The 60,948-nt window shown below is 36.7% G+C and overlaps 2 protein-coding genes across 3 annotated transcripts; both read left to right on the top strand.

Moving 5' to 3' along the window:
• The first annotated feature begins 679 nt into the window (after positions 1 to 679).
• Positions 680 to 11,513, top strand: LOC307169453 (guanine nucleotide-binding protein subunit alpha-14-like). The gene is made up of 8 exons (XM_079890076.1): positions 680 to 828; positions 2,090 to 2,256; positions 6,980 to 7,164; positions 7,815 to 7,969; positions 8,143 to 8,271; positions 10,027 to 10,156; positions 10,243 to 10,396; positions 10,504 to 11,513. The coding sequence occupies exons 2-8, from the start codon at positions 2,112 to 2,114 to the stop codon at positions 10,704 to 10,706; spliced, it is 1,101 nt and encodes a 366-aa protein (XP_079746202.1). The 5' UTR covers positions 680 to 828; positions 2,090 to 2,111; the 3' UTR covers positions 10,707 to 11,513.
• A 1,666-nt stretch (positions 11,514 to 13,179) lies between these two features.
• On the top strand, positions 13,180 to 34,415 carry LOC307169452 (guanine nucleotide-binding protein G(q) subunit alpha-like). Of its 2 annotated transcripts, none has more exons than XM_079890075.1 (8): positions 13,180 to 13,890; positions 14,592 to 14,747; positions 17,773 to 17,957; positions 18,584 to 18,738; positions 20,232 to 20,360; positions 26,667 to 26,796; positions 28,331 to 28,484; positions 30,191 to 32,910. In XM_079890075.1, the coding sequence occupies exons 2-8, from the start codon at positions 14,597 to 14,599 to the stop codon at positions 30,391 to 30,393; spliced, it is 1,107 nt and encodes a 368-aa protein (XP_079746201.1). In that variant the 5' UTR covers positions 13,180 to 13,890; positions 14,592 to 14,596; the 3' UTR covers positions 30,394 to 32,910. The 2 variants fall into 2 exon arrangements, with proteins under 2 accessions (XP_079746201.1, XP_079746200.1); XM_079890074.1 differs by lacking the exon at positions 30,191 to 32,910 and adding an exon at positions 33,610 to 34,415 and having other exon boundaries at positions 13,402 to 13,890.
• The last annotated feature ends 26,533 nt before the right edge of the window (positions 34,416 to 60,948 follow it).

Genomic DNA, 60,948 nt, shown 5'->3' with positions numbered 1-60,948 from the left:
CTTTTCATTTCCACCACTATTGCCAAGGGGAGGAGAGATCCCCGTTGAGGAGAGATCCCCTGATATGATTGTAAATCGGTGTACAGTAGCTAGTACATATGAAAGCACTATAAAAGCCTCATTCATTCATTCAAGGGGAAAAAATATACAGTTCAGTAAACAAAGTGTTTAAGACTTTTGTGACATGCCCAAATAGCGGTGCTATAAGAAATAGCGACCACTTGTGATCAGATCACTAAAAACGCAGGAAACGGGGCCAATGGGAACCTGCCATAACACAGCTTATAATAGACTTTTCTGCTACATTTATACAGTTCAATGATTTTAAATCAACAAAATATGATAAATCATTTAAACCACAGTAAACCATTGTTTTGTTAAACAAAAAAAAAAAAATCTGTAATTTATAAATTGTGGCAAAAAAAAAAAGAAAAAAAGTGACAACCAGCCCAATGTAGCTTTTAAGACTCACTGTGTGACAACTAGCCCCGTTCTCCCCTAGCAAGTAACTAATAAATCAACATAAACAGATAAACACTGTGGAAAGAGCTACTTTTAGTTAAAAAGATGTGTCAGTCACTTTAAATAAAAGCTGGGAGGAATAATGCCAGGGCGCATTCCACTGACTTCTCATTGGTTCTCTTCTGCTCTGCAACATACCTGGCATATCATGCATTAAAGTCAGACTTTCGGGAAGTGCAACTGGTTAATCTGATGTGAACGAACGTGACGTGATTGACAGAAAACTGCGTTCAGGAAAACTCCTTCAAGGTGCCACGGACACCGTTTGTTTCAAGGAAAATGGAAAGCCTACTGTTGTGAATGAAGGTGAGCGATTCTCTTTGTTACCCCTATTTCCCTAATTTTTGCTGTTGTTAAATACGATATTTGACTGTTTATTTGTTGTCCACAGAAGAACTTTCACGTTTTCATTTAAGTCAGAGACTACATTTACATTTTATTACAGACTTGTAGAGCTGTTTTTACACTAGTGGTGATGTCAGGATCTACTCAGGCCAACGTTAAAAAGTTTGGCTTATTTTAAGCAAGAGTACATATATTTTGAATGTAATATGGCTTTCATTTACTAGGCTATAACAATTAAACAGTTAAAATGTATTCCATTATTTTAGCATACACAAAGCATACAAGAGTGCCGTTTACCTCAATGTCGTTTTTGAAGTGTAGCCTAATATCCATTCCATACCTCAGTTAATAATTTAAGGCCATATATGTTGTAAGTAGGGGACAAAATAATCTAAAAAAAAATAATAATCCAATTTTTTTTTTCTTGTTCTAGTTTGGGTTTAAGGATTAAAGTTCTAGTTAATTTAATTTCCGTTTATGTATTTTGTCACGTAACATTTCAAATTGCAAAATGCTCGGCTCACGTAAATTATATTTTCAATTCAAAACGGCTACATTTAAAAACAAAACGTGTAGTTTGCTTAACTAAATATTACCGTCGTCCATTTAAAATGTATATCGTTAAACAATAGGCAAATATTAAATGTTTAGCTACCTCGGATCGCACTGGCCGTTAAAACTAAACGGTAGAGCGCTTCGCGCGGTGCTTCTATTTACAGTAAAGCCCGCCTTCTTGGATTTTACTGGTCATCTAGTCGTTTTAATATTGACGAGCGCTGTTAAACTAGACCACCCTAAAATGTAATTTTTTCAACCTTTTCTAAATAATAATCCGAACAACACACTGGTTACAGCCCTGATATCAAGTTATACAGGCTTAAACGTGTCACCTGGCAGCGTAGCCTACAAACTAAAAACCGGTTTGTTTAAGAGTGGTTTATAGCCTATCTCCACCGCCTCAAAACATTTTGTAATTACTCCGCTCAAACTCGACTCAGAGTTTTCCATTTCCAAGCTCCCCGCACGCTAGTCCAAGAAACCCAAACTGCCAAATTTGCATTTAATTAAGAACTTACGAATAGGGTGAATTCAGGTGGACTGCGTCACTTTTTGCCATTGCGAAATGTCCCTCCCAAATTAACAACCTGAATTCACCCCAACTACATGGCCGAAATATAGGCTAATGCTGAATGGCTATAATTATTTATTTATGTTTTTTTAGTTACTCAGTTTCTGTTGGAGTAATGGGGGAGTACTACTGCTGTAGACGTTGCACCTATTTCTTGTCTGAAGAGGAAAGGAACGCCATCGCCATAAATAAGGAAATCAAACACATCCTTGCAGAGCAGAGGAAAAGAGAACGGAGAGAAATCAAGTTGCTTTTATTAGGTGAGATGATTCTGTCAGTCTTTTTTTAATCTGAATTTTATTAAAACGTATAAACACGTTGATTCTTTTTAAGTCATCATGTGCAAAAAGTATAAAATAAGCACACAAAAAAGACTTTATTTGACACATAAAAAAATTATTTGCTGATATTTTTTCTCTGAAAGTTAAAGTAAATTTAGTCAGAGCATGAAAAGTTGTTTTTAGTAAATGCCATTTTGGGCCATTTCTCTTGAGGGACTTTCCTGAAATGTGATTATACAAGAGCTGATTAGACCTGTGTGACTCAAAAGTAACTTTCCTGGTCCTGAGGTGATTTTAGTGGATGTTTGTCGTCAGTTCCCCTTCACTCAGGTGTCATGACTTTTTTTGTGAAATGTTTTGCTTGAAAAGTGTGCTTGTGATGTCTTTCTTTAAAATCAATGTCAGTTGGTTTGATATTTTGTTATATTTTCTAATGCAATGACGATCATACACTTTTTGTTGACCCTATATTATAATAATTGCTATTTTGTTGACCAATATTATACATACATACTGTTTTTACACTGTGGTGAACATCAAGTTTTTAATGTTGTTTATATGTCTATGTGGTGTTTTTATAATATGCTTTAAGACAAACCATGTGCAAATTCATAAGTCAACACCAGTGCTGAATATTTTCTCCTTAAAGGTACAGTGTGTGAATTTTAGCGGCACCTAGTGGTTTGGTTGCGAATTGCAACCAACTCAGCCCCGCTCACCCCTCCCTTTCGAAGAAGCTACGGTGGCCAAAACAAACATGTTGTCGTCTAAGACAGCAGTGAGTAGCCAGACAAGCAACAAGGTTTCTTTACAAAATTAAGAAATTTTGGCCACCGGCAGATAGCATGGGAAATGTAAGCCAAGAGTGTGTACCATTGTCACTGTTTCTGTACCACAGAAAGTGCTAAAGTTGGACTAACTTACCTGTCCAGCAGAAAACAGGCAACTTCGCTGTCGTTTTTAAAACATTTTTCCTGCTTCAGCATCTTCCATCTGGAAAAAGCCCCACCGATGTTAAACCGCGATTGATGCCGTCATATGTCCCGACTTCGCCTGGCTGCATTGTGTTGTCTCTTCTTTTCAACGAAGATTGTCGGCTCTTGTGCAAAATGATACGTGTGATCCTCCATTTGTTAAAATTTCACTACTTACAATCGTACTTCGTTACTACTTCTACTAACGCAAATACGCTTCTTCGTGTGTATTCAATGTAGTGACGGTGCAAGTTGCCTCTAAAAACACCAACGAAGAAGAAGCTAAAACAACAGAGTGACGAAACGCGCTCTGTAGAGAGGTTTGTCCGTTTAGGGCTACTGTAGAAACATGGCAGCGCAAAATGGCGACTTAACATGTAAGGTGATCTGCGGTGTATGTAGATAGAAATGGATCATTCTAAGGTAATAAAAACATAACGGTTCATTTTGTAAGGTCTTTATACACCACTCTTATTATAATGGATTTCTGAAAATGAATACTCTCATTGTATAAATTTGAATACTATGTATAAATTTTACACATTGCACCTTTAAAACTGCAGTGAAACAAAGAGTCTCAAAAATGCGGTTTGAAATCGCTGATGTTTCTGACATCTTAAACTACCATGTAACCAATCATGTCAACGTGTGATCATAAATGACTGGATCTCTGAGCTGGTGAGTGAGTGGAGGCGGGGATAATTTGCATATTCATAGAACCGAGTATACTAAATGAGGCAAGGGTGTAGATTTACAGTCAAGTTTTTAAGGCATGGTGATTTTTTTTTTTTAAGGAAAAAAAATTTAAATATGTAATTTGTTGATCAAAGATGAGTTTTAAGGGATAAAATTATTGGCTACAGGGGGACTTTAAAATCTTTGCTAATCTTAGCTAAGCAGGAACAGCATTTTTGTAACACAAATACACAAAGGCATATACACAGATGAGCCATTACATTATGACCACTCCAAGCCTAGAGCAATCAGCACGCCTGGCAAACTGCAGGTGCAGTTCACAGATCAGTATACAGTGCATCCGGAAAATATTCACAGCGCTTCACTTTTTCCGCATTTTGTTATGTTACAGCCTTATTCCAAAATGGATTAATTCATTATTTTCCTCAAAATTCTACAAACAATACCCCATAATGACAACGTGAAAGAAGTTTATTTGAAAACTTAGCAAATTTATTAAAAAAAATAAAAAAAAATAAATCACATGTAGCCTACATAAGTATTCATATCCCTTGCCATGTCACTCAAAATTGAGCTCAGGTGCATCCTGTTTCCACTGACCATCCTTGAGATGTTTCTACAACTTGATTGGAGTCGACCTGTGGTAAATTCAGTTGATTTGGAAAGGCACACACCTGTCTATATAAGGTCCCACAGTTAACAGTGCATGTCAGAGCACAAACCAAGCCATGAAAAGCACAGTGGCCTCAATCATCTGTGAATGGAAGACGTTTGGAACCACCAGGACTCTTCCTAGAGCTGGCCGCCCTGCCAAACTGAGCGATCGGGGGAGAAGGGCCTTAGTCAGGGAGGTGACCAAGAACCAGATGGTCACTCTGACAGAGCTCCAGCGTTTCTCTGTGAAGAGAGGAGAACCTTCCAGAAGAACAACCATCTCTGCAGCACTCCACCAATCAGGCCTGTATGGTAGAGTGCCAGACGGAAGCCACTCCTCAGGAAAAGGCACATGACAGCCCACCTGGAGTTTGCCAAAAGGCACCTGAAGGACTCGCAGACCATGAGAAACAAAGATTAAACTCTTTGGCCTGAATGGCAAGCGTCATATCTGGAGGAAACCAGGCACCGTTCATCACCTGGCCAATACCATCCCTACAGTGAAGCATGGTGGTGGCAGCATCATGCTGTTGGGATGTTTTTCAGCAGCAGGAACTCAGTGGGAGACTAGTCAGGATCGAGGGAAAGATGAATGCAGCAATGTACAGGGACATCCTTGATGAAAATCTGCTCCGGACCTCAGACTGGGGCGACAGTTCATCTTGCAACAGGACAACGACCCTAAGCACACAGCCAAGATAACAAAGGAGTGGCTACGGGACAACTCTGTGAATGTCCTAGAGTAGCCCAGACTTGAACCCGATTGATCCTCTCTGGAGAGTTCTGAAAATGGTTATGCACCGACGCTAACCATCCAACCTGATGGAGCTTGAGAGGTTCTGCAAAGAAGAATGGGAGAAACTGCCCAAAAATAGATGAGCCAAGCTTGGAGAATCATACTCAAAAAGACTTGAGGCTGTAATTGGTGCCAAAGGTGCTTCAACAAAGTATTGAGCAAAGGCTGTACAAATACTTATGTACATGTGATTTTTATTTATTTTTTCCGTTTTCTATTTTTAATAAATTTGCAAAGATTTCAAACAAACTTCTTTCACATTGTCATTATGGGTTGTTGTTTGTAGAATTGAGGAAAATAATTAATCCATTTTGGAATAAGGCTGTAACATAACAAAATGTGGAAAAAGTGAAGCGCAGTGAAAACATTCCGGATGCACTGTATATACCACCAGCGGATTAGTCAGTAGTGTGTTCGGTGTCAGGGAGTTTGATAAAGGACAAATTATAATGGCATGGTGCCTCGGAACTTCGATCGCCTTGTGGGTTGTTCATGTGCCACTGTAGTGAGTACATATGAAAAGTGGTGCAACAATGCCCAAACGATGAACCGTCGTCCAGCCGTGTGTCGTCCACAGCTCATTGATGCCAGAGGGGGGCAGAGACTGTCGTGCATTGTTCACAGCGACCACAGGGCCACAGTGCAACATATCACCAGCAGCTACAACAGTGGTGACCACGGCAATGTGTCACAGCACACAGTTCATCGCAGCCTTCTGCGTATGGGCCTGTGTAGTTGACGACCCAGCCGGGTCCCCATGCTAACTGCACGCCATCGCCAACAACGCATGAAATGGGCCCAAGATCATCGAGATTGGATGATTGGAATAAATTGGCTTGTGAATCAAGATTCCTGGTGCATCACGTCGATAGCCGAGTGTGGATACGCCGATTTCCAACAGAGGCTATGACACCTGGATGCACTGTTGGGCGGACACAGGCCGGAGGCAGCGGTGTTATGCTGTGGGCGATGTTTCCCTCCCAATAGCACAATCCCTGACAGCTGTCAGGTATCTGAACATTGTTGCAGACCAAGTGCACCCATTTATGGCAACTGTGTTCCCTGCTGGTGATGGCCATTACCAACAGGATAATGCGCCATGCCACACTGCTTGTATTGTCAAGGTGTGGTTCGAGGAACCACTGTTAATGCCTTGGCCTCCAAGTTCACCTGACATTTACCCAATCGAACATTTGTAGTTCGACTTGGAAAAGCAGGTTTGCGCTACATAACCACCGCCCTGCAATGAATGGGAACTGGAGGACCTGCTGTTGACATTATGGTACCAGATACCCCAGGAGACATTTCGCCACCTCGTCGAATCAATGCCTCGCTCCTTTAGGTCCTAAAGGAGGTCCTACAGGTTATTAGGTAGGTTGTCATAATGTAATGGCTCATCTGTGTACTATTTTCTGAGTTCATAAAACTTAAGGAAGAAATATCAAAACACACTCAGCGCTGAGCTTTCTGAAAAGACAATTAAATTAATGAAAAATTAAAAAGAAATAACCAAAAAAGATATATATATATATAAGATATATATATAGAAATGTAAAAATAAATACATTTTGCTTTCATTTAGGCACGGGAGAAAGCGGAAAGACAACGTTTACGAAGCAGATGAGGATTATTCATGGAAAGGGCTTCTCAACTGACGAGAGGCGTAGCTACTCTAAACTGGTTTATCAGAATATCTTCCAAGCTATGAGAGCAATAACAGAAGCCATGAACACGCTAAAGATTCCCTACTCCAACCCACAGAATGAGGTAATCAAGAGGCCGAGTGTGTTTCTGTTGAGCCCGGAGATTCATGAGGGCCATTTTATATCAACTATCCTGTGGGTAGTAGTGGGTTTGGCAAATGTTAATAAATTACAAATGTAAATTAAAAAAAATAAATGTTTTTTTTATTATAGATAAATAATAAAAGATTATAAAAAATATTAATTATTAAATAATTTATACATATATAATAACACTAAGAAAAACTCTTAAATTTTTAGGTGCCATTTAGGACAGGGCCATTGTCTCCCAAAAGAAAGAACTGATTCTGAACTTTTTTGTTTCAAAATATAAGTTTATTACCCAACAGAATCATGCTCCCCAGAGTAGACCAATCACAACAGACCAATCAAAACAGACTGGGTCATCTGACCAATCAGAGCAGAGTAGACCAAACTAAAACTGAGCCATCTGACCAATCAGAGGAAAGGATGGGTTTAGAAAAACCAAATCCTTTATTGAACCGTTTCAGACACAGTGAGAAAGAGGAGATGTTTTTGACCTTGGATGCATGTAAACCTTTTTTAAATTTAGAAATTTGGGAACCTTTAAAATAGCATAATAGGGACACATTTTAATAAAGATCTTGCACTGTAATTGTATTTGCAGTCTCATGAGTTCTGTGATATCTGTAGATTTATGCCCAGCGGTTCCAGGATCAGGACATACATCAGATAACGCAGCTGCAGAGAAGTTACGTAGAGGCTATTCGTCACCTATGGGAAGACCAAGGCTTTAAGGTCTGCTATGGACGGCGCAGAGAGTATCAGCTACTAGACTCCACTAAGTAGTAAGTGTGTTCAAGACAATTCCTGTCTTTTATTGCTTCTTTATTGCTATTACTTCCTTCATGTTTGTCTATGAATCATATGCAAATAATTATGCAAACAATGCCTTCATAACCAATTCCCGGCACATGGTATGGTTTTCAATAAAAGTGTCTGAATTACGTGTTTCTTAAAGCTTTATTAGTGACTTGGATCGCATCACAGCCGAAGGCTACATCCCAACAAATCAAGATGTTCTTCAAGTCCGATTCCCCACTTCCGGCATCGTAGACTATTGCTTTGAATTGGAGAAGATGACTCTCAGGTACGGCAATGAAAAACCTGTCTCAACATTATAAGTCATGTGGGCACTGAAAGAGACAGTTCACCCGAAACTGTCATGACTTACTTTCTTCTGTGGATGTAGAGGTGAGCAATATGACCAAAATCACGTTATGAGTCATTTTATAACACAATAATGACAATGTATCACGGTTTCCACTTAATAAAATTAATGTATACTAATTTTTTGAAAGAATACTTAAGTAAAGTTCAAATATATTTTAAGTATACTTAATGTAGTAAGTATACTGATATCAATGTACTAGTGTGTATACTTGTATGTGTACTATTTCAGTACTAAGGATTAAATTGGCCCACTTGTTAGTGTATAATAGTTTACTTTTAAGTATACTATAAGTGTAAAAGTAGTAAACGTTGAGTACACAACTAGTTTACAATTACATTTATCATTTGCACTGCAACTACAAGTGAACTTATAGGTATACTGATAGTTTACTATTTAAATACTTGTTGCACATTTTTTTAGTTTATGAAAGTACACTTTGAAGTATACTCTCAGTAAACTACTAGTTTAGTAGTTTTACACTGCACGTATACTTGTAAGTTTTCTTGAAGTGAACTTAACATCATACTTATAGTTTACTATATATATATTACTTTTGCACTTTAAGTAGACTACTATGTTCCTAAGTAGGTATACTATTTTTTTTTTACTTGAAATATACCTTTAAATGTATATTTAACTCTTTCCCCAGCGTTTTTTTTTTTTTTAAGTTGCCAGGCAGCGCCAGGATTTTTCATCTTTTTTACAAAACTTCGTGGAACATCAGAACGATGATCAAAACATAGATGGAGTAGATTTAGTCTATCAACATCCCCACATATTCCTGAGGTGTATTCCAGAAAGCAAGGTTATCTTACAGTCAAACATACCCTGAACTCTCGGTTGATTATCCCAAACCTTGTTTACTCGAGGTATGCGGGTTCCAAAAACATGTCCGGGAGTAAGTTCAGTCAACCCAGAGTATGTTCCTTGTTAACACACAAAACGTTCTCAACAGAGCAGCGAATCGACGAGTCACCATGGAAACGGACACTAAGAAAAAGTCTGCCATACTGGGTGCTTCTCATTTCTTATTTGTGCATCCTCATTTCCTTTCCTTGCCTCTTAGCTCCACCCCCTTAGGATGCCAGGGAAGGATGCACCTGTGTATCCTCGCTCATGACTCCTCAGGAAGCTTCCTCGCTCCTCGTTTCTTGCCTCCTCGTGGTGCAATTAAAAAATTGAGATGCCCTTAAAGATGGCTGTGTCCGATGAGTTTCCGAGTCACGGGCTGGTGGACAGAGCAGTGAGGAAGCATCAATTTGAGTATTGAGAAGCACCCTACTTCTTTCTTCTTCCCTGGAACAGAACCTGCTCTGGTTATGTTCAGAGAGGAAGTTGCTATGGTTACTTACATACCCTGAAAATTACCTCCGTTTTTGGAACCGAAAGTTGAGTTTGTTCGCTTACTTATCCTTAAACATATCCGGGTATGTCACATAACCTGCTTTCTGGAAATACCCCCCTGTGTCTTGTTAATTAACTTGTTTAGTCCCTAGTGTTTCTGTAAATAAAAAATCAAGGTGAGAAGACATCTAATTCAGAAGAAATTTGATAAAGGAATAAGGAACAGATTTTGGGGACAAATCTAGGCCTGGTGCAAATTCACCACACCAGATGAAATATAAATGTTGGTGGGACTAAACTTTATTTCTGGTATGTCTGTCTTTTCAGGATTGTAGATGTCGGTGGTCAGAGAGGACAGAGAAAGAAGTGGATCCATTGCTTTGAAAATGTGACATCGCTCATATTTCTAGCCTCCATCAGCGAGTATGACCAACTTCTGGAGGAGAATAACAAGGATGTATGCTTCCTAATATCTCTCCTGTCCTTCCAGTGTAAAATTGATAAATTTCTTAATCTTTGTACTCTTCCTCTCTTTGGCTACAGAACCGTATGCAAGAGAGCTTGTCACTGTTCTACACTACCATCCACTCAATGTGGTTTGCTCATTCCTCTGTCATCCTGTTCCTGAACAAAATCGACATCCTGGCTGAAAAGATTCAGTTCTCAGATCTAAAAACATACTTTCCTGGATTTGAAGGTAGTTTGGTGCACATTCAATCAAAGTGAAAGGCAGCATAATCTCTTGTTTGTCATACCTGATTGACTCTTCCTTTCCTTTCCTCTGTGGTTTGATGCCATCTTCAGGTAAACGTCGGGAACCTCAAGATGCCATGGATTTCATCCAAAGTTTATATATAAACAATGCAGTTTCCTACGAGACAAAGATCTCCAAACAAATCTTCCCTCACTTCACCTGCGCCACGGACACCAAAAACATCAACAAAGTCTTCACCGATGTGAAAGACACTGTCCTTGTCAAGGCCTTAGAGGACTTTGGAATTATCTAATGAGCCCTAAACGCACCTTCAGTTTGCATACTCATCAACATAATTTATGTTTTATCATTATTTATAACAGAGCATTCCTGGACAAAAATGTAATTATGAGTTAGTTTTCTATTGGCCTGTTTGTATGCTTGGGCTGTTGGAGAAAATATAAAAAATTACACAAACAAAAATGATAACAATACAATAATTATAACTGTAAACAGTCAGCTTAAGGTAGCTACAAGTATGTTGCTTAAGTATGTGGTTAAATGTCAAAATAACTCCAATATCATACACTAGAGTTCTGTGGGGTGGGGGTAAATTAAGCACGATCTGCTGTGACTTCACAACCGTGTTGCATTGTGGTCTATGAAGCGTTGCTGCGCTCACGCCATGTCGTAATTACCATAATTTCGAGATGACAACGCGTTACGTTCTCGGACTGGGAATTATTTGTTTCTATGGCAACAATATCAACGCCTAAATAAATCTTCAGAGGTCAGGTGGTACAAGCTGAAATCTATGGTAATTACTTATGTACCTTATACATATTGAGTAGACTCGCTCCCTCAGTCAAAATCGAGGGGTCGATGGGTCCAAATAAACTTCCCTTGCCTACTTAACAAAGTTGAAAACACTTCAAAATGGCAGCAGGGATTTCCCCGAGGGGAAGGTCTTAGGAAAGTTGTGTTTGTTAAATGCAATCACGGTCGCATTTTGCAACCTTTTTTCGTGCCAGTGTGACTAAAACGTGTTTGAGGACTATGCACTAAGTCGGCCACAAAAATAGTTCCAATCAAATCTGACAAAACACATTGCAGGTCTCTTACAACAAGCAGATACACATAAAAGATAATATATGGTCATTACTGAAAATAAAATACAGTGTTACCATTACACAAGGCTTGAATAGGCAAACATGACCGAGATAAATCACACTCAGGTGGCAGGAATCAGAAGTCCAAGCAATGAATCATGGGAAATGCAGTTCATGGTATGATCAAGGAGACAGGAGGTGTGCCCTCTGGTGGCTATCATCGCCACTCCATCTCACAGACGTGACAGTTGCTCACTATTGCTGTGTCTCAATCGAAGGCGTCATTGAGGATGCTTCATTTCAGTAAACTGACCAGTGCATTCCAAAGTCATTAAGAAATTGCAACAATTTATGCTTCACTAGGAATAACGGTTATTTTTATCAGATGCAGCTTCTGTTCCATCTCGGCAGTGCAAGCATGGATTGTGTTGATACTGATTTCATTTGATTGGTAACAGCCCTATAGTGTCTTATTATTCTAAATGAATTTGATTCAATTTAAGAATCTGACATAAAAGATGACAGATATACATTTAATAAGATGAGTGATACAAACAGTGAAACGTCCCAGTGCTGTTAGAACACTGCTCAGCCAATCAAATTCGAGAAACCAAAACTAACTGTTTTATAACAGACTGTAGCACCAGTGTGACACTGGACCAGTCAAAAATGTTAAATTAAATACAATGTCAGGGATTTCCAGGAACCCTATACATACACATTATCACACTATCCTCTATTCATAGGGCAATAAGGACACAGTGTCCTTTTGTAACCAAAAAGCCACAACATCTCATGACCATTTAAATCTATAACGCAAAAATAGAGGATACATATATTTCCCTCTGAAAATAGGCCACTGAACAAAAGCAATAAAAAGTCATACATAGGCCTATTCTTGTAAATCGAAGCACATGTTTCGATTCGATGTCATTTAAAGCAGTTCAACAAATCCAACACATTTGAATGGTTTTAGTATCAAAGCTAAATTATTCTTGCCTGAATCTACATTGCATTGCATTTGGAGTGAATAGCAATTCCACAACTAGCTTTCACAACATGCTTCACAAATAGCAAGCTATACTCCAAAAAATATCCTCCTCATCCTGGAATTGAAATGTATTTTTAATACTATTATATTATATTAAGATTAAACTGAAAGTAACAGCATGCTGACCTTTACACAAAGCAGCCAAATTTCCTCTAAAGTGTGTTTTGATTCTACTTGCATGAATGCAAGCTGTCATCTTCCTACAAGTCCTTTCCAGGTCACTTGTTCAGCTGAGATGAATATAATTTATTTTTTTTTTTTTTTTTAAGTGTAGCCTACTTGAAAATGAAATACATTGGCATGGGACTATTCTTAGGTCTTTGATGGCACCATGTGGCAACTGCCTGGAATAACAAAACTAGAAATAGGTGCCATTTGCCAATAGGTAATTTGCCAACAAATGGTTGCTATAGATTATCTGTTTAAAAATATAGGCCTACCGAAATCATTCTGACTTTCTCCAGGACTTTGACATACTTACCTGGTTCCCATGGCGATATGTGGACTATAGGCAATCTCGATATCTCACAACACTGCGAAAGGCCTGATAAACCGGTTCTACCTGCGAAGACAAAAGACTGACATCCACAGAGCTCGAGAGAGGAGTGTCAAATACCTGCACAGCTATTCAAGAAATTAACACCACTTGTTACTTAGAACAGGTTTTGTCTAATCTAGAGCCCTATGTAGCCTATATACTCACCTTCTTGGGTCAGTATCTATTCTATTCAATGTCAATGGTTTAGTATACAGCTTTTAGGTTTATAGTCACTTTAGCGTTATTAACGGATGTGTTTCAAAACTTAAGATGCTGTCCACTAAGACGGCATTTCTAGGAGATATGATGCCTAAAAATGCTGACTGGTGCACGCCTAGGGGGCCGTTCACATCGGGCGCGTACTTTTTCGTCTATACGCATGCGTCAGACGAACCTTGCGTCGCGTCTCGAGCGTTTTTCGTCGAGCTAAAAACTTTTGAAAACGCACCTCGAGACCCCTCCGTTCTGTTCCGTTTTGCAGCATTTTAAACACAAGAACGCTTGCTGCTAAATGCCTCAAACCGCTGTCTAAGTAGGCAGCTGATTTAGGTTTTGAGACAGCGCATATTCTCAGAGTTCAAGAAGGACTTTCCTGAATTGCAGGTAGATCTTTCTGAAGCCAGGGGGAAAATGATGTAACGTTTACAGATAAATCTGGATTTTTTCGGGGAGGAAAACTTCTGAGAAACTTTCTACTGGAGAAAATAGTTGGTTCAGATCCAGTTCGGCTCAGGGAGGAAAATGGATCGTGTTTCGTAAAGGCATTACTGACTCCGTACAGGTGTGTCGACGAATGCAGGTAAGTGATTCAACGCATTTATGTTGTCTCTATTTAATTATATTCCCTTTTTTTCTTTATAATTAGGCTATAATAAAAGGCACTGCCCACCTGTAATTATAACTATTAGGTTTCATCTTTTTCTTCTTAGGGGAAGTCCGAGATTGTAAAATGTATTTCTTTCAAATGGAGCTTTAAAACAATATCATAATTAAACAAGAGAATAGTCCATTTTCCCAGAATAGTCCATTAATGCATAGCCTAAGAATTAATTCGAATAGAATTTTATACATTTAAGGGAAACCTACACTAATGATGGAAGTTCGGCTCATTTCCGCGAATCGGTTCTTTCGAGCAGTGTATAAAACTATTAAGTGATTCTTTTATGCCAACATGGCTCTTAAAAACAAAGTATTTGTACATAAATACAATTTTATATATTTAATTTACTTTTTTTTTTTTTTTAGCTACTAACATTTCTGCACTTAATGCTACTTACTTAGGCTACTAATCAATCATTAACTGAAGAAGCGATGCAGTCATGAACGAATTGTTCAGACGTTTTTGTGAACCGGTTCAATTGATTCTTTTTGAAAGATTCGACTCGCAATTGTAACCTATACGTTGCAAATTTCTTAATCCCCCTTTTCTTAAGAGCCATTATATTAAAAGGGAAACTGAAATCAAATGTGCTCTTCATATAGTTTAATTCTGTCCTATAGGAGAGATGGGGAGCTGTTGGAGATGGTGCTATACAACGTGCACCTGTTGCATGTCTGAAGATGAGAAGAGCGCCATGGCCATTCACAATGAAATCAAAAAAATCCTTGCTGACCAGAAGAAAAGAGAACGGAGAGAAATCAAAATACTTTTATTAGGTAAGATCTTTTTACCTATTCAAATATATTTAAAAGACCAGGATTACAAAACTATGGACACTGAAGAAAGAAGATGAGATCAGGTAAGTGGATCTGGAGTCATCTTAACAGTAAAGGGAGTAAACCATAATTTGGAAAATACATGTTTATGCATGTTCTTATTGACTCAGTGAAATGGGCATTTTGAAAAAAGCCTAGGGCCTATATATATATATACTGTCAAAATAATTATTTTTGGTTTAACTTAAAGTAAGTTAACTGGTTGCCTCAATTTTGAGTTCATTGAAATTAAAAATGTTAGTTAATACAATGAAGGAGATTAAAACATGCAGTAATATGTTTTTTTATATAATATTGATCATTTCTAACTGCATTACTGTTGGATACAATCAGCAAGCAAGAATGGCATATTATTGTTGTGACAAATGAATTAAATGGAGGTAATTAGGGTGTTGTAAAGAATATCACAGCATGACAAGTCATTGTTGTTGAGCCACCTGGAGATAGTTGTCAATAGCAAGTTAGTATGAATGATATCAAATTTGTCTCGTGATGTCTTGAGTGACACATTCTTGAAGTGCTCAAGAACATCAGAAGGACATGCCTGAAATGTTTTTTCTTGCTCTTTCGATTCCCTTTCTGTCACTGCTCACACTGATTTGATGATGTGATGTGTGATTGTTTGCCTGTCAAATATTTGCAGTTTGAGTTACCGATAACTAGTTAACGCTTATCTGCTCAAATCCATCAAATGAAAACAATAAGAGAAATAGTTGTGGACTTTACAGCAGAGAAAGTCCCCCGATGGTGAAGGCATCCAAACACGTCCGGCCACATGCTTTCTGACAGGGCACGTCTCCGAATGTCAGTCTGAGATTCAAACATCTCGCTTTGTTAACAGGACAGATAACATTCCTTTGTGCATGAGAAAAGCCTCAAATGCTATCATATGCACCTTGCATTCCTTTCGGTTCTCTTTTTGTCATGCCGTGACCTGGTTTCAGTACTAGTGTTTGACATCCCTTTTCTTTTTCATGTAATATTTACTTTATTTTTTTTATTCGGCCTGATTTCATATTAGGTGTCTTTAGATACTATTGTGCTTATGTCAATGCACTTTTTCATCTTGTATTGCGAAACACTTATGCCACCATCGAGTGCAACGGTCGGGTTCCGGAAGTAAAATCTCCATTCATTTTCTCCATAAGAAAATTGATTTTGAACGATAACTTATAAACCTTTAAAGACAGACCTACAGTGAGCCACGAGGTTGTTTAATCCATGGTATTTGCTTCTGCTGAAGCCGCCAGCCCGCATTAGTTCAGCCTTTTTTTAAAATAAGAGTTTAACAGTGGAATTCCTGATGAAAAACTACATTACCCATGATGCTGTACAGAAAACTCTGCGCCAAAAGAGCTCTTTAGCTCTGCCCACTCCCATGAAGCATTGCGAATGACGTAATCGAGTCTGTCTCCTTACACTCGCAAAATACTTGATCCCCCTTCACACGGATCCACGAAAACGAGTAAAAAAGCTGTATTCTGCTGCCAGGCCAGTAGTTGGCGATGTCACTTTGTAAATAAACACTCCACGCATATAGACTGAACATTTAATACACATGTGCATGACGTCACCGTTTTCACAAATGTATGTTTTAGTAGTTTACACTGAGACTACAACGGTATCGTTTTCAAAAACGTGCACTTTGAAAACCGTCAAAAGTTTGCATTTTCAGGCCCCCAAAACACAGTTGAACGGCCAAATGAACGGAAATGGAAATGAACAGCCAAAACGCACAAAAAGTTTTTCATTTTAGTTGAAAACGGTGTCATGTAAACACCCCCTTAATCAACATTTGTAGCTTTATCTCTATCGTATTTAATTTAATTACGCTGTTCGCAATGCTTCATGGGATTGTAGTCCTTTCCCTCACTGAAATCCGTCAAATACACTGTCTTGTACCTTTGTATTTTTGTCAGATTTTCAAATACTTTTTTGCTTTAAATCAAAGTTTGATTCACTTCGTTACTGGTTGGCTCGGTTCATGGCTTATAACACTTAGTAAGGATAAGGTCAACAGTATAATTATGGGTGTAATTACAGAATTAAAGGGTTAGTTCACCCAAAAATGAAAATTCTGTCAGTAATTACTCACCCTCATGTTGTTCCAACCCCGTAAGACCTTCGTTCATCTTCGGAGCACAAATTAAGATATTTTTGATTAAATCTGAAAGTTGTCGAACTCCTCCATAGGCTTCTAAGGGACTGAAACTTGCTGGCCCAGAAAATGTATTAAAGACATCGTTAATATAGTCCAAGTGACTCCAGTGGCTCAATCTTAAGTTTATAAAGCGACGAGAATACTTTTTGTGCACAAAAACAAACAAAAATAACGACTTTATTCCACTTTTCATTTCCTTCTCTCTGGGCCTCGAGTCTTTTCACGTAGTGTTTAAGCGTAGCGCGTCTGTGTTGCACGTCACCACGTAGGCTCACTATTGGCCGACGCTGGTCATGTGTGATACGTGGTGACGTGCAACACAGACGCGCTACGCTTAAACACTACGTGAAAAGACTCGAGGCCCAGAGAGAAGGAAATGAAAAGTGGAATAAAGTCGTTATTTTTGTTTGTTTTTGCGCACAAAAAGTATTCTCGTCGCTTTATAAACTTAAGATTGAGACACTTGGACTATATTAACGATGTCTTTAATACATTTTCTGGGCCAGCAAGTTTCAGTTCCTTAGAAGCCTATGGAGGAGTGATCCAGCACTCAGATTTAATCAAAAATATCTTAATTTGTGTTCCGAAGATGAACGAAGGTCTTACGGGGTTGGAACAACATGAGGGTGAGTAATTACTGACAGAATTTTCATTTTTGGGTGAACTAACCCTTTAATTACAGATGTAATTACATAAAACATGTACACAAATAAGTGCATTGTATTAAATTATTAAATAATGTTTGTACATAGTAGTTAAAGGCATTTAATATGAAGTAGGTCCTTTTATTCTTGTGGATTTCAGGCACTGGAGAAAGCGGGAAGACGACTTTTATTAAGCAGATGAGGATTATTCACGGCAAGGGCTTTTCGGAAGAAGACAGGCGTGGCTACACTAAAATGGTTTTCCAGAATATCTTCACAGCTATGAAGGCTCTGACAGTGGCGATGAACACCTTAAGGATTCCCTACGCTAACCCACAGAACGAGGTGAGCTGCCAAAGAAAAGCTCTAATTGTTTTTGAACCCCAAGTTGAAATAAAGTGCACAATGTTCCTTGTAGCAAAAAAAAAAAAAAGTAATATACTGTAAATTACATTTTTACTTTATAAAAATGTATAATAGTTACTGTAAAATTATTATAAATTATTGGTAGATAAAGTATTAGTATTACTAATATAAAATATTCATATTTAAATTAATTAAAATATTTTAATTATTTACATTTAAACCAATCAATCTATATAAAATATATATAAATATAAAAAGGTATAAACATAATATAATACTATAAATATATATGATACTTACACTTGTATTCATGTACAGTATATTGAACAAAAAAATGTACATTAAAATAAAAATGATGAAATCCTATAAGAATTATGCAATATATTTATAAATATAAAATGTATAAGCATTAAAAAAAAAAAAAAAAATATATATATATATATATATATATATATATATATATATATATATATATATATATTTTTTTTTTTTTTTTTTTGTTAAAACAGAATAACTGTAAGAGTTCTCCTTTCAGACTGACCAGGATTACAAATTACAACCACACTATATTCTTATAAACAAGCCTCAATTGTTTATATCCTTAGGTATATGGGCAACAGTTTCAGGAAGTGGAAATACGTCAGATAACACATTTGGACAGAATGTATGTGGAAGGTATCCGACGACTTTGGGCTGACGCGGGTATCAAGGCCTGTTACAGTCGCCGTAGAGAGTACCAGCTTCTGGACTCGACAGAATAGTAAGTATCTCTATCAAAAATTCTACTCGGACAGGGTGATCAGGACCCTGACATGAAGTCTTATATCACTGTACATTAGCATGTTTATTACATGAAAATAAATAAATAATATGGCCATGAAATATTCATATAAAAGCCAGCTGTCACATGTATGCAGTTTCTGTGTTCCCGTTTCCCTTGTTAGTCTCCCTGGTACTTAAATAGTTAACACCAGTTTTGTTTTAGTCAGTCATCCTCCAAGTATTTAAACCCTGAGTTTCCTGGTATCGTCTAAGTTTAACATGGATGTGTTTGTTTATTCTCCTGCGATCTCCTGTGTGTTCCCGGTTGGATGTATTAAATATTTTTGACTATTTTTGTAGTCACCAGCAGAGTAATGCATATTTGTAAAACATATTGACCACAGAATGTGAACAATACTGACCTATCAGAATCAATTATTTCAGCGAGAAAAATCTAGACATAATTATTAATATAAATAATTAGGATATGAATTATTGACATATTTCTTAAATCTAATATAATAATCAATATTATACTAACCTTTATTAATATATTATTATAATAATAATAATAGTTATTTTCTAATATTAAATTAATTAATAAAAATACATTTATTAAATTGAATATGCATTAATATTTATTCAATTTTTACTAAATACATTTTTATCTAGATTTTTAAAATTAGAATTATATTTACAATATTATCTAATATATAAACATTAGCTCATTTATTTTTTTAATTATATGATGATATTAATTTGCATTTATTAAATATTAAATGATCAACATTATTAGAATTACGTTTATATAATTACATTATAACATATATATAGATATATAAAAATATTGTTATTGTGTCAATAGTAACATATAATGTTAATAATAAAATGTTGATATTAACAATAATTTTAAAATTGTCTAATTAAAAAAATCACTTTAATTTCCCAATTAAACCGAGCAAGGAATTTTTGTGTCAAAAGCATAAAATGTTGAAAAAACCCTGAAATAGTTTGTGCAGATCCAAATGGCACCATTGGAGGGCAATACAGTTATATCTTTAGACAAGCATGCAAGTCAGTATTTCCCTCCATTCTCTTATATTGACGATTGATGCTTTGATGCTTTTCAGTTCTCAGATTGTCATAGTATGTTTTTTTTTGTTGTCCTGAAGCCCTTTAAATTAAGTCAGTGCTGCATATTGTTAAGCAAATTTCCTGTAAAGTACATCAGGGTGTTCTTGTTAATCGTTACCTAATCACTCCTTTACACAGTTCTGCATGTCCTTCTCATTCTCTCCTCCTGCTTCCCCGATCCTGTTTTCAGTTCTACAAACCTGGCCGTGATAAGAAACACAAACAAACCTGGACGTTTAATTAAACTGCCGTTTAAAGCACAAACACCAATAAAGCAAAAGGCAAACATCATGGCACTTTATCACACTCGCACAGTTCTGAAATGTAACACTCAAGTATGTTGCCTTTTTTTTTTAGCTATATGGCAAATTTGGACCGTATCGCGGCCCCCGACTACATCCCAACAGCCCAGGACGTGCTACGAGTCCGATTCCCCACCACAGGCATCAACGATTACACCTTCAGCGTGGAGAAGATCACTCTCAGGTACCGTAAGCATATTTCCCCCCGGTTTCACAGACGAGGCTTAAGCTAGTCCCAGACTAATGTATGTTTGAGCTGAACTTGCTCTGACATATCTTAAAATATCTCAGTGCCACTGTTTTGTCTCAAGATGCACACCAGTAATGTTTCTCAGGCACGTTTATAAAAGCTACTTAAATGTCCTAACTGAACTGAGGCATAATCCTGGCTTAATCTAAACCCTGTCTGTGAAACCGGGCCTTCATATATTTAAAATATTTAAGTTTTTATTTTTCAAATTATTTATTCATTTTAATTTTAATTTTTTATTTAAAATGGACAATTCTTTTTTTTTTTATGGAATATTGCGGTATTTATTATAATTGATTTATCCACATCATTTTTTTTATATATATATATACATGCGCCCTCGTAACTGTTTACTGAAGTGTTTGCTGTCGAGAGGGCGGGACAACATGTCACTCACATGACATCGACCAATAGCAAACCACAACCATCCAATGGACAAAATCAAGTCCCACCCAACATTTTGTATTGCTCAAGAAGCCATTTCATTTAAAAAAAAAAAAAGTCACAATAGGGAAGAAAAGACTGTTGCAACTTCTCTTTAATGCCGAATTTATAGCTTTTCATTAAAGGGATAGTTCACCCATAAATTACAATTATAAGCAAGTCGACTTACAAGTAACCCCTGATGCAATGTATGACGTAGCGAAAGCTTTGACGCCTCTCGCGGTTCAGACAAATAGGGCTCGGGAACAAACTCAAGCTCCTCCTCTTTCTTTTTAAAAATCCTCGTTTTAGACTTTTATTTTGTGACCGGTGTTTTGTTTTCCTCTATCCTCTGCCTTTATTAACCCCCCCGGAGCCGTGTGGAGTACGTTTATGATGGATGGATGCACTTTTTTGGGCTTGTCCTCCATTCTCTGCCATTATAAAGCTTGGAAGAGCCAGAATTTTTTTTTTATTATATCTCCGATTGTGTTCGTATGAAAGAAGAAAGTCATATACACCTAGGATGGCTTTAGGGTGAGCAAATCATGGGCTAATTTTCATTTGTGGGTGAACTATCCCTTTAAATCGTGAACCCCCTGCAGTTCCGTCACAAACCTCTAGGGGTCGCAAATCGCAGTTCGGGAAACCCTGCTGTAATAAAAGTAATAGGCCGGGAGCCAGGTCCACTCCTCAGGATGTTTTTGCTACCTTTTTTTCACTATTATTTCCTATTATCTTATACCTTGGGCCATCACAAGTTGATAATGACCACCCCCAACTCGGCCCCGTTTGGTCTCAGGGGCCAAAAAACACCCTTTTTGGAAAAAGCTTTTGGCGGAATGATGTAATTGTGAATATAAAGGTACTGCAGCTACATAAAAGGCCATATAACCCTAAAATTTTGCATGGTGTATCCTGACACATAGGGGAAACTAGCAGAAAAAGATTCTGGGCATTGCTGGCTTTTTTCTGTCAAATATCACCCTCAACATACCCCAAAAGATTAAAAAATGGCTGTCCGCCTGACAAATTGTCATCAAAAGTGATCATTTCCAAGCATTTTATTATATATATCACTGCCTCAAATGTACATGAAAAACTTCCCAAGTTTATTAGCTTCAATTTAAGTCCAAGATGACCTTTCTATCTAGAGGATTATAGCTGGTGTAACCAAAGTTCTCCACTGTACCTCAAATCGGAGAAAACAGTATTTTCAAGCATTACCATTCCTTATGGGTTCCATAAGTCCACAAAGTCCTCGCAACACAAGGAATAAAGATGACTCTAGTGTGTAGTCTGTTATCAAAAAACCTTCAATAGAGTAAACGTTAGTAACCTTCTGTACAGGTAAACATTCTTTACAGCCAAATGGCGAAACTAAAATACAGCTCAAACATAAAATAGAAAACATTTTTTTGGTTATTAGATCTTTTTGCTGCTTATCCATGCTGTACTTTGATGACTGGTCATGTTAGTGTGTTGTATTAGTGTAGAATATAAATTCTTAATCATCATTTTCCTCATCTTCATCTATATTTATATGGATTTCATCAGTTTTTGGAGCCAAGCACTTCGATGTGTTCTACATACCTTCAAGGAGATTGTGAAACTGAGTGAGCTTCTTCTTCTTCGGACCTCTCCACACTGGTGCGGGTGACAGCACAGCAGCGCGAGCGGTCTTTATTCTCTCACTTTCTTTTTTTTTGCTTTTGTTTTGACTTGAGCAAACAAAAGCTGTTCTCACAGCTGGTAAGGTGCGCTTGAGAGCACTCAAAGGCAAGGTGGTCGAGAACTTTGCCCAGCAGAAACTGGCTGAAAAGCAGACTGAGACCATCAAGCACATCCTGCTGCGGCGGTCAGCTGCTGCCTCCACCCCATTGCCCGCAGCCCCTCAGTCTGCTCGTCGCCGGGGCGGCCTTCTGTGTCTGCCCTCGCTCCCGCGCTGCAGCAGCAGCCTCCACCTAAGTGGAGCCAAGGAGCCAGTCGCAGGCAGACAACCCCCTACCCGTCCAGGCCCCTGCCAAGCAGGGCGGTAAAGCCTTGAAGTGAACCTTCACGTGTGCCTTGAAGTGGAACCTGTTCGTCAAGTAGTTTTCTTCTCGCCGGGAGGACCCTGGAGAACTGGTCGTCAGGTTCCTTAGGGGGGCGAGAAGGTTAAACCCTCCTTGTCCCCCCTCCATAACCTCTTGGGACCTTTCCCTGGTGCTTCAAGCTCTTCAGGATGCTCCCTTTGAGCCTTTGAAGTCAGTAGACTTAAAGCTTCTCTCTTTGAAGATTTTGCTGCTGATTGCACTGGCCTCTATCAAGAGGGTAAATTTACTTAAGTATACTTCATAAAATGAACATGAAGACATGCACTTTTATGATGAAGAGATTCACTTTTATGATGGATAGATGCAATTTTTTAATGGATAGATGCACTTTTATGATGGATAGATGCACTTTTTTGATGGATAGATGCACTTTTATAATGGATAGATGCACTTTATAATGGATAGATGCACTTTTATGATGAGAGATGCACTTTTATGATGGAGAGATGCACTTTTATGATGGAGAGATGCACTTTTATGATGGATTGATGCACTTTTATAACGGATAGATGCACTTTTATGATGGACAGATGCACATTTATGATGGAGAGATGCACTTTTATGATGGATAGATGCAATTTTATAATGGATAGATGCACTTTTATGATGGACAGATGCTCTTTTATAATGGATAGATGCACTTTTATAATGGATAGATGCACTTTTATGATGGAGAGATGCACTTTTATGATGGAGAGATGCTCTTTTATAATGGATAGAGACACTTTTAAGATGGACAGATGCACTTTTATGATGGATAGATGCACTTTTATAATGGATAGATGCTCTTTTATAATGGATAGAGACACTTTTAAGATGGACAGATGCACTTTTATGATGGATAGATGCACTTTTATAATGGATAGATGGACTTTTATAATGGATAGATGCACTTTTATGATGGATAGATGCACTTTTATGATGGATAGATGCGCTTTTATAATGGATAGATGCACTTTTATAATGGATAGACAATAATAGATTTTTACAGCGATTGAGTCCTGCCGGTTCCATAATGAGACTGGCGCGGCCAGAGACATTTTGGGCGCTGCGGCATATTAAATATATTATAAATAGTTTTTCCACGTGAGAAATACAATGTGTGGCGAGAGGGCGTGACAAAAGACCAAAATTTGTGACTGTCACGTGACACTTGAGAGCCCTGACTGCACTGTAGCAGTTACTGTTACACTGTTTAACCTGCAAGCTAGCTAGCCTGCTAGATAGCTAGCCTGCTTAAAACACCAAGCTTATATTACCTACTGCTACTATTCCCCACCAATTCACAAGCACAAGAGAAAAAGTATTTTGTACTTACATTTAATACCCCTGGAACTCAATGGAAGTTGATTGAAGATGGCATAGTTGGTAGTGTTGTTATAACCAATCAACTGAACCAACAATCTTTTCACAAAACTGACAAAACCATGTCAAACTGTTGAAATCCATCAACATTCCATGCATGAGCTACTTTCTGACATTCTAACTGAAAGTGGGTGAATATCAAAATACATGATAGAAACATTTTGTTAAACCACTTACAAGTGTTATGTTTACAACACCATTGACTACACTATTGAAACAATTACTTTTTATTACAACTGTACATGAATAAATAGGCCATTTGGCCCTGGACTAATAGGGTATTCTATTTGTCCATTCTATTGGCTCTATTCTATTTTGCAGGCTGCACAAGTCTAATTTAAGGCTCTCACAAATAAATAGTATGGGTATATTATACATTTTTCTGAGTCATCAGAGTGCCTTGAGTATTGAAGTTGTTGAGTTTTGTATCCGTGGTGTTCTTTCATGCAGCAGGGATAAAAGAAAGCATACAGTTTAGGTGGAAATTGTGAAAAAATGTGTGTTATTTCTGGTTTAAAGAAGTCATGTGACCTCTGTGTTTGTCAGACAGATTCAGTACTGGGCTTAAATGAAAGCCTAAAAGGTCCCCTTTCCAACGATACCAAGCACCATATTATAGAATATTGATAATATCCATAGCATGAGCCTAAACCAGATATACACCAGATTTCAAAAACGGAATTTATTTTAGGGGGTTAGTAACTTCATGAGCTCAACAAAGTGATTTCCCTACCACCGCTGCACTGCTATCGTGATTTTTCTAATACTAGGGGTGTATACCTTGCCAAAAAAACAATGATAGCATTTGCTCCCCCGTTGGCTCATGGACTATATGTTTCAATAAGTAATAAATAATGTTTCAATAAATAAGCTAAACCCACCGGCCCTTCTCAACATTTCGATTTAAAGGGGGGGTGAAACACTCATTTTCAGTCAATCTCATGTTAATCTTGAGTACCTATAGAGTAGTATTGCATCCTTCAAATCTCCAAAAAGTCTTTAGTTTTATTATATTTATAAAAAATAAAGATAGGCTGTACCGCGTCTTTCTGGATAAAAACGAGCAGCTGGAGGCGTGCCGTGTCGTGCCGTCAAATTACGCCCCATCTGACATCACACAGGCCCATACTCGAAAAAAAAACTTTCCGAAACTTGTGACAAACCGGAAGGAGCATTTTTGGCACAGAAATACTCCTTCAAACGTACAATTTAATTTTTGAAACATTGTCCATGTTTAGCATGGGAATCCAACTCTTTAACAGTGTAAAAAACTCAGTATGCATGAAATAGCATTTCACCCCCCCTTTAATAATCCGGCCCTTGAATGATGCTAATTGAATAGCCCTGACCTAGGGGCATAACATTGCTCACTTTTCATGCAATTCATTTCATATAATATAGCGCATAAGTCAAGTCTCAACTCTTGTTTAAGACATTGTTCATATGTAAAAAATATGCTTAATCCAATATAGAATGGTAATGCTTGAAATTTCTGTTTTCTCCGATTTGAGGTACAGTGGAGAACTTTGGTTACACCAGCTATAATCCTCTAGATAGAAAGGTCATCTTGGACTTAAATTGAAGCTAATAAACTTGGGAAGTTTTTCATGTACATTTGAGGCAGTGATATATATAATAAAATGCTTGGAAATTATCATTTTTGATGACAATTTGTCAGGCGGACAGCCATTTTTTAATCTTTTGGGGTATGTTGAGGGTGATATTTGACAGAAAAAAGCCAGCAATGCCCAGAATCTTTTTCTGCTAGTTTCCCCTATGTGTCAGGATACATCATGCAAAATTTTAGGGTTGTATGGCCATTTATGTAGCTGCAGTACCTTTATATTCACAATTACATCATTCCGCCACAAGCTTTTCCCCAAAAAGGGTGTTTTTTGGCCCCTGAGACCAAACGGGGCCGAGTTGGGGGTGGTCATTATAAACTTGTGATGGCCCAAGGTATAAGATAATTGGAAATAATAGTGAAAAAAAGGTAGCAAAAAACATCCTGAGGAGTGGACCTGGCTCCCGGCCTATAATAAGATTTACTTTCTGCCTGGCAACCACCTATAAAAAACACCTTAGCAATAGCAATGATTTGACAACCTTAGTGAACATTCTAGCCTTGTTGTGGCAAGTTTCAGAAATGTTGAAAAATGTGAGTTATAACAAGACGTGAGTTGATTTCCTGATGCTGTCCAGTATATTTTGAGGTAGACAGGTTTGATATATGATAGCAAGGAAGTAGGAATAAATCAATAGGGGTTTACAGTTAGTGTTGAATGTTTTTGGTTTAGACAGAAAGTTTCGAGAATAAACAATTTAATCTCGATCTTACCACTTTTTTTCCCCGAAGGATTGTAGATGTTGGTGGCCAGAAGTCAGAGAGGCGGAAGTGGATCCATTGCTTTGAGAATGTGACATCGCTCATATTTTTAGCCTCCCTCAGTGAGTTCGACCAGGTCCTGGAGGAAAATAACACGGAGGTGAGCATCTCCATCGCCCCAGTCTGTATCACTCTCCTTCCTTCTCATACTAATCAATGGCTTTGATTAGCATATCTTGGGTCGGTTTCGTCCTGAGTCATATTTCACTGCAAATCCAAAGACAAAAAATGAATGTTCATAACGCTCAAAATCTGTGTTTCAACTGCAGAAAGAGGTCAATTAAACAGCTGGAGAAAGAGGTCAATAAAACAGCTGGAGAACAACGTCACTTAACGTTATTTACCTCAGGAAAGGCATTTAATTACCATAGCATGTTAGTTAGCTAGAAAAATTAACTATATAGAGGAGTATTTTGCGAAGTATATGCACTATATTACATATTATATTTTCACTCATATCATTAAAAAGTATTATAATGTTATTATTGTAAAATCCACATCATATTAATTTGAGTTGTTAATTTTAACCTTTAATAATAATGCCGGGTTTCACTGTAAGCATTAGTTGAGAGATTTTTTCCTTGAGAAAAATTAACATGTAGCTACTGTACCTGATATTTATCCAAATTAATCGATATTGAAGATCGGAATCAAATCGCAAGCTTATGAATTAAAATTGTGAAAGCACTAATAAAAACAGTAGCCTACCAGTCATTGTACCATGTAAACATTGTGACATGTTGTCACTAAACTTAATGAAATTCCATGAATTCCAAAATGTTTTGAGAATCACAATGCACTTATTTTAACCCCCTTTCCTTGTTTCTCATAAATGAGTACTGTTAACTAAAACTACAATATACAAACTAAAATTTTGCTATTAAAAATAGTTTTTGTTAATTCAAATAAGGCTGAAATAAAATAAAGTACAATCATTAGAAGAAAAACTTAAAAAAAAAAAAACTAAAATTGATATTAAATTAGGCTAAGTATAAATATATAAAAACTAAAATATAAAAATGACAAAAGCACACAACAAAATGACTCAATCTTTTTTAAATATTAATAAATTATATAATAGTATATAAATACTATAGTACTTACATTAACATTACTTTAGTATTATAAATAATACTAAAATTACACTTCATAATCTAGTCTGGACACATGATTTTCTTTTCCCATGATAAATTAAATAAAAGTTCAAAACAATAAAAAAAAAAATATATATATATATATATATATATATATATATTAAAATAGGCTACTGACAGGATTTAATTGTATAATGTCACAATGCAAAATACCTCAATGGTCCAAAAAACAGGCTTCATTTTATTTCAATCATGACAACTCTCTGGATAGATTTAAAAAGCATTTATTAATTAGAATGGAGTGTACATAGGCTTAGTCTTGGCAGACTAGATCTGCTACACTGCTGCTGCATGAGTAAAAGGCTACTGCCGAAACATGCAAATAAATACGGTGAATAGAATGTGAGCTGCTTCAAGGAAAGTAGAGAGACACCACTAGCAGATCTAGGCAGGTGGTGCTGGGGAAGGTGGAGGGCTAGGAAAATTCCCATGACGCGCTGATTAACTTTTGCTCTGAACGCTTCCTCTCTCCGGCTCCAGAACCGCATGAAAGAGAGCTTGTCGCTCTTCTACACCACCATCCACTCGCCGTGGTTCGCCAGCGCCTCCATCATCCTCTTCCTAAACAAGATGGACATCCTGGAGGAAAAGATCAAGACGTCTGACTTAAAAAGTTACTTCCCAGGCTTTGGAGGTATGGAAAGAAGGGTTTGCGCACTAACAACTTAGTAAATAGGCCCTGACCTGCCCTGACCCTTAGGATGGGAGCATGTAAGAAACAGAATTGATAGAGCCGTTGGAACAGGTTTTGCTTCACAGGAGATGGGTAGGACAGATCTCTAGCCAATAAAAATGCTTAGAACTATTACCTCAAGCTCCATTTACAAAATTGGAATGCCAAGTTGGCCTCTTTTCCATAGCCATGACCGCGTCCATATTCTCCTCTTTCACTTCCTCCTCTTTTTTTCAGCGCACATTAAAAACCACAATTGCCAAAGTGCGATTCATCTATTTGTTTACCACTAGTGCATGCTGATGACATTTTATCCTTCTATACTAATTTGCTTCGGTAGTCTACGATTCAATGGGTGTCATCATCGTAGTCTACATACATGTCGTACCCAAGTTTATACGGTAGATCCATGTCGTTCAGTGTGATTTGTAATGATCTTATAGGATTGCTGAAATCACACATCATTTTTGTGTGAATTTGTCCATTCAAGCGTAAAGAGAACTTAAAATTCTGTCTGAGACGCGGCTTTCCATGTGCGCGCTTCGGATGAGTGCAGACACAAATCTTCACACAGCACGAGTTCTCTTTCGTGTATTCTTGCGCTTGAATGTTTAAATTGGCGAGGCTTAATATATTTTTGGTTTAACTTAAAAAGTTGAGTTACCTGGTTGCCTTTATTTTGAGTTCATTGAAATAAAAAAAATTGAGTAATGGAGATTGGTTCAATCAACAGAAACTCAAAATATTATGTTATCTAAACCACATTAATTAAGTTGATTTGACAAAAGAAAAAAAGTTGATAATCATGAAAATCATTTTTAGTGGAGTAATAACAGTAAATTATGCATAATAAAGTAACCCTAAACCAAACCCTAATCGTAACTCTGTAGTAGATAGCAACATGTGCTGTTCAGGTCTCACCTGCGCTATCAACACCAAATGATGACCATAAATGACTTGAACAAAGTTTACAAAGAGTGACTGTTTTGTCCACGTTTTTTTTGATCATCGCTGTTGTAGTGTATTGGGAAGCCAGAATGCGCATCCATTGACAGAAACACACATTAGCCGAACTCTGTCTGTCTGTTTTACTCGTCGTTATTTTCAACAATCCATATTATAGATGCGTCATCAGATTTGAGATGAACTGTGTTTTTTTTATTTTTTTTTTTATAATATTTATTGTTTTTATTTATAAATCATTTTATATAATATTATATGTATATATATATATATATATATATATATATATATATATATATATATATATATATATATTATATAAATAAAAATACATCAAATATTTTTTCACAATATTACTGATCAAATAAATGCAGAAATAATCAAATTATTTTTGATCAAAGAAATGTCATACAGGGTCAGTATAAGATGACAGCATTTTCCTTTTTGAGTGAACTGCCCCTTTAATACACAAACGAACTTTGAGCTCCACTGACTCTAAAAGGGTTAAATATTAATTTTCAAGCAGAAGCTCTTGACAATAGTGATTTTAAAAATGTTTGCCTAGTCAGATTCTCTCTCTCTCTCTTCTTACCTCATTCTTCCCCCCTCTTCAATTTACTAGTGCTCCTCCTTTTTCAATCACTCATACCTTTTCATGCTCGTACTAACCCCTCCCCTCCTCTGTGGTTTGGTGCCACCCTCAGGCAAACAGCGGGACGCACAAGACGCCAGGAACTACATCAGAGAGATGTATAAACAGAAGGCCTTGAATACAGAGTCAAAGGATTGCAAAAACATCTACCCTCACTTCACCTGCGCAACGGACACCAATAACATCCGGATGGTTTTCACTGACGTGAAAGACACGGTCCTGATCAAGTCTCTGCAGGAGTACGGGGTGCTTTGAGCGGCCCATGAAGCACCAGTTTTTGCCAATCTAATAAATGACTTTGAAGGGACGCACAAAGGATGTCTTGAATTATTTTTCCTTGTGCATCCCCTTTGCTTTTCTTTGTCTTTCTCTCCATCTTTTCTTATATACCTACTTCTGTTTGTTTCATCATATTGGTGGATAAAACATCTGCATGTTCTTACGGTATGACACACTTTCCCCTCATTCCAACACCGACAGTGACATGACTCTGAAAGTATGAGGATATACAGCTAAACAGCTGACAGATTATCAGCGAGTTCTAGTTTCGAGGAGGCGGCGAGAAGAATACAACACCGTAGCTGCCAGCGAGACTGACCTGATATTTGACTTTACTGATTACTTCAATAGAGCAAGAGTCACTGCACTGCTTTCTTTTCGAAATGAAGCAAAAAAAATAACATGATCTACTATTTTTATCACACAAGCAAAAATGCAAGTTAGGGACTTAAAGTGGAAATGTTTCTATTTTGCTTATTTTCGTAATTTAAAACAATTATATTATTTTAGAGCAATATAGTCTCTCAAAATGGAGCTTATACTGTTACTTTCCTGTCATGCAAGTTTAAGTTGTTATGTGACTTTGTGTATATATACAGTAGGATGGGTTACACTTTATTTTAAGGTGTCATTGTTACAGTGTAATTAAACATATAAGTACTGAGTAATATAGTAATATATGAACTATAGGGTTTGGTTCAGGGTTAGTTGTATGTAAATCCATAATTTATTGTAAAAACTCACTGTAAAAAGTGATTAGTTGACTCAACTTAAAAAGATTGAGGAAACCCATTGCCTTAAAATTATTAAGTAAATAAACTTCATACTTAATCGAAAAAAATACGTAACATGGAATTGTCAAGTTCACATAACTTAATTTTTTCAATTAAGCATTAAGTTTATTTACATAATGATAATTTTTTTCAAGTTAAGTCAGCTGATCACTTTTTACAGTACGTACATGTAACAAGGACTCTGTAAAATATAGTTTTACCGTATATATATATACAGTGGTGGTCAGAATTAATGGCACCCCTGGTAAATATGATCAAAAATGGCTGTAAAAAATAAATCTGCATTGTTTAACCTTTTGATCATTCATTAAAAAAAAAATGCAAAACTCTAACCTTTCATTGAAGTAAAAGAATTGAAAGTGTGGGGGTGGGATTAATCATCCATCACAATGAGTAATACCATATTGTACAATTTAATATACCATTGGATCTTTAATGTTGTGGGCATATTTTTTTGCTGGAGGTCCTGGACTTCTTATTCAGATACATGGCATTGTGGATTCTATCAAATATCAACAGATAAAAAATCAAAACCTGACTGTCTCTACTAGAAATCTTATAATGGGCCGTGGTTGGATCTTCCATCAGGACAACGATCCAAAACAAACATCAAAATCAACACAAAAATGTGTTACGGAGCACAAAATGAAGCTTCTGCCATGAGCGTCCCAGTTCCCTGACCTGATGAGTGGAGTGAACTGAAGAGAAGAAGCACCAACATGAACTTGTGAATCTGAAGGATCTGGAGAGATTCTGTATGGAGGAATGGTCTCTGATCTCTTGTCAGGTGTTCTCCAAACTCATCAGGCATTATAGAAGAAAACTCAGAGCTGGTATCTTGTCAAAAGGAGATTGCAAAAAGTATTTAATAAAAGGGTGCCAATAATTACGGCCAACATGTTTTGGAGAAAAACATTTATTTCATAATGTGATTTCCCCCCTTACTTCAATGAAAAGTTAGATTTTTGCAAAAAAAATAAAAAAATAATGAAAGATCAAAAGGATAAAAAATGCAGATTTATTTTTTACAGCCATTTTTGATCATATTTACCAGGGGTGCCATTAATTCTAACCACAACTGTATATATATATATATATAGTATAGTTCTGCACTGGAATATATGTATTTATTTAGTATTAATAGAAAACTCTACTAATTAGGAAGGGTTAGCTGTTATTTAAGCTTTTAAATTAATCTAATCAGTCCATCTGCTGTCATTAAAATTAGAAATCATTTCTAATATTAGTGTGTTCACTGTGAATCGGTCAGGAAAGATATATGCAATCTGTTTATAATTACTGATAAATAAAAGAAAAAACATGTTATTTCCTGAATTACTATAACAAAAACTGGAAATGCAACAAGTCTAATATTTATGTTTATAATCATCACCAGCATCAAACTAGAAATGAGGCATTTTCCATGAATAGGGTATTCAAATATACTAATACCAAAGGTTTTTTGTTCCTCAACAAATGGTTGATGAAGGAGGTGGTTAATACTTATTGTGAACCTCAGAAGGTAAAAACTACATTTTACATTTTTATTGTCTATTCATTTTATATGTAGTTTGCAATTTTTGCAACCCTGTTACCAATAAATTATATTTAAATTGTGTCTAAAAACGATTTGAATACAATTTGTCGCTGCAATTTCATACCAATAAGCATGAAATAAACATAAAAGAAAGAAAAAAAAGAATGGGTAACAGGGTTGCACTAAATGCCTAAATGCTGTTACTCAGTAACTACATTTTAGGTACTGATCAACATATTTCCCATGAATCAAATAAAAATAATTTCGCACAAAAACTTGGGTAACAGTTTTGTGCTTGATGATTGAAGTCAACACTACAATTTGTATAAACATTTAGAAAATTGAATGAATTGAATAATCTCACTTGCTTCTCTGCATGCTGTAGAAAGACTTAGATGTGTTATGTAAAAACTTTAAGGAGTAACTTTAAGGTGTAACAGTGTAATTACTCAGGACTGAGTAACGAGTATACTAATTAACTCGATGTACTTCTAGAGTAAGAGTTTGTTTTAGGGTTAGTTGCATGTAGGTATGCCTCATTTAAAGTAATTATAGTAACTACATGTGTAAAAATGACATTGTAAAATAAAATAAAGTGTTACCAAAAGTAGTTTGACATCTAATAATTCTCAAAAAAAAATTGTTTCGCCTCTACTGCAAAAAACTAAAACAAAGTGTACCTTATACATGGAAACTGCCCTTAACTTTAACATCATTAAACTGGTTTTCTGTGGTGAAATTTTATACCTTTTGTTTGCTCTTTTCCTTTTTTTCAAATCCAAATTTCTGCTGAATTTTATTTCCCTTTTCCTTGTCTTTTTTATCTCAATGTTCTCCAACTCCATTCTATTATGATGCCAGGCCAAAAGCAAAACAAGGATGAAGCGATGGACTACATCAGTGATCTGTACCTTAAAGAAGCTTCAAGCCGTGAAAAACGAAACCAAGAACGGAAGCAAATTTACAAACACTTTACCTGTGCAACCGACACTGACAACATCCGCAAGGTCTTCTACGATGTCAAGAAAACGGTTCTCATCAAGGAACTGCAGTCTTACGGTATGCTTTAAGATAATGAGGGGCTTCATCTGAACTGCTTCCTGGAAAGACAAATAAATTGTGAAGCTCACCAAATAAGTTATAACAGGGTTGAATGGATATGCCTATGAATGTATACAGCTAATTTGAACTCTACTGACTGATTCATTGCATTCAGAAATATTTTGTTTCATTTTTTGAACCATTAAATGCAAAATGGGACTTCCTGACTGTCATTACACTGAAATAAATTAGCATATTCTGTTGAAAAAGAATATCACAAAATATCAATAACTGAAAATAATGAGGCACTACTGGTTATGCGTATAAGACAATATGACAGGGATTTCAAGAAATGGACAAAATGTCCCCTTGTTATGGTATAATGTTAGATTGTCCCTGAAATGTATATACTGCAAGTCTCTTTTAATAAAAACGGTTTGCTAAATGACAATTAATCAAGTAGTTTATTCCATATTTGCACACAATAGACCCAATATTGCACACTATAAATACATCTATTTCAGTTGAACGCATAAAGAGGGTCAAATTGACCTGGCATGCAGTGATTTCTTTTAATATTTTATCAATGAAAACATTTATTTACTTGGTATTCCATGAATTCTTCCAAAAAAAAAAAAAAAAAAAATTGATGGCCCTCATCAATTTAATTTTCATATTTCTTGGTCATATGGGGAAAAAATATTTTTGTATCATTACCCCAAGAATGCATAAAGGGGGTCTAATTGACCCGTATTCATTTCCTATGAAATTTTGTCTCAACATTATTTTTGGATACATTTTTGTCAATGATAATATTTATTGTCTTAAAAACTTTATAGATTACTTAAAATTTTGTTGTGACTTTTTCTGCTCTGAGTCAAGAATGTGCCTCAGACACCAACCCTGTCTCCTTCCTATATACACTATAAAAAATTATATGATCTATAAGTTATGACAACATGTGTTTTACATCGCTTTAACTCATCAAACTAAGTTATTCAAGATTCAACTCATTTTTTTTAAGTCAATTTAATGTAATTTAAGTTGAAATGACTTAAACATCCAAGTTGTTTGTACTTAAACATTAAAGAAATCAATACTTCTATTCAGCAAATAGGCATTAAATTGATCAAAAGTGACAGAAATTGTAAGGTAATGATTCTGAAAATTCAGCTTTGAATCACAGGAAAACATTACATTTTAAAATATAATAACATTTACATTCTGAAACAGTTCTTTTAAATTGTGATGATATTCCACAGTATTACTGTTTTTACTTTGTTTATGATCAAATATATGCAGCCTTGGTGAGTATAAGAGACTTCTTTCAAGCACATTTAAAAAATCTTATCGACCACAAACTTTTGAATGGTAGTGTTGGCCTATATATCATACATTTATATACAGTATTATAATAATAGTATACCTATATAATATTAAAGAAGTGTAAAAGTCTGTGGAATAGCACAACAATTTATTAATATATGATTTAAAATGAACGTATGTCTTGAGACTACAAGACAACAGAAATAAACACCTGTATACCTGTGACCTGATAACTGTCACCAAAATGCAACCTAGGGTCTTTTTGTGAATCTACCCGAGGCAAACTTTCGTTTAAAAGCATAATTAGGATGGAAACGCCACTTTTAAGTTTGACCGTATTTCCGTTTTCGGTCAAATTGCCTTTTGAATGGGAGTGCTTGGGGCAGCATCAAAAATCGCTATTTTTAAAACACTACGAAGGCTCGACACAACATGAAACTCGAAGTATCACCAGGGGCTCTACACATGAACTCCAGCATTGAGAACATTGTTTGTGTACACAGATTTTACTAAAAAGAAAGATATTGAACAACTCACTGTAGCTGTGTCCGCCGGCATTTTGACAGTCAAAAATAGTCGATCTCCGAATGCGACTGACTCTGAATTTTAGTATTGTTTCTAATATGAGCATCCTTTTTCAAATACAAGGTCAATATTGATTTTCACTAACGACAAAACAACAAATTATCTGTGAATTTATATGGAACTAAGCTTTATGAGCTTTCCATCTTTACTACTCTCCTCCCTGTTACGTTGCATTCGGAGATCGACTATTTTTGACTGTCAAAATGTCGGCGGACACAGCTACAGTGAGTTGTTCAAAATCTTTCTTTTTAGTAAACTCTGTGTACACAAACAATGTTCTCAATGCTGGAGTTCATGTGTAGAGCCCCTGGTGATACTTCGAGTTTCATGTTGTGTCGAGCCTTCTTAGTGTTTTAAAAATAGCTATTTTGATGCTATCATAGTAGTGCCCCAAGCACTCCCATTCAAAAGGCAATTTGACCGAAAACGAAAATACGGTCAAACTTAAAAGTGGCGTTTCCATCCTAATTATGCTTTTAAACGAAAGTTTGCTTCGGGTAGATTAACAAAAATACCCTAGGTGCATTTTGGCGACAGTTATCCTTTAATGCGGAAAGTATCTGCGTGGTCTGTTTCCCGAGGGATCCGTTCAGCTCCATCATAACCCACTCAAGCTTGAGGATATTCCTCTAACCCGCTTGCTTCACTTTCTCCTCTACACTACAATAACTTCCAGAGCCATAACCTATATTTGCAGAACCTACCAGGGGTCCAAGTGCTCTCTAAGCAATCTACAAGCTCTTTTCTATGGGTTTTAGACAGAGAACAGTAATAACAGGGTAGGTTGCAGGCCTTCAACTGGAATAAATGACATCACACCAAATTTCACCTCTTCTCCTCTCTATTTATTTGATAAATGGGTGAAAGTACTTGAGCGCACATGGGTGGTTTGATACTCATTACTATAGAGTCCACTTGTCACACTTGTACATGCTCTTTGTGACCCGAGTGAGAGAAGAGCCTCTAATTGCTTATAATTTTAGCATGATGTAGAGCACAATCACATTCTCACATGCTTTTAGAAGGTGTTTGAAAACAGACACTCTCACTTGCTGTGATTCACTACTCTCTATTTGTCTGATATGAATGTCTAACAAATATCACGGGAGAATTTTGTCATTCTGAAAGCCATTTTTTTAATAAAATTCTTTTTTTTGCGCTATGTTGGCTTTTCAACCTGCAAAATCATGCTAGCAACATGTTTAAATCATGTTAGCAATGTGCTAAATCATGCTAGCAACATGTTTAAAACATGTTAGCAATGTGTTTAATCATGTTAGCAACATGTTTAAAACAATGTGCTAAATCATACAAGACACATGCTCACAATGTGTTAATTCATGCTAGGAAAATGATAAATCATGCTAGCAACATGTTTAAACATGCTAGCTATGTGCTAAATAATTATGAAACATGCCAGCAATGTGTTAAATCATGGTAGCAACATGTTAAATCATGTTAATAACATGCACACATGTTAAAGTCATGCTAGCAACATGTCAAATCATGCTGCAATGTGCTAATTTATGTTATAAACATGCCTGCAATGTACAAAATCATGCTAAAACATGTTAGCGACTTGAAACATGCTAGCAATGTGATAGAACGTTGACAAAACTTCTTTGAGTAAAACCTTCTATTTTCAAGCATATTTTAAGGCATTATCAAGCCAACATCTACATTTTTCACCAAACTTTAATCATCTAGTCTTAAAGCTAGTGTTTTATCTGTCCTAAATACACAAACTATTGAATAATATTTTGACATTTTTTGCATAATTAAAAGTGTTAGTTAATGCAATGTGAGGTGCTATTTAACAAATTGAATAAAATAAATATTAAATAAAATAAATTAATAACTTATAAAAAAAATAAAAAATCAATAATAATGATGATGTAAATTTCAGGAACTTTTGCTTGGTTAATCACAAATGGCAAGTAAAGCTCAGGTCAGTTTAGACAAACATGCAATTGTATTTTTTCCTACTCAGTTTCATCTCCCACTGGGTTGCAATCACTTTGAGACCTCTAAAGAAAAAATGCTACAGATTGGAAATGCTCAGTGTCATTTTTGTAATGAGCCGCCCCATACACTGATTAGCTCATCTGGAAATGCATTCCATGACCTGCTGACAATCACCCTAAGCAAGCTGTTCAAGATCACGTCAAGAATCTAGACCTTTCCTAAATCCCAGACCCAATTTAACATGAAATTAGGTGAGAGAGAGAAGTCCGAAGATGAAAGCAACGAGGACAGCAGTTCGGAGTGAACATGGATGTCTCGGCTGCTTTCTTGGGTTTGGTGAAAGCCACACAAAGGATGGTTCACAATCTTGTTGAGTATGTCAATTTTTCTAGCAAAATATATGGAGGATGAAAAGTGTAAGCCAAATTTATGTAAAAACAACTGAAAAGAATGACAAAGGCTATATTGAAATATTACTAATTTCAACACATCAGCCTTATAGTCGTGGCCAAAAGTGATGTCTTCACCCTTTATTCTAATATTATTAAAAATGAGATGTTGTAAGCATATTTCATATAGTTGTGCTTGAAGTCAATTGTTGTATTTGTCATAACGCAATGAAACATACCAAATTGAGCCGACATCATTTTTGGCCAGGCTGTCATACAAAGAAAATATGAACACATTGAGAGATTGATTGCCTGATTGCAGCAGCTGCTGCTGCTTTTATTCATTCTGATGCTGTAGATTATTGCTGCTGCTGCTGTAGATTATTGCTGCTGCTGCTGCTGCTGCTTTTATTCATTCTGATGCTGTAGATTATTGCTGCTGCTGCTGTAGATTATTGCTGCTGCTGCTTTTATTGCTGCTGCTGTAGATTATTACTGCTGCTGCTTATATTGCTGCTGCTGCTTTTATTGCTTCTGCTGCTGAAGATTATTGCTGTTGCTGCTGCTGCTTATATTTCTGCTCCTGTAGATTATTGCTTCTGCTGCTGTAGATTATTGCTGCTGCTGCTTTTATTGCTTCTGCTGCTGTAGATTATTGCTGCTGCTGCTTATATTTCTGCTCCTGTAGATTATTCCTGCTGCTGCTTTTATTGCTTCTGCTGTAGATTATTACTGCTGCTGCTTATATTGCTGCTGCTGATTTTATTGCTTCTGCTGCTGAAGATTATTGCTGTTGCTGCTGCTGCTTATATTTCTGCTCCTGTAGATTATTGCTGCTGCTGCTGCTTTTATTGCTTCTGATGCTGTAGATTATTGCTTCTGCTGCTGTAGATTATTGCTTCTGCTGCTGCTTATATTTCTGCTCCTGTAGATTATTGCTGCTGCTGCTTTTATTGCTTCTGCTGCTGTAGATTATTGCTGCAGCATTTATTACATTTTAGTCTTGCGAGATCTCGTCACACCCCTACTGCATATTATTCCTGCTACTGCTGTAGATTATTTCTGTTACTTTTATTGCTGCTGCTGCTGTACATTATTGCTTCTGTAGATTATTGCTGCTGCTTTTATTTCTTCTGCTGCTGTAGATTATTGCTGCTGCTGTTATTGCTTCTGCTGCTTTTATTGCTTCTGCTCCTGTAGATTATTGCTGCTGCTGCTGCTGCTTTTATTGCTTCTGCTGCTTTTATTGCTTCTGCTGCTGTAGATTATTGCTGCTGCTTTTATTGCATCTGCTGCTGAAGATTATTGCTGCTGCTGCTTTTATTGCTTCTGCTGCTGTTGCTGTAGATTATTGCTGCTGCTGCTGCTGTAGATTATTGCTGCTGCTGCTGTTGCTGCAGATTATTGCTGCTGCTGCTGTAGATTATTGCTGCTGCTGCTGCTGCTTTTATTGTTGCTGCTGCTGTAGATTATTGCTGAAGCTTTTATTGCTCTTGCTGTTTCTGTAGATTATTGCAGATTATATATAAAATCATATGTATATTTACAGCACATATTCTATTTAGTATGTATATACAGTAAGTTATATTGCACCTTGCTTATGGTTGTTCTTTAATTGGTTGAAATTAAGTTGCTAAAAAGATAGAAAGAAAATTGATCTTGCAGGAGCATTCAACATAAAGTGCATAAAAACACCGGTAACACTTTACAATAAGGTATCATTAGTAAACATTAGTCAACTACTTTAGCTAACATGAATTAAGAATGAACAAGACTTTTACAGCATTTATTAATCAAAATTAATGTTAATTTCAACATTATTAAAATCAAAAGTTTTATTTGTCAACATTAGTTAATGCACTGTGAACTGACATGAACAAACAATGAATGACTGTATTTTTTATGAACTAATATTAACAAAAAATGTATAAATACTGTAACAAATATTATGTTCATTGTTAGTTAGTATATTAACTAATGAAACCTTATTGTAAAGTGTTACCAAAACAGCTATATAGATGTAAATAGGGTAACACTTTATTTTACAGTGTCCTTGTTACATGTTACATGTACTTACCATAGTAATAACTATAAATTATACATAATTACATGCAACTAACCCTCAACCAAATCCTAATCCTACCATAACCCTATAGTAAGTAGGCTACATGTAGTTGCTTAATATTACTCAGTACTTAAATATATAATTACTAGGGCTGTACCAGAATATTCGAGTATTCGAATATTCGTTCGGTGGGTTGGTATTCGATTTTCAAATTTGACATTCGAATATTCGTTTTAAATTTTTTTTATTTTTTTTTCACACCTGGCATCCCCCTAGAAACGGTTCCCATTCGCGCTTGAATGGGGCTGTCATGCGTTTTCTAAGATCGGATAGTTCTCTCTGATTTATCAATATGAACAATGAACACATAAATGTGTTTTTGCAAAACGGATATGAATCCGAACTTCAAATCCCGCACTATAGGCAGATGTAATGGAGTGCACAACAGATAAGCTGAATTTTACTGATCGTCAGCTAAAATTTCTAAATCAAAGACCGCAATAAGAGAGCGGCAACAGCCCTGGTAAGATCATTTCGGTTCTTTACTTTTAATGAAGTTGATTGTGTGTTAAAGCATCTGCGACCCACTTTCACTTTGATTTGCGATAGTTTGCACGTTGGCTTGATGAATAGATGCTGATCTGCGGTGACGCGTGCTATAAGCGTCGTCATATCTGGCTATAACATGATATAGCCTAAAACACGCTCTCACACGGTTATTTTTTTAGCATTTTTGGGCGAAATACAATACTCTTATTTTAGAGCGCAGAACAGCGGAGTTTGTATGGGCAGAAGTGCATGAGCTTGTAGGCTATAAGCTGCGTTGCTTTGACATTGTGGAAATAGAATAGAAACAATATATTAGCCTACCCTTTACTGTGTCAGTAATTACTGTGCTGCTGATTTCTGATTTGAGAGTTATTTGTTACTCAGAAAAATATTAGGCTGTGTTTTGTATCACTAGTGCAGTGTCCGTTCTCGGAGCCCTGCATGCGCGTGAGGCGCGCGCGCGCTTCCCGCTCGCGCTGTTCTGTATTAAAAGTTTATTAATTCTGAACGTGTCACGTCTCGCGTGTCTATATTGCACCAAATGTGACACTGCACTCGTGAAGTCGATTGGATGAACGGTTCTAAATGCAAGATAAATAATCTAAATGCAAACAGACAGACGCATAGAGATTCCTGCCTTTATTAGAGAGAAGAATATGTTCAGCCCCCTCCCTCCGAAGCTTCGAATATTCGATGTTAATTCCTATAGAAGCTTCGAAGCTCAAAAAATGGTATTCGGACCAGCCCTAATAATTACACTGTAACAATGACACCTTAAAATAAAGTGTAAGCGTAAATAGTAAATACACTGAAAACGTAATTTTCTTTCTTTGCCTATTTTTAAGAATTATCGGAAGAATACGCAAACATAATGATCAGTGCACACCTTGACCAGTGACTCACTGGAGCATCTGCTATCATTCAAAGTGTCATGAAAGATTTGCTCAGCCGATTAGCATGCGAATGTACACAAGGAGCAAGTCAGACCAGCCTGAACATACTTCCTCATTGATTTATGAACAGAAGATACTGAAGCGCTGTACAGCGTTCTGCCAGAAACGCACCTAATTGCATGTTTTCAGCTGTTTAGGGTGATATTTGATACAGCCGACTGTTTTTATCATGGTAAATGTTCAGTAGTTTATACCAAAATACCATAGCCATGGTAAACAATTATGTGTAAAGCCTAATAATAGGCATATTCGCAGACATGCCATGGCACCAGTTTACCTACCCACGCGCACTAATAAACAGCGAGCCGGAAACGCGCACTGAAGTGCGTCTTGATGTGTGATCCGGCGGCACTGGTGACTGTCATTCTCCGTTAGTTGAGCTGACACTCTCCCCGCTGGGCACCTCGTGTGTGCGTGTGTATCAGCTTCCTACAAGCGACAGCCGTGGCACAGCCAGCCTCACTGGCCCTGTCAGAGCTCAGGACGCCTCGTTAGATCTGCTTGCCACTCCGACAAACTCTGCTGCCCTTCTCCATTGCCTGAGATCAGGGTAGATGTGAGAATAGTCTGAATTTAACAACGTGGCTTAGTTCAAGAGAGAAAATCTGTCATCATTTACTCACAGTGTTCCAAACCTGAGCATTCTTTCTTTTGTTGAACATAAAAGAAAATGTTCGACAGAATGTCCAAGCTGCACTTTTCGGTACAATGAAAATGACAACAAGCACAACAAAAATTATAATATAAAATGTCAATTATGACATAAGTCGCAATTGACATAAAAGACAATAATGAGATCGAAATGATCAAAAGATCATAAATAAAATTCAAAATTATTACATTTTACATGCATAGAAAAAAGTCAGGATTATGAGATGCAAAGTCATAATTATGACCAAAAAAAGCTACAATTATAACCAACATTTCAACGTTTATGACTTTTATCTCAATTTCGACATTTTATCAACATCTAATAATTGACTTAGTATGTCATAATTTCAACTTTCTATCTCATTATTATGAATTAGGGTACGTTTACACTACAACAATGTACTAAAGCGAAAACGTTTTTCCTTTGCGTTTTTCGTGTACAGCGTTTTTGACAAAATTTTGTTCACATGGCTCCGCAAAAAAAAAAAAAGGCTAAAAATGCTGTATTATTCATGCCAGGCCAGTAGTAAGCGCTGTCACTTTGTAAAGAAATATTACACGCATGACTGAACGTGCATGACGTAACCATTTTCACGAATTTGCGTTTTTGTAGTTTACACAGAGACGATAATGCTATCATTATTGTACTGACAGAATTGAAAGTTTGTGAACTATCCTTTAAGCACATTAAAAAATGTTTTTTTTTTTTTTTTTTTAATCTTCTCTCTGTCGCTCTTTAAATATTTGTGCCAAAAACTGTAAAACCCCAAGCCAAGTCATTTTGAGACTGTGCTTGCACCAGGTTTTATTAATCTCAGGGTTACTTTGGTGCCTATTTAAGAATCTCAGACGGTTATTATCTGACATTTAGAAAGATTTATTCATCTGCTGCATGAGATTGATTAATATGGCAGGTTTGTGTGAACGTGGGCTAGACCGATCTCATTTAAAAAACAATTATTTAACCAAAGCTTTCGTTGATTTATTGAGCCAAACATAACATTATAAACCCAGTATGATAGCTCACCAAAAATGTAATTAATAAAATACGTAGCGTACTGTGGCCAAGCCGCTGGAGTTCAGGTATATTGAGAGTGTGACTTTGCAGAGATGCTGTCGCATTAGCTGCATGGGCGGCCATGGTGTCACTGTGGCGCGGACTGCATTTGCTGATAAGACGCTGCCAAATCCGTCCTGCCTCACACACAAACACACACACCTACAGGAAGGAACAGGCAATTTAGGAAAAGCAATAAACTGACTAGAGCCGGTTTTTGAGGTTCCTCTGTGTATTATTCAAACAGTTTCTGACTTCACTGATGTTTGGAAAGTGTCTTTCCACTTCAGCTATATGTTCTGACCACCTACTGAATGAAAAATATCAATATTCGACTGGTAAGTAACACTGTGTTTCTGACTATCCTCATGAAACCTTAACTGTCCTTTATTCCCATTAAAATGCATCGCTTTCCTCCAGTTTTCCCTCCTTTCTTACATTAGCGGTGCAGGCATTGTTGTTGTCCAAAGTGAACTGCAAAACGGAATCTTGAAATCCAGTCATAAAAATGTTTTAATAAAAAAAAAAATGCGGCTGTACCCTTAATTAAGTGATATGGACTAGTGTCAGTGAAAGTGAAACCGCAAAAAGACTATTTAAATATGAAGTCTGCATGTCTTCACTACAGCACGCCAAAATAAAAGTTCAGTTTAACTTGAAGAAATTATGACAGAAATATGTTACTATTGTAGAGTATGTACTTTTCAATGTAATAATAATAATAAACGTTTCATAAAACATACTTTTTTAAGAAATATCACAAGGTTTCATCCATGTTTTCATTTAAACTGTAAACCTAGGCACTTTGTTTGAAAAAAAAAAAAAAAAAAAATTATGGAATTTATTCCATTTTAAGATGAATTATATGTTTGAGGTTTTATGCATTCATTTCATCACCCCAGTTTTTGACACAAAATTTGTATTAAATCATAAAACACAGAATCACGAAAAATTTGAACAAACAACAGAATTTCTTAAGAAAAAGAAAACATTTCATAAGGCACTAATATTGTTAATAGTTTAATAAATTATTAAATCATTAAAGTTGTATCAATTCAATTGATTAGACATCCTTTTTGATGATTAAAATTTAATTATTAAAAAATGGAATCCAGAAAATTTAAAACAGAAAAAATTGTTATAGGGCCCCACAAACTTAAGTGTTAAAAACGAGCCTTAAAACGAGCGAATAAAAATTCATGTAGACACTGAAGGAGGGACCCGAATCATACTTAAAGGTGGTACTTTTAACTAGTAACTAGCCTACCCAGTAACCACTTTGAGCCCCCTAGCAACCACCCAGAATACCTTTGCAACCACATAGCAATGTTTCGCACTGGCAAGTGCCACTCACATTTCCTCATCGTGAAATTCTAAAAATCTAGTTTCTACTCTATTTGTCTTCATTTAAGACCCAATCTGTCTGTTCTGCTCTCACTGGAACACACACAGAGACGCAAATGCACCTGTTTTGAGGCCATTAATTAGATTTAACCAAAACAGCTCAGGGCTTTTAGATTATTAATGCTGAGAAACACCAAACACAAAATGTTCCCAATTAAAATGAAGATGAATGGCAGGGCATGTCCTCCTGTTGAGCCTCTGCATCTAAATTATCACAGTGCAGACAAACCATTAAATACACAGCCCTAACCCCGTCCCGACAGACTGCGTCCACACCACCCACTGCGATCTGTCTTGTTTTTTATTTATGTCTCTTTCAGTTACTATAGGTGATAAGCCAGCAGTCATACCAGCTTAAATAAAACACTCATGTTTTGTAAATGAGCTGCATATAAAAAGACTAGATGGCTAACAAGAGATAAACAGTGTAATAAACACCTCTGATCGATAATGAGTTTAAACTCCATTTATCTCAAACTTGAAAGGATAGCAGATGAAAGGACACCTGAAACTCTTTTAAAATACAAAAGAAACTTCAAATCAGTGTTTTAACATCATGCAGAAGGAACCTAGTCAAAGCACAAACTTTAATTTCCTTGATCTTTTCAGGGCAGCCACAATTATGTTGCTAAACATCCTGTTTGACTCTCTGTACCACATCCTGAAAGGTGCATGAATAAACTATCCAACCAATCCGAGGCTAGTTGTGAAATGGTTGCGGAGAAACTGTTATGTTGACACAAGTGTCGTTGGAAAAGCAAACATCACGAGAATAAAATGGTGCCACCGAGACGTTCAAACACAACATGGAGGCGGGACGGTTTTATCTGTCTCTCTTTTGCCTTGAGGCACCGAATCTGTTTTTTTGCTAATGTAACTTCTGATAAGTGCAGAGGATAGGACTAATATTGTAAACCTAAGCTTGTGACATAAAACAAAAACAAGTAATCTGGTTATACTTTTTGTATTCACCAGTGTATTGCAAGATAACAGCCAGAATTTATATATAAAGCAATATGTACTGTGTATATACAGTATATATATATATATATTATTTAAACTTTTAATAATTTAATAATTAATAAGTTTACTTTTATGGAAGACTGCTAATGTTTTCAAAAATGGCCTATTTATTTATTATTATTGTGTCTTATTATTATAAGATTATTTGTGTCAAAATATAAATTTAAATCAAATTAAATACTTAATTTCACAGAATTGAACAAAATTAGAGCTTGAATTAGAGCCACAACTGAAGGACAAAGGTCATTTGTGTAGAATGTGTAAATGAGCTAAATAATCTGTACACAATAAACGTTGAAAATAAATGTCAAGTATTAAAATGCAATAATATTTATATATAGATTAAACTATAGATTTTCATAGTTTAAGACATAAAGTGCATATATAGTGGACTATATTTACTACACTGTCTGAACAAATGGTTCAGTGACATAAATCCCTCTCTGGAAATCAGTCCTGGTGGGTGGTCAAAGCCAAAACTGCCTTTGGTTGGAAAGAGCGAGCTCTCGTATTTCCATATTGAATATTAATGAGTGTTTGAATTGAAGGGGTGAACGAGACTGACCTTTTCTGCCACACTATTCCAGTGATGAATCCCACAGACACGCAGAGACTCTAATTGTAATGGAGAGACACCCAACAGGGACACACAAACAAAAACTTGCGATGGATTTTGGTCAGTTTTAAAATGAAGATAACTACATGCACACAACACGGTTTTTGGCCATTTTCACCCCCCAAAAAAACGGTTTGGCCAAGCTAGGAGACCAGTTTAATCCAGCTAAGACCAATTTAGGCTGGTTTAAAGTGGTGAGTCAGGTTTTTGGAACATGGTCGATGGCTTATAAACTGGTAGACGCCCACTAGTCCAAACCAAGATGATCTACCAGTTTTAATCTTGATTAAGGTTGTGTTCACATGTGGGTTGGGTTCAACTCTGGTGCGACTGATCTGTTAGTGTGGTCTATTTGAATAAGGGTGTGTTCACTTGTTTCTTTTAATCCAGGCCAAAAAAGAAAATTATACATTTAGTCATGGTAACCTCAACTAGGTTCGGTTTAAGACCGAACCTAAAGATAAAAAAAAAATTTTTATGTCGTATATTTCACAACGGAAATATCATAGATAGAACATCCAAACCAATGCTGTGTGCTCTGTGCTGGACTAAATGTGCTTGTTGTATGTGCGTACATATGATGGTATGTGATAGAGCTGAGAACTCGTGACAAGCTTTTAAAAGCGGCTGGAATCCCTCCGTCACACACACAAACAAAGACCCATCTTTTCAGTGGTCTCGGTCCGCTTGTTTGGTGTGCACCAGGGTTCGGTTGGCAGCGTTCACACTTATTCAGATGAAGCGCACTAACAGAACAACCTCACCAGAGTTTGTTTTAATGGAACCAAACCTACAAAGTAGGAGAGTGTGTTGGTGCAGCTGTATTTTGGACCATAATATAGTTTCGAACTGGTTCGAGCTGGTCATTTGCTGGTCAACCCATATGAAAAAAATTATCAAACTTTTTCCAGGCACTGCTATTGATGCAATGACACGGAATTAGCAAGCTCCAGCTATAATGAACCTGTTTGCGATGTAGACCAGTTTGTTGATTTCAACAGAAGCATTCTAATTTTGATGCTCGCTTGCTGACTTAGACACAATGTATAAAGAGCGCGAGGGCGCACACCATCACGCCTACAGTTAGAGACCGATATGGACAAAAAGCACATACATATGTATTTATACACAGAAATATGAGCCCACACAGACTTTAAAGCAGACACCGAACAGAAGAGAGTGTTTTCTAATGTGTACATCGCAAGTAATTTTCTTGTTGATGGAGTTCCGAGGTGAGGTCAATCTGGCATAATGTATTCTGTAATTTCAAGGCTGGTTCTGTCAGCAGGTCTACAGGGAGGCTTAAAAGCCTAGTTGACCTTTCCAATAAGACATTAGCCAGCACTTAAAGTGATGGGCTGCAAAATCAGGATAGTTTATAGACAGGAAAAGGAGATCTTTCTCAGCCTTGGGGCACTGAGGATAGCATGAGGCTAATGCTAATGGCTAATTCCCTACAGTCAATGCCATTACTGGAGTTGTACAACTTAATATTGTTGTGCTAAGACAAGGGTGTTTGGGCACAGGTGTTCTCAGATACAACCATTTTGTCATTTATGCTTTCCTGAACTCTTTTGTTATGCCAGAAATGCATTCTACGCAAGTGTAAATGCTAATGCTCAGCTAGTGCTGAGTACTATATTTATAAGTTAAACAAGATTCAACTTTTTTAAAAGTCAGTTTAATGTAATTTAAGGTGAAATGACTTAAACATCCAAGTTGATTGTGCTTAAAAATTTAAGGCAGCAACTTTTTTTAGTGTATGTTGTTATTCAAGTAGCTATAAACTTGTCAACATTAAAAAAGCTTTTGAAAATTTTGTTAGCGACACTATAAGCTGCTAACAATAATTCGCTAACTACAATGAAACTACTTAATATAGTAGTTAACCACAAAAACTCCGCACCGCTCACATACTCTGGTCCGGTGGGATGATACAAACAATCCCAGTGCTGTAACTAAATTATTCATGATAATGGGAATTGTGAAATTCAAGTTAGTACCATCTTGATTCATTAAACTTTGCAAATAGAATATGATCAAATTAAAAGCATATAAATGCATCTAATTAAACCCCCAGCCATTAACAATTATGGGGGCAATCATCAAAACTGATAATGTGTTATAATTAGAATTTCCATGAGAATATTGTAACTATAATTTTCCACTCTTGTGGCTGATATTCCCCAGTAGATTATCCTTTTTCCCTTCCAGAATGAGGAAGCCATTTGATAGTGTGATAATGAGCCAAACACACGAAGACACACACACACTCACACAAAGGCACTTTCATCTCAAGAAATCTAATTAGTCAAATGCTATTTGAGAGGAGAATTGTGGCGAGTCTTCGTCTTCCTCAGGCACAGAAATCCTCACCAGCACTCCCACACTGATTTACTCGGAAAATGGAAAAATGAGACCAATTACAGCACAACAGAACTGAAAGAGGAACATTTGCGTTTTCTAAACCCGAACGGTGTAAACAAGGCCATAAAGAGCAAACAGAGAAGGAAAAATAAAAGAAAAACGCTTAAAAAGCATCAACAAAGGCCCAGACTACAGGGACTGCTGCAGAGATAAATAGCCTGGCTTCTACGTCCATCCATCTCTCTCTGATCTTCTCAGTCTTTATGGAACCATCTGTATAGTTCTGATGTCCTTTACTGGTGACCATCCTGAGATGAGAGAAAAAACGTAGAGTGTGATGATAGGTTCAAAGAAAAGTACAACCCAAAATTTCAGCATAGCCCCAAAAAAAACACCTCAAAACATATAAGACAAGATAATGTTATTATTAGAATATTATTATAAATAACTCAAAACGAATATGGTTATGGAATATGGTGATGGTATCCAGTGAATAATAAATACAGCATGTTGCAAATTGTTGCGCAACACCGTGTCCTCCTTTGACCCGAGGCAGTCTCTCTTTTCTTCACGCATTCTGCCTTCACTGCCGCCCATTAGAGCTAATGAAAGCAACAGGGTCTGGGAGGTGAAAAAGAGCTTCATTAGCCGTATTAGATTATAATAAAGATTTAAATCACTTCTCGAGCGAATTCAATTGGTCATGCCATCCTGGAAGCATTCAGCATCTAATGCCTCTTGCTTATGTTTTAGACTGAGCTTCGGTAAGTGATAGAAATCCAGCGGCGAGAGCTTGGCAGAAATAGAGTGGATGGGGAGAAAGATAGAGAATGTGTTTTGAGAGATCTCTCATTGAGATTTGCTCTCTTCACTTTCGAGCGAAGGTGGATCATGAAATGGCGATGCAAATCAGGAATGAAATTAAAGTTGGACCCGGAGGAGGACGCGTTGAAATGATTGGTGAGAGGGATGGAGAGAGGAACGACGGGGAATTGAAGAAGCAGGACAGAACAATCCGGGGGAAAGTATGTTTTTTTTATTCCCCTTTTGGTATATTAAAGGGTTAATTCACCCAAAAATGAAGAAAAAAAAATCCCTGTCATTAATTACTCACCCTCATGTTCGTCTTTCGTTCATCTTTGAAACACAAATGAAGATATTTTTAATGAAATCTGAGAGCTCTCTGTCCCTCCATTGACAGCTACGCAACTACCACTTTGACGCTTCAAAAAGATCATAAAGAGATCGTAAAACTTGATCGCTTTATATGATGAACACATTGAAAATAGGCTTTTATTCACATATTAATCACTAGCACATGAGTCTTAATGGCTATTTTTATGTTTTTGTGATGCTTTTTTTGAAGATGTGTGGATGATAGTTCAAACAAAACTGTCAGAATTGGCTGCATAGTTCCAGAGTGTTTTCAAAGGTACCTTTGGAATGTTTGTACCATTTTGTCCGGAGGCAGAGAAGAAGAGAAGTAAAGATGAAGGACAATCAAAGAGCAAATGAATGTCAGAGAAGCGACAGGTGAGCAAAGAGGAAACAACATCTCGGCACTCACCTCAAAAGCACAGCTTTGAGAGCTCAAGCCGACGTCATCAGACTTTACCCCTTGAGGAATCACTACAAGGAGCAAAGCAAACACATATTTTCTTTGTGTCGGGTGCAATAAAAAGCAGAGCTGTTATTGGCCATTGGCAGGAAATCACAGAGAATGGAATGGAAATCAATACAGCTGCCAGCAGGGATTTCATGCGGCCAACAGTCGGAATCTGAAATAAAGCTAATCCTCCCACAGCCGGCCCAAAGTTGCTAAAACGGGACAAGAGATTTCAAAGCGAGATTATGATCGACACAAGAGGGAAGCTATGATAAGAGGGAGATTAAAACGCAAGGGGAGCAAAAACTGACCGAAAAGTTAATCTTGGCTGATAAAATCAGGGGCGGTTTACTCGATGCTGTTGGGGGCTTGAAAATGCTAACTTTTGAAAACGATACCATTATTGTCTTCGTGTAGACTACAAAAACGCGAAATTGTGGATACGGTGACATCATGCATATTAGGGATGTGCCCGAATACTATGTTCGGAAAGAAAATGGCGCATTCTACGGAGCCCCGAAAGGGACATGGTGATGGGAAAAATATATATTTCAATGCTTTTGCGTTCTCTCGCACTTATATAGTTGGGTATCTATTAAAACTGTAATTAATATTATCTATATTATTACAAATAACAATATTAAATATTAGAAAATGTAATTTTATAATTAAAAATGTTATTTACAAAAAAAATGACACTGACTGATTGACTATTGTTAACATTGATAAATGTCCACAGTTATGATTGTTATGGTAGACTACGGTAAATAAATTCATACTTTTATTCAGCAAGGACGCATTAAATTGCTCAAAAATGACCGTAAAACATTTAAAATGTTACAAAGGATTTCAATTCAAATAAATGCTGTTCTTTTGAACTTTTTATTTATCGCAGAATCCTGAAAAAAAAAGTATTATGGTTTCCACAAAAATATAAAGCAGCACAACTGTTTTTTAACATTGATAATAATGAGAAATGTTTCTTGATCATCAAATCAGCATATTAGACTGATTTCGGAAGGATCATGTGACACTGAAGACTGGGGTAATGATGCTGAAAATTCAGGAATAAATTACATTCTAAAATGTATTCAGATAGATTTAAATTGTAATAATATTTCACTGTGTTTTTGATCAGATAAATGCAGCCTTGGTCAGCATGAGAGACTTCTTTCAAAAACATCTCAAGATATGCAGGAGAAAACAAGAACAATGTCTGACGGCACTTCAGACTGATGCCTGCTCTGATATTGTCAGCCTGCAGAATCATCTGGGAGTGACAGTGGGAAATCGATTGAGCAAACATTCGGATTTCTGGGATTTAGAGAGAAAGGAAACAGACAGGAAATCAGAGGTTGATGAGAGGATCTCAACAGAGAGCTTGACGCCGACATGTTCTTCTCCCATGAGTGCTGTGAGTTGAAGCTCTTGGTGTGTTGCGATGCTATTACGTGCTATGTGAGCCGAGTACAGATTCCACTTGTTAGTGAGATGAAAAATGCACCTGTGGCTTCAAGCATTTGGGCTCCGTTTAGTGGGAAAACTCTTTTCGCTGATTCTCATGGGCAAACTTGCTTTACACGACAACGTTTTCAACAACAACAGCAAAATAGTTTTTGCCAAGTTTTTCAAAGTGCCGTTTTTTTTAAATAATACCGTTATCGTCTCTGTATAAACCATAGATATCATATAATAAAGGCTAGATGTCTCGTGCGCGCTGCTGGCCAATGGAGGTCGACGTCCGCACGTGGCGGCCATCTTGCCACAGGCAGCTCGCTCACTCGTAACATTGTGTTTTAATGCTGCATGTACTTTTTAAATAACCATAGCTTGCTCAATTTTCTACCGATTTTCAAACGGTTTGGTTTGTTATAAACGTCAGAGATGTAGTTATGACACTGCATACATGTGAATAATTATGTTCAACAAGTTCAAGCATTCGGAATTATAGCCACGTTAATAACGTTTGTAAGAAACCAAACCGTTTGTAAATCCGTCAAGATTTCAGCGAGATAAGAGGATTTGTGTTCGTGCTGATCACTCACCTTACATCAGGTACCACAGAGCCCGCCAGAAAGCCTGCCTGTGACAAGATGGCCGCCGGTGATGCCGTTCGAGACTCCACCGTAAGACATCTAGCCTTATATGGATATCTATGGTATAAACTACAAAAACGTGAATATGAGAAAACAGTGACGTGTTTCTTTACAAAGTGACATCGCCAACTACTGGCCTGGCAGCAGAATATATATTTATTTGCATAATTTACAATTGATTCAAAGAGCTAAAGTTATCCATGGGTTACTCAGAGTTTGCAAAAACACATAACACCACAGAATTAATAAAATCCATTGCTAATACTTACTGTGTTTGTTTTGTTATTTTCCCTCCAAAATGATGTTACTTCCTGGAGGATGTCATGAGGGAATTTTAGTTATTTAAAGGGATATTACACAAGACTAACAGGATGGAAGGAGAACACAGGAAAAACTGTTTATAATTGGAAGAAAATATTCCAAATAGAAAATGTTTTGATTAGAGTGAGATTTCTTTAATAAAATGGCTGACTCTTTTATCTTAAAGGTACAATATGTAAGAATTTTGTATCAAAATATCCAAATAAAACTTGCACAGCACATATTTGGCTATATATTTCTTTCAGTTGTGTACTTACATTATCCTAAATGTTTCCAAGAATGTGTTAATTCAGAGAAATTAACAATTATAAATAGTGTCCATCCCTTGACGCCTGTCAATAACATAATATCCGCGTTATCCCTGGTTTCAGCTTGTACTGCCATAACTGCCATAGTAACCATGGCGACAGAAGTGGAAAACTGCGTAATGTCTAGCGGCACGCTCACGCTGTTGTTGTTTCGTTCAAATATATTATGGAGAAATAAAACAAGGATCAATATACTAACTTTACAAACCATAATTTGTGTAAAACTGATATGAATAATTGGTAATAATGAATAAGGAAATGGCATGTTTATTTCACTCTTTATTTATCATATTTGATGGATAGATAGATGTTTTTTATATTTGCAATTGCAAGGACAAGGGTAAAACAAAGTAAATACAGTTTTAAAATAACATTTATAGCTTAAATAAAAAGTAAATGATAGTTTCAATAAAAATCAACCCTATTGGACATAAATGTAGTTTAACATACTGTGCCATGTATGACCTATATAAACTGCACAAACTATATGTTGACCTTTCCAAGATCGCCATATTCGGATCAGGCGAATGCAAGTTGTTCATATCCATGAAAGTCCATGTAAAGTCACCAAGGGTCTGAGGAACTGTTATGACTGCTCACCGAGAGCATCTCCCGCTAACACCGTCTTTGTTGTGTTAATCACTCTCTCGGCATGAGAACGACCACACTCTTCAGAACCACAGACACACACACACACACACACACACACACACACACACACACACACACACACACACACACACACACACACACACACACACACTCATTCTCATAACCCAGACAGGCAGAGCAGAAATTAGCCTCTACAACAGCAGAATAATGACACGGGGAAGCAAACATCTCCCTTCTTTTCAGCAAATAATGAACATTTCCCCTCACAAACCCCTTTTCATTTAAATGGACTATTTTTATTCAGATACAGCAGCAATTTTGGGTTAATTAAATTTGTTTTTTCCTCCCCTCTCTCTTTGCTAAATGACTACTAGTTTTAGCTGATGACATCAAATCCTCAGCCCCATTTGCACATCATGATTAGATGTTTTTGCCAATAGCTCATATGAACTTGTTGAGAGCAGCTTGTTTTCTTTCTATCTTTAGATTCAGGTTATTATAGAATGGGTATGGATATGATGTTGGAGGTTAGGTCATCGCTGACGCTATACAGCATGTGATATTGTTTTCATGCTATTGAATGTAACAGCTGGAGAGACCCCAATAAAACCAATTTTCTTGGAACGCGACTGGAATAGTTATGCTCTCCAGAGGAGGCTGTGTTTCACCCTTGGTGCTCACTGTGCACAGCTGTGTGCTACGAGCGGTTTTGGTGTTTTCCATAAAAGAGGAAACGTCAGGACTTCATCCTGCTGATGATCATAGCAGTAATAATCTCAGTGTCATGCTGATTCGTTCTGTTGCCTCCTTCTGGTGAGCTTTGCAACGCTGTGCAATGAATATGAAGACACTTTCCACAGTGTGGAAAGTATTAGAAACACAAATGTTTCCCATGTTTTTGTTTATCTGACATAAAATGAACCTAACTTGAAATAACTGTCTCCAGCAGTCAAAATCATTAAAGAGGACCTATTATGCTATAATGACCTGACTTTTTTTTAACTTCCTTTAGTGTATAATGTTGCTGTTTGAGCATGAAATGGGTCTGCAAAGTTACAAAGCACAAATCCCACTTTTGAGTTTTCTAACGGGAACAAACACGTCACAATATCCCTAATTTAAATAATTCCAGCCCAAGGCCTTCGCAAAAAAAGGGGCGGGGTTAATGTAAGGGGTGTGGCTTTTCCGAAACACATTTAAAGATGTTGACCAATCACAACACACTGGTGCTGCCGACCAATCAGAGCACATTTCGCCTTTCATAAGGAGGGGCTTCATAAAGACAGGATCTAAACAGAGTGTTACTGACAGACTGGGAAAAGAGGTGCTGCAACAATGAAAAATATTTTTGAGCATTCAAGCATAAAAACCTATTCAAGTAAACTCCAAAAACTAAATCAAGACTTTGTAAAAGGGCACAATATGGCCTGTTGAACTGTCTATTGAACTGATATTCAATTAATTATAGTAAAAAAAAAAAAAATAGTAATTAGTAATTTTGGTTAAAAAAAAAAAAAATGTAAAAAAAAAATTTACCATTAAGATTATTAGTAAAGTTTTCATTGCTATGTTATATTTCATTCATTTATGAGAACTATAAATTTAATTTAGGCCAAACTACAGCATATATATTTAATAATTAATTTAATGATTTTTGTATTCTAATGTAATTTAAAATTACAAATGTAAAATATAAAATGTAACGTCATTTATTTATCAATTTAAATATTTATATTTAATCTAAATTATTTCATTTTGAGTAATTTGGCCCTCCATAAAATGAACGGCAAGCAATACTAAAATGAAATAGAATGGAGATTTATTAATTTGTTTTGTAATAATTTGTAGTGATTTAATAATTTTATGGTTTATTAATTATATATTTAATAATTACAGGTTTTTTTCAATTGCTTACACACTAAAATTAAAACTTTCCGACAATTAGCAAAACCTTACACTCACGGAGCAAAACACCGGCCTAGATTTGCACAACTGTAAGCACATTGTGAGCTTCAAACTTTTTGCAAAACATTACACACAGTGATTTGCAAAACACTAAACACACTTATATGCATTTGACACAGAAATTTATCATGGAGTCATTTCCTTGCAATTTCAAAGCAAAGGCTTTCAAATGAACACACCTATGAACCAATTGGTTAAGCACAGCCACCAGGTGTGCACACACACTGGTGCTTAATTGTAGACACACCAATCAGTTTTAAGCACTATAAAAAGGCAACAGGTAAGTTCACCTGTCTTCAACAAAAATGAACGGTGTCAGAGGAAGAGGGAGAGTGCGGATGAGAGGGGGAATCCGGAGAGAACAAGGTGGAGGAAGAGGCCAAGGTAGAGGTAGACCTGGAGGAGGGGTAGGACATGCACAAAGAAGAAGACAACCAAATCTGTGTAACAAAATTCGTGCTACAATTGTGGACCATGTAGACTAACACTGAGGGAGGCTGGACTGAGAGTACAGCCTAACCTAAGCAGTTACACGGTGGCATCAATAGTTTGGACATTTCGTCAAGAGCACAGGTGAGAAACTTATCTTCTGTCAACAGAAAATCCATAGCTTACTGCATGTATCAACAGTTTTGGTGTCTATTCCTGTATCATTTTACAGTAAGCTACATGTATTTTGTTTGGCCAACATAGGATTGAACGTCAAGAACACCAAGGAGGGAGGGGCCTCATGTTCACACAGGAGCAAGAGAGATAGATCATAAACCTCGTTTTGGCCAATAATGCAATCAGACTTAGAGAAATTCAAGCCCATATTGTCAATGATCACCCAATTTTCAATAATGTCCAACAGGTCTGTCAACAATAGCCCATATCCTTAAAAAACATCAAGTTCTGATGAAACAACTGTATAAAGTGCCATTTGAAAGAAATTCAGACAGGGTGAAAGTCCTGCGGCGTGAATATGTGGTGGTACGTTTTGTTCACTGACTGTAGTATTGTGTACTGCACACATCACCTTTTTACTGTACATGTAATTTTACTAGCAGACCTACAGTATATTGATCTACACAATGTGATCTTTTGCTGTATTTCAGAGAGTTTGCAAATGGATGCGGAGGAAGTCCTGCATGAGTTTATATAAATTGATGAGGCTAGATTTAACCTGACAAGAGTGAGAAGAAGGGGAAGAAACTTCATTGGCCATAGGGCTATTGTCAATGTGCAAGGGCAACGTGGGGGTAACATTACCCTTTGTGCTGCCATTACACAGAATGGGGTCCTCCACCGCCATGCCAACTTGGGTCCTTACAACACTGACCTCATTCTTACATTTTTAGACAGATCACACAATATTATCACAGCAGCAAACCAAAGGGACCAGATGCAGTATATTGCCGTCTGGGACAATGTAGCTTTCCATCTTTCTTCTCTGGCCCAAAACTGGTTTCATCAACACCCACAATTTACAGTTCAATACCTTCCACCATACTCCCCCTTCCTAAACCCATAGAAGAGTTCTTCTCAACATTGCGGTGGAAGGTTTATGATCTCCGGCCCTATGTCCAGATGCCCCTCATTCAAGCTATGGAGGAAGCATGTGATCAAATTGAAGCAGCATCCATACAAGGGTGGATTTGTCACTCCAAAAGATTCTTCCCACGTTGCCTTGCAAATGAAAATATAGCCTGTGATGCTGACGAGGCCCTGGGGGGGTCGGTACTGAACTGGATATGTAATTTATGTTACAGTAGTTCAATAATACTGTATGAAAACTGGAAAATATTTTGCTATGAATGTTTTGTTGAAGTGTTCAGTATTGACTGACTATTGACTGATATTTCAACGCTATCTCACGACCAATTCGTACGAATTCGTACGAGTGATAAAAAAGTGGCTAATTCGTACGAATTCATACGACCTCACTCATACGAATTTGTACGATTTGTCTAAACCCACGTGATGGGTAGGTTTAGGGGCGGGGTCAGGGGTAGATCATTCGTATGAATTCATACGAATTGGGCAATTCGTAAAATATGTACGATTTAGCAAAAATCGTACGAGTGAGGTCGTATGAATTCGTATGAATTAGCCACCTCGTAGAATTCGTGAGATCAGGCTGGATATTTTCAGTGATCTGGTGTTGGTGAATTTATTTTTACACTTTCTCTGTGTAAATGCTAAAAGTGTTTTAGAGTGTTTAACTGATTCAAACAGAATCAGCTGATGGTTGTGTTTATGTTATGATAACAAAATAAGGTTTTTATAAGACATTGTATATAGTTTTGACAAAAGTGTTCCATTTTGCAAATGATCTGAGGTGTTGTGCTAATTGTGTGAAGGGGTTTGAAAACCCGGGCCCTGTTTTCAAAATTGTGCTTAAGCAATTGAAAAAAACTGTAATGTATTTGTATAGATAGATAGATAGATAGATAGATAGATAGATAGATAGATAGATAGATAGATAGAATGTGCTGACTAGAATTATGTTTCATATAGAATTAGGATTATGCATTCTTAAAGAGTAAAACTATTTCTCCTGTTCTCTAAAGTTAAAGCTGGATTGTCCACCAGGCAAGTCAATTCAAATGATAGTGCAGAAAAAGGCACCTCAAAATTTCACGTATAAAGAAAAATGCGTTTTTCCAACTCAGCTGTCCTCCGTAAAGAACAGCTCCCTCTTGATAAGAGGTCGGAGAAACACCTGGCGCTCTTCCTGGCGGATGCAGTGGAAGTTTCCATGTATATCGCACATGACGTCAAAGCAGCCTGTCACAATAGCCTGGGCACAAATAAATCCCATTCACTGGATTTTTTTCAACAAAACCAGTCTGAACCCCAGATGCATTGTGGACTGATTCACGGATCCGCAGTACTGCGACAACTTAGAGCATATAATCATGGGATTTGCACATAATTTCATGCTTCTTAAAGGTGCAGTCTCGTTAACAAATCTTTGGTGAAATTTCTCAGGAAAAAAAGGTACATTGTCTATTGTCGATATTGTAGCAATTTATGAAGCTCAGCTCACACAGAAGTCACGGTCAAAACAATCAGCTTTCTGTCAGACAAAACTTGAACCTGGAGCAAAATTTGCATGGGGAATGCATCTTTCACGTGTAATTTCTTGATTTCCGATCACGTGGGTTCCTACATAAATAACTGGATTTCACCTGCGAAAATCCCCCCAACAATATGTAACCTAACGAATGTTTAGCATTTAGCTGCTTTCCAAAGTTCAAAACTGGTGAACTTTGACCTGCAAATTTGTATTTGGCTACGTACAAACTGTGTTACCTAGCAGATCAAGATGTCACGGCATGACCTCATACAGTAGCTTGTATGTTTTCAAATTTTGAATTCATTATTATTTGCTATGCAAAGACATTTAGCATGCTCAAAGTTTAGCGTGACTGCGGCTTTAGGCAACGCCCTAGCCTAGATAATGAACACCGAATTCTACAGCAGTAAAATAAAAAAAAATCACTGCTCACATGACGGAGTTAGCATGTTGCTAATACACTTTCTCCACATCGAATTAATTAGCCTATTAGAATATTCCTCTCACTTTGTCCACGTTTTGGATTTTCTTTACAGCGCTAAAGAAAAAACATGCGATAATGCCTAATGTAGCATTTTGCTAAGCTAATGATAATAACATGATGTTCTGAGCATAAAAATATACAGCAAACACCAATATTGGTAAATAGTCAATTTTAAATTAGATTGACTATTTTATACTTTCAACGGATTTAAGTCAAACTTTTTCATCATATTCACTGTAAAAAAAAAAAAATTGCGCTTAAAATAGGTCTACAAGCAATTTGGATGTTTAACTCATTTCAACTTAAATTACATTAAACTGACTTTTGAATCTTGAAAGGTTGAATCTTATATAACAAAAAACAAGTTGAAAATTGCTTAGCTTATAGTTAAAGCAACGTAAAAACATGTTGCCATAACTTATTGATCATATCATTTTTTACAGTGTTGGAATCATATTTTGTTTGCCACAATGCATTCTGGGATGGACTTCATCACAAAGTATGTGACAATGCCTTAAAGTGATAGTTCACCCCAAAAATTCTGTCATTATTTTCTCATTCATGCTGTTTTGAACCAAAAGTTCTTCCAAATATCTTTTTTTTTTTCCGTGTTCCATGGAATAAACAAACTCATACAGGTTGGAACAACTTGAGGGTGAGTAAATGATGACAGAACTTTCATTTTGGGGCTTATTATCCCTTAAAAAATATCTTCGAAGGCAACATATCTGATAATCCTCACTAGGTTTAGGAACACAGCCATCAACTTCACACAAGGAGCGAAAGAAGAAACTATAACTGAAATCAGAGATATCTTTAATTCGCTCTTAATAAGCAGACTGCAGACAGACACCTGGAATTAACAGAGGTGTTGGTATATTGTGAGCGTCTTGAATAACATGAAAAGATTGAGAGGATATAGCCTTGGCACTTTGTGGACACCTGTTCAATTGTGAGATAATTCTCTTTGATTTTATGGAAGCAGTGCGTTAAAAGGGATGCCAAAATCCGTTTCACCGTTTGTCATGTCCCCCGCCCCATACTCTAATTAAAGCTTCGGCTGTTGTTGCTCGCAGGCAGGCGGTTATTAATTCACAGGTGTCCGCGTCGACTGCGTCTCCATGGCAACGGCTAGGTATCCCATTAATCCCCACACATTTTATCAATGCTGATTAATCCCGACCGCAAACAATGACTGCGAGCTCACCTCACCCCATGTCTTACTGGAAAATGAGAAAGAGTTGATTGCAATTTGAGCGCATTCACGTGGAAACAGTGGAAGGTTTGAATACAGTATTGGGCTGGATTTTGATTTGCATTCTCGTTATGATGTGTCAAATCTGGAATGGCCTCGTGAAGCGTAATATTTCAGCCAAACCTGATTAGGATATGCAACGGTGCATTGAACCCATGTCAAATCAAGTGAAAAGTCCAAACAACTCTTTAAGTCATAGTTCAAACCTGTATGCCTGTCCTTCTTGTGTGGAAAACAGATTAATTTTGAAAACATTGTCGATACAATGAAAGTCAGTGGGGTTCAATGTTGTTTAACAGTAGTAATGGTTCTTTAAAAATATATATTTTGTGTTCCACAGGAGAAAGAAAGTCATACAAGTTTGGAATGACATGAGGGTGAGTAAATGATGACAGAATATTCATTTTTGTGTGAAGTATTCCTTTAGGCATTAATAAGTTTAGGTTGAAGCTCTAAACTTACTTGCTGGAATTAATAAAAACTAAAACTGAAATAAATTAA

Source organism: Squalius cephalus (genome assembly GCF_949319135.1).
Source record: "Squalius cephalus genome assembly, chromosome: 13".
Lineage (NCBI taxonomy): Eukaryota > Metazoa > Chordata > Actinopteri > Cypriniformes > Leuciscidae > Squalius > Squalius cephalus.
Note: the sequence above shows the minus strand (reverse complement) of the source record. Positions and strands in the feature narration are given on the sequence as shown.

Excerpts from the sequence above, each read along its gene's own strand:
- LOC307169452 (XM_079890074.1), top strand. The coding sequence starts at position 14,597 with ATGGGGAGCTGTTGGAGATGGTGCTATACAACGTGCACCTGTTGCATG. Across the intron at positions 17,958-18,583 it reads ACGCTAACCCACAGAACGAG|GTATATGGGCAACAGTTTCA; the intron begins GTGAGCTGCCAA and ends TTATATCCTTAG. Across the intron at positions 28,485-33,609 it reads TTACTTCCCAGGCTTTGGAG|GCCAAAAGCAAAACAAGGAT; the intron begins GTATGGAAAGAA and ends TTATGATGCCAG.
- LOC307169453 (XM_079890076.1), top strand. The coding sequence starts at position 2,112 with ATGGGGGAGTACTACTGCTGTAGACGTTGCACCTATTTCTTGTCTGAA. Across the intron at positions 7,165-7,814 it reads ACTCCAACCCACAGAATGAG|ATTTATGCCCAGCGGTTCCA; the intron begins GTAATCAAGAGG and ends TGATATCTGTAG. Across the intron at positions 10,157-10,242 it reads TGGAGGAGAATAACAAGGAT|AACCGTATGCAAGAGAGCTT; the intron begins GTATGCTTCCTA and ends CTTTGGCTACAG.